Source organism: Glycine max, chromosome 4, assembly GCF_000004515.6.
Source record: "Glycine max cultivar Williams 82 chromosome 4, Glycine_max_v4.0, whole genome shotgun sequence".
NCBI lineage: Eukaryota > Viridiplantae > Streptophyta > Magnoliopsida > Fabales > Fabaceae > Glycine > Glycine max.
Genome location: NC_016091.4, coordinates 14637256 through 14709344, shown reverse-complemented (window position 1 = coordinate 14709344; position 72089 = coordinate 14637256). Strand labels below are relative to the sequence as shown.

Sequence of the window (72089 nt, the reverse complement as noted above, 5' to 3'; positions counted from 1 at the left end):
AAACAAATGATGAAAAACAAAGTAAAGTTCCAACACTCCTCCAGACCAAAAGACATTAGGTTCAAGAAGAAACACAAGGAGGGGAGCAATGAGATCATATGTTTTGAATGGAGAAATCCAGGACATATGAAGGTCGAGTGTCCCCAGATAAAAAAAAAATAGGCACTTTGGTGACAAGAAAAAGAAGAGTCTGATGGTCACTTGGGATGACTCAAACAATGGGAAGAGCAACAACTCAGACAATAAGCAAGCCAAAATCTGTCTGATGGCAGACAAACAAAAAGGTTAAAGTAAAAACTTGCTCTAAATCGAATACCTCTTCTTGTTTTTCATCAGATGATGAAGAAGATATGCCCTATGATGTTCTTCTTCAATATAGTCATACAATTTCTCTTTAGTGCAAAAAGTATAAAGAAAATATAAAATATTTGTTTGTGAAAACCTTGAGCTGAAGAAATCAAATGAAAATATGAAAAAGAAAAATATAGACTCTAGAAGAGCGTCTAAGTCAGGCTAGTAAGATTGAAGAATCCTCCACAATTGAAAAACAAAGAGAAGAGGTTGCTTGTCTTACAAAAGACTCTGCAAAGTTTTTGGAAAGTTCTAATAATTTAACCATGCTTCTGAAATTCCATCAATATCCCAATGACAAGTCTGGCCTAGGCTTAGAAAAAAAGGCATAATCCTCCAAGTCATGATTTGATTAAGACAAATGTGACTTCTGTGGTAAGTCTGAACACTCCAAGTTCAGATGTATCTATAAGGAGATACAAATGTCTAAGGGGTACTAATGCTCATGGACCCAAAAAAATTTGGGTGCCAAAATCTCATATTGTTCTTGTTGCAAATATCCTTGGTAGGAAAATGCCAGGGTTTAAGCTGGTACCTGAACAGTGGATGCTCACGACACATGATAATTTTAAAGATATGCAGATTGGTCTGTCTGTTGCATCCAAGATAGATAAAATAAAATCGTCTAATGAAATCCTTCCTCAATTTGGAGAATCATCAAGTCAACATCCTCATACCAAGGATTGGAAATTTGTTAACTATCACCCTTAAGATTAGATCATTAGAGATTAGGTTGAAGGAGTCAAAACCAGATAATCATTCAAAGATTTTGTGTCTTGCATTCTTGTGTCTAAAATAAAACCTAATACCATAGAAGCATTGACAGATGATGACTAAATTCATCACAATGGAAGAAGAATTCCACTAGTTCACCTTAAACAATGTCTGGACATCTGTTCCCAAGCCTAAAATTAAAAGCATCATTGGAACAAGATGGGTATTCAGAGATAAGCTGGATGAACAAGGTAAGGTGGTAAGAAACAAAGCTAGGTTAGTACCTCAAGGATATAACCAAGAAAAAGGTATAAACTTCAGATAAACTAGACTTGAAGCTATAAGAATCATGCTTGCCTTTGTTGCTCATAAAAATATAAAGCTATTTCAAATGGATGTTAAAAATGCTTTCTTAAATAGATTTATAGAAGAAGAAGTGTATGTAAAACAACCACCAAGGTTTGAAGATCATACACTTCTAGACTATGTTTTCAAACTCAAAAAGGATTTGTATGGTCTAAAACAAGCACCATGTGCTTAGTATGATAAACTGAGTTCTTTTCTTATAGAAAATAGTTTTATGAGAGACAAAGTGGATACTACTCTTTTCAGAAGAGAAGTTAGGAAGGATTTCATTATAGTTCAAATTTATGTTGATGATGTCATTTTTGGAGCTACTAATGAATCTTTATGCAATGATTTCTCTAATTTGATGAAGAGTGAGTTTGAAATGAGCATGATGGGAAAAATTAAGTTCTTTCTACAACTTCAGATCAAGCAAGGAAGAAAAATGGAAGATGCCAAACCAATGAAAACACTCATGCATGCTTCTAATCCTCTGAGAATGAGACGAGTCAGGTAAACTAGTAAATCAGACGATCTACATAGGTATGATTGGCTCACTTTTGTATCTAGCAACCATTAGACCTGATATTATGTACAGTGTATGTTTGTGTGCTAGATTTTAGTTTGATCATCGTGAGGCACATGTTAAAGCTATTAAGAGGTTATTACATTATCTAGTAGGTACTACTAACCAAAGTTTGTTCTATAGGAAAAATTAAGATTTCAGGTTAGTAGGATACTGTGGTGCAGACTATGTAGGAGACATAGTTGAATGAAAAAGTACAAGTGATGGATGCCATTATATTGGACTTTGTCTGATATCTTGGGCAAGTAAGAAGCATAACTCCATCACTTTATCCATAGCAGAGGCTGAGTATGTGTTTGTTGCAAGTTGTTGCTTACATCTGTTATGGGTAAAGTATCCATTAGAAGATTACTCTAGTTTTGTGAACAATATACCACTATATTGTGACAATACTAGTACAATCAATCTGTCTAAAAATCATGTCATACCCTAATTTCATCCGGGGACTATTTTTTGTTGATCTTTTGATCCTTGCTAGTCGACTTACGGTGTTGAACGCTAGTTACAGTGCAAAATAGGTGATCATTCAATGTTTTGATCAAGAATGCAGAAAATACCCAAAAGGGTCATTTTAAGCCTTTTTCTGAACCCTGGCTTGCCCAGGCTAGCTTCTGGCTCGCCTGGGCCCCCAAATAGCTTAGGGGTGAAGTAACCAGCTCGCATGGGCGAGTTGCCATGACCCTTAATGCCATCTTTTGTTATAAATAGGCATGAGGGAGGCTGAGTGATGGGTTTCAAGTTCCAACATTGAGAGAAATCAGAGAGAAGAAGAAGAAAGAAGAGAAAAACGAGGCCGAAGCGCTATCGAATTGTGACCGTAATCAACTTCTACATCATTCTTCATTCGGTGTTCTTCGTTCGTCATCCGGTTAGTTTTTGTTTTAAGGATTTGAATGAGATCTATGCTCCCTTAGGGGTCGTCTTTCTTGTTTTGTGCATCTTCATCTCCTTCTTCTATCATCAGTAATAACTTTTCTTCTTGTAAAGTAAGTTTCAACCGATTGTTAATGCCGTAAATCATCTTTTTATAGAGATTGAAAGTTAATGAATAAAACCAAGATGAAATCAACATATAACTTCTTTTCTCTTCATTTCAAACTTGAGAAGATCATTTCAAGGTCCAACGCCTTAAACGACTTTTGTTCGCAATTAAAATCAATCTTTCAAAAAATATAAAATCAATGTAACACACAAACTTTCAGACTTAAAGAACTACGTAGGTCTGAATTCCTCATCGCACCCGAGGATACGTAGGAGCAAGGGCAACACCCTTGTCGATCCCAAAAAAATAAAAAAATATAAAAAGGGAAAATACATAATTTTGAAGTCATGTTTTGCATACTCGATTAAAGGTTATCGTTCCTTGTGACGAGCGTGTGAGGTGCTAATACCTTTCCCGTGCGTAAACCACTCCCGAACCCTTATTTTCAAAATCTGCAGAGCTTCTTTTTGTTTTTTCTAACGTTTTCCTCGAATAAACATTGGTGGTGACTCCACGCGTTTTCTTCATGAGAAAACACATTTTTATCTCGCCTTGCCCTCCCGCCGAAGGGTAGGTTGCAACAAATCCCATACAACATTCAAAGGCTAAACATATAGAGATAAAATATCATTTCATTCATGATTACATACAAAAAGGTGTTTTTGATATAAAGTTTGTAGATACAAATCATCAATGGGCTCATATCTTTACTAAGCTTTTGTCTGAAGATTGATTCATTTGTATTAGATAACATTTGAATATGATTAGCTTATCAGGCTGATGAGATATGCTATACCGTCTTAGACAATAGTATTTTCTTGAAGTCTCTCATTAATTTGTTGGATCTAACGTGTGTTCAAGTGTACATACAAAAGAGGAAGCGTGTTCATAAAGATAAAAACCTTTTATCTTTTCTTAAAAGACATGTGCTACCTTTTTTGCCATGATTGAAAAACAATTTTAAAAAACATTAAATACGATTTGAACCGTTATTGTGTTTTTCTCTAACATATAAAAGGACAGGGTAGGCATTCAAGACATTCTTTTGAAATCTTGGACTCTCAGAGCTATTGGTGTATCTGCTTGCGTCTGAGAACTCAATCTTTCAAAAATCTCACCCTTGCCTTCAAAAAGTTTTAGTCTTTGTGAACAATGACACCAAAGAGAAGTGAGGTTGCTATGATTCCAGGAATCAACATCGAGGAAGAGACCAAGAACATTTTTCCATTTGATTCTTTCATCCTTGGATGGTGGGTGAAATTCCAAAACCTTTAAGAAGAAGGTTATCCCATCAAAGGACTTTTTGATTGTGTTGGGTAGATTACATTCCTTAAGAAATTCAATTTGTGGAATAATGATCCATATGCCTTGTTCTAGGGGATTGCAAGGCAAAATGATGTTAGCATCTGAGGCACTATCAATGAGAAGGAATTGATAATCTCTCCAGTAACCATCGTTACCGCATTTGGATGTGCTGAAGAGGGTTTGGTGATTGATAGAGACTAAGAGAAAGAGATAACCCAGAAGACTATGGATATCATGCTCTATGGTATCCTATGTCCTATCACATATGATAAGAAGGTGATGATCAATTTTCTCATAACTGCCAACCTGACCTATATGTACAGACTGATTCACAGTTTTCTGTTCAACATGGTGATGCCTAGACTGGGGTCACAAGACTATGTTAGTGATAGGGATAAATTCTGCATGTACAAGGTCATGGTAGGAGAGAAGGTGAATTTTCCTAAAATCATCTTCTATAACTAGATGCAGGCCTTCAAAGACAAGTTCAACCCTAAGGTGAAGAAGAACCATATTCCTTTTGGAATGCTATTCACTTAAATTATGAGGAATGTTAGAGTGAATGTATTTGATATGGAAGCATCTATTGGAGATTCGTAGTTGAAAGGAATGACCTTTGTGAAAACGGGAATTGCTAAGAATTTCCTAGAATACGCTCAGAAGTATATTAAGAAAAAGGTTAAGAAGGAACCAAAGGAAGAACCACAGTTTGTGGTAGGACAGGCGATGGACACTCAGGATCAACCTGTTGATCTTGAGTCTAAAATTGTGTCTCTACAGATACATGGGGAGCAAGCCTAAGCTCATACCGTCCAACCCACACCCAAACTACCCACCAAGAGAAAAGACCTTCCCACCTTCATCAGATCTTGTAATGCCCTGAAATTTCGATAACTAAAAACAGATGTTTGATGTTTTCTTGTGTTATTTGATTGCTTGATTAATTTGGGTGAGTTGAGGTATTGTGTGAATTAGCCATGTGTGATTTGCTTGATGTGGACGTTCAGTTATGTGGAGTTTTATTGACTTAGGTTGAAATTATGAGATTTCAAGTTTTGCTTAAACTTGTTCCTGTAAAACAGCAATCCTAGATTCGCTAACCGTTGGATCGTCTTCAAATTGGGACTGTAGGCTTGCAACCCAGGTATGCATGTTTTGACCGTTGGAGTTTTCAAAATAATATCTGGAGTATGATGTGTTGGAGCAAAATTTGCCTAGGCGAGTTTGAGTTGGATCAACTTGCCTAGGCGAGCAAAATTTCACCTGGGCAAGTCTTGTGGGCTACAAATACATCCAATAGCGTAAAAAAAACCATTTTGCTTCCATCTTATTCCCCAAAAACTCACCCAACACCCCCAACCTCCTCCTCCACCACCACTGACCACTTGTGAACACCATGAGCTACCGTTCCTTGCCACAAGGCCACTGCACGGAAATGAACACTTTAATCGGAGTGGAATCTTCAAAACTCAACTCAAGGATTCGGTAGAGAATGGAGTCTCCAATCCTGCCTTCACGTTTTCTTCGAGGTAACCATGATTACTAAGCCTTTTCCTAGTTAGTTTGAGCCTATTTTTTCATCTCTTGTGACTTGAGTACCATTATTGGATGTTTTTACGCTTCCTTTGAAAAACCCTTGAAAATGAGATGTCTTAAATGTTTCCTTTTTATAAAATAGACTTCATTTTTGTAACCTTCACTAAACCCCAATCACAATGGCATGATCGAAATTTCAAAATGACGTCTCTTTGATGTGGATATCGAAACACCCCTTTAGCCTATTTTTAAATTGAATGGGTATTTGACCCCAAAAGTTGATATTAACCTTGTCTTTGAAATCTATATTAAATTATCTTCAATTTGGTATATAGAGCTCTGTGTTTGGACAAACAGACATGAACCTGAGAGATCTTAGAACAACACCGCAAGAAATTAACAGAGAGATATAGATAGGCGAGGGGAGTTTATTATTTGTTTACAGCTTTTGATACCATAGTTAGTGTCAGAGAACCTAATTATGAGGATGTATATCTGTCCCTGTGCATGCTGGTTTTCAAGAAAAAACTATGTTTTTAACTAATGGGATGTGATATATTTGTTATTGATGTGCATGTTGATTTTCAAGAAAAACTATATTTTTAACTAATGAGATGTGATATATTTGTTATTGATGATTGAAATTGTGAATAATGTTGTCATTGTAATGATTGAAATTTTTGGGAAAAGTCTTAATTACAGAGGAGACTCTGCCCAAAATTTTATATTTGTTCTTCTATTTACTTCTTTAATAAATTTTTTAAATAAGCATAAGAGTTTGTTTTGAATACCATAGTTTTCCTCTTTAATTTAGAATTTTCCTTAAGATATTAGTCTCGTGATTTATGGATTATTGTTGTATGAGGTTCGTGTTGTCTGAAGACCTGGGGAATGTGAATCTCAGGCATGAATTTATATGTATGTATTGGAATGTGATTGCTTGTGATGTTGATAATTATGTGGAGATGAGATGATATTAATGTTGATGATAATGTTGAGATGAGATGAGATGATGTTGATGTTGATAATGATATTGAGATGAGATGATGTTGATGTTGATAATGACATTGAGATGAAATGATATTGATGTTGATGATGTATGTTGTGTATGTGCATGGGGGCTGCAGTGAACATGTTGGATATCCCTGGAGGGGGAAATAGAGTGTTTAAAGAGTTTTAAGCATCTCTGGAGAAAGAAAGGGATGACTTATAATCTTTAACTATCCATGGTCAGTGTATTGATGATGCCCATGTTTTATACTTCATGTTGCATGAAAATAGTATAAACTTTTTCAGTAAGTACTCATAGTTTTTCATGAGGAAAAATACTTGTACTTGGGGGCATGTCACTCGGTTTGGAACTTCCTTGAGACTCAGGTTGATCACCATGGGGGGGGGGGAGTTGCCTGTGCACGACATGATGACCTTGGCACTAGCTGCCTAGTTTTCCTAAATGAGAGTGTCATGTGGACATGCTTAGGCTATTTCCTGAAGAATGGTACCACATTGCATTTTAGAGTTGAGTCAGATGCATGCATCATTCTGAGCATAATTGATTTAGATTATGAAAACGTTGATGACTAGTTTGTTAAGTGAATGTTGAACTGATGAATTATTGAGAATGATTGTGGTTATTCTTATTGTTTTCTTGCTAATCATTGTCATTTGGTGTTTGTTGATCTTTTATAATAAACTCACCGTTGCAATTTTTGTATCGTGTGATAGCACTACTAGAAAATAAGGTTTTTACATCGGTTATTTATGACTTTCGACAACCGATGTTGAAAGTAATATCATTAACATCGGTTTTTCAAAACCGATGTTAACTAATAAATACAACATCGGTTATTTAAATAACCAATGTTAGATGATAAGAATTATTAAAAAAAAGTTATAAATCTACATATCAACATCGGTTTTTTAAAAAACTGATGTTAACTGTCACTATCAACATCGGTTTTTTAAAAAACCGATGTTAATTGGTACTAAAAAACCGATGTTAATTGGCATTAACAATATTGGTTTTTTAAATAACCGATGTTAACTGACACTAACAACATCAGTTTTTTAAAAAACCGATGTTAGCAGACATTAACAACATCGGTTTTTTAAATAATCGATGCTAACAGACACTAACAACATCGGTTTTTTTAAATAACCGATGTTAACTGGCTCTAACAACATCAATTTTTTAATCAATAAGTTTTACCTATAAATATAAATAATCATTCGTATGAAAAAAAAAACCAAAACCAAAGTTCCAAACAATAATAGAAAGCAAATCTCAAAGAAAACATGAGGATGCACTTATTGCATAAGTCTATTAAAGCTTGCAGCACCTCCCCAGACTGCTGCCCCTTGTCTGTGAACAGTGGCCGAGTATGTCCCCAAAGGAGACCATTGCACAAAACTTTTTGTCCAAAACTGTAATTAAAAAAATACATGAACACCCATGCCAGCAACAATAAAAAATCATGTAAAAATAGGAAACTTGTAAATATTAAATAGTACAAGATACTGAAATAAAACATCCACTCACTGCATGCTTATAAACCGGATCAGGCTTTAAATGCCTGGCATCGTTCCACAAAACCTCAGTATCTGAACCAACACGAATCACAAACTGGTCCCTGGCCTTTGCATCAGTGAGCCAGTGTTGAAGATTTTCCTATAAGAGATACCAACACCAAAGAGCATAAAAAATATCAATATGCATGATATTCATTTGTTTAATTAAAAGTGATACAAATAATTATAAAACTTGATCAAGAGCACAAAAGTACAAAAGAAGGTAGGGGGAAGCTGCAGCCCACAGAAAGAGAAAGGCCACGACAAATCTTAAAAATTCACATGCCTGTGCATAATCAACTTAGTAACCGGACAAATTTGTAAATTTCTATTAATCACAAATTACATTAAAAATTATAGTTTCTTTCAATTATATATGTATGGGAAATTCAATGATCAAATGTAGGAATCAACGTAAACTAAGGTAAAACTTTTATTTGATATCAAATAATGCTCTTAATAATTTTGTTTCTTAATATGTGTGAGTAAATTATATTCATAGATAAATTGTTCAAGATTAAAAAAATATAAAAATTAATATAACTATTTAATTAGCTATAATGAGAATGTGAGACAAGTTTAATTAAGAACATTATATATTCAAACTGAAATAGTATTATAGCGATATTAATTAGTAGTTAATTACTAGTCTATTGTTAGCTGCATAATGTAAGTATTATTTTTTTTTCTTTTGTTGAAATAAAAATGTAAGTATATGTTTTGATGGAAAGAACCTTGTCTCTACGTTTTTTCTTGAGTGGGTATATATATAAAAACAACAATTAGTGGGAGTGCATGTATTTTTCATATGTATGATAGGTATGTGAGAGAGAGAGAGAGAGAGAGAATCTTGAAGAGCATGCACATGGAGGCATAGGAGAAGACATGATATGATATGATAGAGTAAAGAGCAAAGAGAGAAGAGAGTTGGATTTAATCTTATACGTATACCTATGGACTCCCAGCAAGTTTGAATTCAGTGAAAACATTGGGATTATAAACAATATCCTCGCAACCATCAGAGGCTTTGGTAGTCACAAAAGCAAGCACTTTAACATTCTCAGTTTTTTCTTCCTTGTTGCATCCTGCAAAAAAGCAAGTAAAAGACATAGTTATAGTCTACACATGCAATTATAGGAACTTAATCACAAAGACGATATTCCTATGAGACATAAACTAATAATTCGTCAAATACAAAAAACACGATACCCTTACAAGCATTATTTTTGGTTGTTCAACCAGACAACTAGTCAAGCATAAAAGCACAACAATTTTTTATTAGAACCAAAGGTCGGATCATACAATTAATATATATTTTAAAAAATAAGAAAAAGATAAAGAAAAAATAAACATAAAAGGTGAGCAAACAAGAATAAATATCAGCAAACCTGAAAGTGCTTAAATTCATCTAAATACTAATATAATAATAAATATCAGCAGAACCACATTAAAAGGGAGCTAGTGCCTATATATTGCATAACATATCATGAATGTGCAGCTAGCAGAAAGCATCATATAATCCAAATTATCATAGTAGCAAAAGGCAACAATTGAGACAAAACTAGGCATAAGTCATGGTTACAATAATACATTACAATATAAGCATAACAACCTCTATCTTCGCCGTTGTGACTACGACTTGAATTCCAACAACATCACAAACCTTCTAGTTTTTTAGCATTAAACTTCGAACAGAAACAACGACGTTTGAAATATCGCCTTAAGTCTAGAAAGTAAGAGATATGATTGATGATGAAGCCTTGGGAGTCATTGCCAACATTCTTAGCATCTTCATTTTTGCTTTGGTTATAGGTTATCACCTAGTCACTGCGGACCCCAAATATAAAGTCATCTAAGATATTTGAATTTAATTTATGATGTATGCAAAACAAAAATTTTCATGGATTCAATTTTGTTGACTGATCTATAAGGTCAGTTTCAATACAACAACCCTAAACAAACAATCACACCATAAAACTACATCAACAATCAATCAAACCACATGTGACTAAAATCAAATGTATCTTTTTTTCTTCATATAACTGCATATTAAAATAGGGTATTAACTTGGTGATTTGTTCTTGGATCGGTAAGGATAAGGAGACGAGGCTCGTTGAAGGAAGTTTGAAGATGATTAATTGGTGAAGGTACCGGGAGTGTGCCTTCCAACAATAGCATGAGCACCAGTGTACTAAGCAAACTTCAGAACCGCTCTTTGCCCATAAGGCCTTACAGATTGCACAATGATATCCTAAGGGTTCTCAATTGCAACTATAACCCTAGCTGCTAGCTGAAGCTTCTCCCACGTTTTCCCAAGGTTAATAATGTAAATCCCTAATTCCAAAATTCACAGGAAAACACAGAAAATCAAAAATCAAATCCCTCTATTACAACTATTGCACGTTCAAACAAACACCCATTGGAATTTAAATTTTTAACATGCGATTGTAGGAGATTGATGAAAAGAAAGGATGAGCTAGGGATTTAGTTACCGTCGTTGTGGCGCTTGAAGATGTAATGTTCCATTTGGAAGTTGCAGTTCTTGGTGTCGAGGTGGACATCGACGGCCAACATCATCTGGATGTCGACTTCCTTCTGGGAGAGCTGGCGTGGTGGGGCGACAGTGGCATTCGTAGCAGTGGCCACGGGTGCGTAAGGTCCCTAACTCTGAAACAACGAGAGCTCCCAAAGCCCACTCCCAAATATTTTTTTATTAGAAAAAATACTTGTTTTGTGCCTGGCCATATTTAGTAGCTTTTGCCAATTCCGTTTCATATATATCGTGTACTATTTTAAATTTAAATTAAAATAATTTAAAATACATTTAAATTTAAGTATTAATAACAAATATTTGCCTTGTAAAAAAATCAGTAACAAATATTTCATTCCAAAAAAAAAAAATAATAATAGACAAAAAGTTATTTGATGCACAACTTAGCTGCTCATACTAATTCTCACGTATAGGTGTACGGAAAAATAACATTTTATTATATACTTAGTCAAAAATTGGACTAAAAGGTATATGTAATTAGTGTCACCTATTTGAAATATTTCAACTGAAATTGGTAGTTAAAATAAAATTGAAAATATTTAATTGAAATTCAAAGTTTATAATTTTTGGGAGTAAAATTGTCCATTAGAAAAATGGATATTAAATAGAATTATTTCCTTTATAATTATTATAGATAAAAATAAATTAAAGAGATGAATAGTAAATATTAAAGGGAAAATATTAAAAAAGATCATATGTTATAATGATTTTGGCTAGAATGGTTTTGGTTCATTAGGGATTTACCAAAGTATAACTTATCCTTTTTTCATTTTCATATAATAAATAAAATATAAAATACAAAAGGAGGCTTCACGTATAGGGGTTAGTTAGCATTTTTTTTAAAATGTTTTTATGGAAAATTTATTTATTTTCATTAAAATAAATTATTTAAATAAATAAAATATTATAACTAAGTTACAAATTTTATATTTTTCTATAAAATAAAAAATTTAATAAATAATCTCAATAATTATTTATGCATATTAAAATTAAAATTAAAACATATTTACATCAATAAAAAATATAATTTTTTAAAATAAAAAATTATATATATTTAATCTACAATTAATTATATCCATAAGTAATTATATCCATAAGTGAAAATAGCCGTAGGTATAAGTTTGTAGAGATTTTAAAATATAATGATGATTTAATATTTATTTATTTAATGGTGATAAATATCTCATAAAATATATATTTTAAATATTTATTAGACATTTTGATAATAAATTATATAACATTATAAATTTTTTTGTATGATAAATTTTTAATTTTTATAATAATTAAATAAAATATATTAATAATATTTTTAATTGTTGGATGATATAATTGTTTTTACCAACATTCTATAAAAATTCTATAAAAGTTAAATTATATTATTAAAAACAGTTTTTTTTTTCAAATGAACTGATATGCAATAATTAATATAAATGTGTGTTATATTTAAACGATAATCATGAAATAATAAAATTAAAATTACAGAATTTATTTTAAAAATTTAGTTTAAGTTTTAAATGATTACCTTTTGAACTTGTTATTTTTTATTAATTATTATATTTTTTAATTAAAATATAATTAATAACTCAATGTATGATTTTTAAAAACAATATATATAAATAATTAAAGAAAAAGAGTTTATATTAACATCGGTTATTTTAAAATCGATATTGTAAGTGCTTATACGACATCAGTTTTAAAATAACCGATGTTAAATCACACTAAATCGAGTTGTTAGCACCGGGTATTTGAAAACCGATGTCATATAAGCACTTACAACATCGGTTTTAAAATAACCGATGTTAAAATCTCACTAAATGGAACTATTAACATCGGTTATTTGAAAACCGATGTCGTTAAGCACTTACAACATCGGTTTTAAAATAACCGATATTAAAATCGCACTAAATGGAGTTGTTAACATCGGTTATTTGAAAATTGATGTTAATGAGACGATGTTAAAACTTATTTTTTTAGTAGTGTAGGTGCTTGTGATGATCTCAAACTTTCGTTCGTGGGAGCAAATGAGCAACAATAGATGACTTGGAGGGAAGTCTTTTTGTTGGAGCCGCTAAGCCAATGTGATAACGCTGAAATTCATTTTGGGAGACAGTTGTGTTTTGTTATCAACTCTTCCTTAGTTAGTTCCTTGACTCTTTTTGATCGGGCATATAAGTCCCAGGTTTAGATATATGTAAAAACTGAATCATGTTCTAACATGTGAATGATGTATAGTGGTTATGTGTGTGTATTTATTCATGTGTTGGTGCGTTGTTTGATGAATGTATATTGCGAAAAATTTACCATTGTTTCATGATCAAATTAATGGAGCTTTCACTTAAAATTGAAATGTCACATTTTATAGTTAGTGATATCGTAACGATGAGACGGATTGTTACATATCCTAATCGACATTTTATAGTTAGTGATATCGTAGTGACAAGGCGGGTCATTACAGATACTAACCCTTTTGACATAGCCAAAAACACAACAACCCTCAGACCCTAGAACTACCCAAAAAAGAAAGGCTTCAGACTCTAAGTCTGAACCTAAATCTATCCCAACAACAAAAAGGTCAACCATAAAGATCAAACATCCTCAACCCTACACCTTCCTCACCTTTAAAATCTCAACCAACCGCACCTTCAAAAGACCTAGAATTTGATGATGCGATTCTTAAAACCCCTACACTTTAGCCCTTACTTTCTTTAGCCCTTCCACCTCAGTCACCACCTCTTTCACCCCTTCATACCCAACCTAAACCTCTCTTCTCCCCTATCAGCAAAAAAAAAGTTGCAGCTTTTGCTAAGGCTAAAAAGAAGTCTCTGGCTGAAGCTCACAAGAAGGCCAAGTTGGATGAGAAGCTTGAAAAGAAGGTGGCCTTTGAGTTTGAAGAAAGAGTGCTCATGTCTGTTAAAGCATAACCAAATTAGATTTAGAGGGAGTCTAAGAAAGTGTCAGAAGTGGTATCAAGAATACTTGTAATGCCAAGAGTGACAGGTTAGAATACTTTTTTTGTAATCAAGTTTTGATTTGTGGAACCCCTTATTAGTGAGTAAAGGAGAATTGAACGTTGCTCAGGTTGAGTGAACCAGTATAAACCAAGTGTTTATATGTCTGTCCATAATGGTTTATTGAGCATTCTTAGAGTATTTTCTATTACCCTTTTAACACCTAGTGTGCATTTGAAAAATTGTTTTAAGAACTCTCTCTTTTATTAAGTCATTGGACAACCATATTGATCTTGATTAAATATCTGCTTTATCATCAGTGGACGACTGACCACATGTATATGACTATCGATATTTGTATTAATATTGCAAAAGTTTATATCTTTAATATACCCACTATTTTAATCCCCCCTTCCCCCTTTTAGTGTGTTTATTGTTATTTCATTGTTAACGTGTAAATAGTTTAAGACTTGATTAAAAATGTATTTTGTAAATTGAGAGGATATTAGTAAAGAAATAAGTTATGAATATGAGTATACAATGCAAATTTAAATTTTAGAAAACATTTATATGATACAAAACAACAAGAATTTTTTTTATTAGTTACTCAAATTTTTAAAAAGTTACTTTTACTCCCTCTTATTCTTTGCACCAATGATGTCACAATTTGTGAAAATTTTTCATCGTCAGACATGTTTTTTTTTGTTTTTAAAAAATGATTTGCGACAGTTTAAAATAGTCAGAATATGTTAAAGAATTGTCACAATTTCACATCTATATATGTTTTTATTTATTTTTCTTTAAAATGTCAAAATATGTAGAAAAAAGGATCACTAAACCATAAAAGTCTAATATTTTGACAGTCTAAAATCACAAGGAATCATTTAAAAAAATAAAATAAAAATAAATAAATTTTGACAATTAAAAACCATCATAAAATTGTAAAATCATGAAAACAATGAATAATGAGGGACTAAATGTAGCTTTTCGAAAATTTGAGGGAATAATAAAAATAATTTTTTTTGAAGGACTAGAAAAATAATTCTAAATTTAAAAAATTAAAAATATATTTAAGTCTTTAATATTGGACAAACCATGGTTTAAAAATCCTAAATAGAAGATAATAAAAAATCATCATTAGATGGCAGTCACCAGATGAAGATCCAGTTCGGCTTTGTGGACATATCGAACTTGGCTCCCTATTTGAGGGTAGTGTTCAGCCAATCTAAAATATAAAATAGAAATTAAATGATTAATATATTATAAGTATGAATTTAGAATATATTATGAATTGACAAAATTCAATTATAACTATTTTAAAATGTATACATATTTCGTAATGTAACCAATAGGCGGATATGTTGATCAAACATAATCTTGGACACTTGTGGGATAGGATGACCTGCAGCATTGCCTAAGAAAATGTCATTAATAAAGACATGCAAAATGAAAAAAATGATATAGGAATAAAATTAAGATAGATTTTATAATGAAAAATAATATGTCAAGATATAACGAACCTAATCGCAGAGGTCCAAATGTGCTTATTTTTTGCAAATTAGACGACTATGATAAGTGCATGATCATCATTATTACAAAGAGAATTTAGTACAATGTTTGCATGTTCTTCACGTGAGAAACATTCTATTATACACCTATAAGTTTGAACCATGTTTAATTTAGTAAGTAGAATATAATGTTGTAGCCACATGAAGAAAATGATAAAAGAATATTTAAGCAAATATCATATGTTGATCAAGTATTTCAATGCAATATTTGAATTTAGTACAATGTTTGCATGTTCTTCACGTGAGAAACATTCTATTATACACCTATAAGTTTGAACCATGTTTAGTAAGTAGAATATAATGTTATAGCCACATGAAGAAAATGATAAAAATAATATTTAAGCAAATATCATATGTTGATCAAGTATTTCAATGCAATATTTCAGCCATACATTTTTGTACTTGGTATATCTGTCGACGTCTGGCCTTGCTGTTACGACACCAATGATATCTAAGGACATGGATGAATAAAATAAGTTAACCTTAATTACAAATAAGTAACTTGAAATTTAGTGTTCAAAAATAAAATTACTTGTTAAATAATTTGCATGTTGCCTAAATTGGATTCATCGGTAAAAAGGGAACCGTCCCATTTGGTTGATGCTAGCTAAAAAAAACATTCATTAAATCCATAAACACAAGCATATTTTAATGATTAAAGTTATTAAATATAATTATGTATATGAAAAGGTTTTTAAGATATATTTAAAAATGGAATTTAAATATATATTAATATAATATATAAAAATTCAGATAATTTGATAAATATGTATAAGTTTTTTTTTTAAATTTTTAATGTTAACTATAATTTTAAAAAAATTCCTATAATTTTAAAAATAACATGCGCTCCTATACATGCTTTTTTATTTCTTAACAAATGCAATTCACCTCTAATTAATTAATTTAAACCCTCCTTGATCCATATATGTGTTTTTTTTTCAATATACTAAAAACAATTTACTCAGATATATTGAAGATTTTTTTCCCATAAGTAATTTTTTTAAAAAAGATGAATGTAAAAAAGTTGTAAAAATAGATAAATATATATATATATATATATATATATATATATATATATATATATATATATATATATATATATATCCTTTCTATCCTTTTAATTTCTATTGTTTCCAAAATCTATAATACCAACTTAATAATTATTATATTATTCTTGCATGTTTAATAAAAGTGCTAGGATTGGACTTTTTATAAAAGTACATTTAGTTAATTAATAGGTTAAGCTTGGCTTGGGCTTATAAAAAAGTCAGTCTAATTATTCATTTAAATTTTGTAAAAATTAATATAAATATATAATTTTTTTATCTCAATAATACACAAAATTAAAAAATTATCTAAATAATATAACCCACAAATTATTTACATAAATGATATATTTCACCGTTCACGGTATGTATTTGGTTCCCCAAACCGATTTCATACTGTACTTTTTTTTTCAATGTTAAGAAATCAGTTCCCCAAAAACTAATTTCTAAATGCGATTTTTTAAATTGATAATTTTTTTGTTTTTAATTTTTTTTTGTAATTATTTTTTATGTCATTTATTAGTTATTTCTTTGTATTTTTTTGTCTTTCTAAAAAAAAATAATTTGTTGTTAATAAAATTTGTATTTAACCCGCAAATTTACTTGAACTAAAAAAGGATTTATGTTAACGTGAATTTAAAACAATACAATAATTTGCTTTTAATCGTTTTTGTTTGTAATTTTTTGATGTCATTTACTAGTTATCCCTTTGTATTTTTTATGTCTTTATAAAAAATAAAAATTAATTTGTTGTTAATAAATTTGTATTGACCCCACAAATTTACTTGAACTAAAAAAGGATTTAAGTTAACATGAACTAGAATAGAATTACAAACAATATAATAATTTGTTTTCAATTGTTTTTGTTTTTGACTTATAATTATTTTTTGTCTTTTATTAGTTATTCCTTTGTATTTTTTATGTCTTTCTAAAAAAAGAAAAATAAATTTATTGTTAATAAAATTTATATTTAACCCACAAATTTACTTGAATTAAAAAAGGATTTAAGTTTACATGAATTAAAATAGAATTACAAACAATACACACAATTTGTTTTTAGCGTTGTTGGCTTGAGCTTCCAACACGATGAGAACATTTATTTTTTAAGTGACCTGGGTTGCAACACATGAAATATCCATTTCGGTGTGTATACGAGAAGATACTAGACGATCTTTAGAATTTCTTATTATTTTTGGGTCACGCCAGATTGGTGGTTCGTGACGCTATGACCAATACGTTTCATTTTGCAATTCACCAAACAATCCTCTGTATACTTATAAGACACTTTCCAATGTGTACACATGATCTATGTAAGCCCTATACTCATGGTGAGAGTGCTTGCAAGTAGTGAAATAACAATAAAGTCACTAAAAAGGGGGGGGGGGGGTGAGGGGTTGAATAGTGTGTATATCAAAGATGTAAACTTTTGCAGTATAAAAACGAATATAGATAGTTATGTAAATATGTGATAAGTCGTCCGCTGAAGATAAAACTGATATTTGATGAAGGTCAATATAGTCATCGAGTGACTAGATAAAGAAAAAGAGTTCTTAAAACAGTTTTTCAAATAAACACTTGGTGTTAATAAGGTGACAGAAAGTGTTATAAGAATGCTTAATAAAACGTTATGGAGAGAAGTAAAAACACTTGATTTATACTGGTTCACTCAACCTAAGCTACATCTAGCTCTCATGTAAGTCCCAAGTTTAAATATATGTAAAAACTGAATTATGTTCTGACATTTGAAAGATGTGTTGTGGTGTAATATATATATATATATATATATATATATATATATATATATATATATGTATGTATGTATTTGTTCACGTGTTTGTTGTTTGATGAATGTACATCACGAAAAATTTACCATCGTTTTCATAATCAAATTAATGGAGCTTTCACTTAATAATTGAAATGTCACATTTTATAGTAAGTGATATCGTAGCGACGAGGCGGGTTGTTACACGAAGATAAAGACTTGTAACTATGGCACAAAGTTTAGATAACGTGTAAGTAAGAAATAACTAGAAAATAGATGAAAAAGTAAATAGCAAAGGGAAAAAATGGGATAGAAAGCGAATGAAAAGGAAAGTGCCACACTCTAGGAGAGTGATAAGCCAAGAAAGGAATCACCACAAAGGTATGGAAACCTTTGATAAGATTCAAAGGTGGTTCTAATCAAAGAATAAAAAAGAGGAGTCATGCTCTACTCACACTCACAATGGAGTAAACCTCAAATATTATTCAACTTTAAAAATGAAAAGGATTACATCTTTATTTATAAAGTTTATTCCAAAGTGCTTGTCACATAAGGAGGATAATCCTAATTTTAAGAAACATGAGCAAAAGGCCCAAACAAGCTTAAGGTCCAAATTATAATTTAAATTAAACTAAAAATAATTTAATCTATAATTAAAACTTAAGCTCCTAATTACAATGAAACCGACTCATTTATTACAATCTCATGTTGGTGTATTATTAGGCTTGACCATGTAATGTGTTGATAACCTCTAAATTCTCCTTCGGTCTAAACTCTTGCACTCTTTGGTATTTCCATACCAACCTTGGGGTTGTCCCTTAGAGCTCTTCCTTTCACAAGTTCTTTTACTCTAATTAAGGGATTCTTCCTCTTAGGTCTAGAGGCCTTCCTTGATCTCTATCATCATCCCCTCCTTCTTTAGGGAAATTCGTCCTCGAATTTAAGCCTCTAATACCTACATCAAAAGATACTAGGTTAGTTACTTTAAATGTCTCAACAAATGTATACTTACCTAGCATGTCAACTTTGTAGGTTTCTTCTTCAAGATGAATGACATTCCTATTCCAAGGTATGATACAATACAATAGGGCACTAGGAACAAGAGCAACAAGGTGTTTAACCCTTCTCAATGAAGCATTCTTTAACAAGGTGCCTTGCTTATGAGGCCTTCTTGGATAGGTACCATTAATGCCTTACAAAAGAGAATTATCAACACAAGAAGTACATTAGAGTTAGTATCCATACAAGTTTCCTTATTTGAACAACTATGCCCCTCTTCTTTTATCCAACAAACTCTTTTGTCCTCTCTTTCTTCTATTTTCAATTTTTTCTCTTCTTTTTGTTTCTCTTTTTCTCTATATTTCTCTCTCTCTCTCTCTCTCTCTCTCTCTCTCTCTCTCTCTTTTTCTTTACTTCCCCTCTCATGACTTCTTCTATGTCTGTCTAACATTTTACAAAATTCTTCTCTTTCTTTTTCAAAGACTTTCGTCAAGTGCCATGTTAGATGTTGAAGTTGGAGATCCATTTCCTCAGCCATGTTTCAAACAAAGAAGGTTAGTAGACATAAAAAAGAAACTAAGGACCTCACCACTCTTCTCATTTGTTGTAACACCCTTAATTATGGGCTTACTTATATACTTATATGAAATAACTCTTTAATTCCCTTAAGTAAAAAGATTAGTCCCAAAAACATTATTAGTGTTACTTCAAAAGATGAGAAAAGGTAGGGAAATTTTTACCGGAAATAAAAAACTTTGATAAAAACTTCTTAAACTCAGTTCCTCTTTTTAACCATACATAATATACTCATAGTAATCATGTATTGTAAATTAACCACAAATCGGTAAGTAAAAGTGAATAATTTGTGGCATTTGTGAAGTAAATAAACCATACATTCCCAAGTAATAAATAAGGATAAATAGGTGGACCTCCATGGTCATTAAACATAGATAAATAAGTTTCATGTGTCATAATAAGTAACAAAATATAAGTGTATCGATGGAAGCAACAAGTAGCGAATACAACTTCAAGGTATCAAGTAAAGAGATATAAAGTAAGTGATGACTGAATAAATACATAAAGTTTGAGCCTAGTTCTACCCATCCCAAATACATATAAGTGGAGAAACCTAAGATTCAGAGCAGTAACCTATACCCAAGTCAATTGTACTTAAAAAAAGTATAGTTAGACGTAAAAAGGCCTTCTAACAAGATCCATCAAAAGAATCTTGAGAAGAGTCCTCATTCATCCGCTTTAGCTCTATAACAAGGTCCTCCTCATCCATAGATGGATCCTTTTCAGTAGGCGTGTCCTCCTTAAAACCACCTTCTTCATCCTCAAACACAAGATCCACCAAATCTACCATGGTGGTGTCACTCTCTAGGAACTTGCCTTAGTCAAGGACAAGAGACGAGGCCCAGATGGTGCTACCCAGAGCTCAGGTAACATTGACTGTGGAGAAATCAGAATAGAGAGGATAGCCTCAGAGTCATCAAATGAAGAATCAAATTTGATAGAAGACATCTCATCTTCTATAGGCACCGAAGGAGACTTAGATATAATGATAACCTCTAGCACGAGCATGACAAAGCGATAATAGGATGGTATGGGTTGGGTTCACCAAACATAAAAATAAACTATGTGAGGCTTAAACTATGGTGCATCAACTGGCGCAAGATGACAATAAAGGTAGTTGTAGAAGTGATCAACATGAAGCGCATCGTCGTGCTCCCACCATGTCACAATAGTATCAATGGAGAACGAGGGAGTTGGCATCATGCTCGACATTGAATCTTGAAAACGGTAACAAGGGAATGAGCACTCCATCCTCTCAAAACCTCAAATATAGACATTAAGTTCTACACATGACCTAAATAACCACTATGTATGGTCTACTAGCATACATCACTCTCAAAATCCTACTTAACATTTCTATCTCTCACACAGTTTTTACCTTGGGCCCAACATTGCCACTAATCCTTTTAGGCCTTTGTGGTCTTACGCAACATATGGATGATGATTGGGAGGACATGTCACATGTCGGTACAGGACATAGTGCTCTCATCGACCATGGATATGGCTCCGCTCTAGTCAGGAATGCCAAGTGAGGCTTGTGAGTCCCTTGAACTAACCGAAAATTCCCTTAGTCGGGTTATCACAACTCAACATTCCCCCAAGTTCCTTTGAACCATTTGGACTGTCCCTTCAGTGTACCTATTGTATGTCATCCCCTCTATCTTAATGATTCCTCACCCATCCTTTGTGATGAAAAACATCAATCCTTGAATGACAGTTGCATCGGTACATGAGAATAAATGTTAGAGGGTGTTTCCCACTGAGTATAGGGTCATACCCCCAACTTGCTACATAACCATCTCTCTAACTTTAACACAATCTCAACACTATGTTCATCCATTCCTTTCCTTCTTTTCCTTGTAATGCATGTCGATACTCATGAAGCTCCCAACTGTAAGTCTTCTCCACCATGCACACACACACACACACACAAATATCAAGAAAGAGGAAGGAAATTAACCCTCTTCCCTTTTTAGGGTCACCATTAATATGGCCTTTCAAGTGAAATAGTCCACTTCACCAAGCCACATAATAATACATATCAAATCAATGCACACACACACACACACACACAAATATCAAGAGAGAGGAAGGAAATTAACCTTCTTCCTTCTTTAGGGTCACCATTAATATGGCCTCTCAAGTGAAATAGTCCACTTCACCAAGCCACATAATAATACATATCAAATCACTCAACATTGCATGTCATCCAAAATAAATTTTGTTGAGGGTTGAACACCCTTGGACCCAATCCCAAAACACGACAATTCATAACCAAGTATTATCAATAATTTCACATTCATAACATGCAACATGCTTTGTCAAGTGGTCACACTCACTTGGTCTTGCAACTTATAACATAGTAATTCCCATAATTTCAAATCAATACCTCAACCAAAAAGTAGACAAAACATTCCACAAACCACAAACACTCATTCCATGTATTTCATACAAATCCATACTATCTCATTTGGGATTGTACAACATCGCTCACTTTGAAAATTAATTTCCCGTTGACATAGAAATCCATTTTAAGCAAACCATATATGCTTCTCTAGGTTTTTAAACACAAGGAACTCATTTTTGGACTCAAAGTCTCCAAAATCCCCTCCTAATAAGCCCCACACCTGAACTGTCCTGCACTTGTCATTAAAGATCACCAAAACTTGTTTTCTAAAATGATGAACTCATTCCAATGGTCAAATTTAACAAAAACTGAGCCCCTAAGTGCAGTTCATGCAAAACAGAAAGGATTTTACTAGAAAAAGGCAAAATTTGAAATTGTGATTCCATAAGCTATACTGACTCAAATGGGGTATATTATTTGTCAACCTCTAGGTTTTAGGACCTATTGAGTTCAATTTTGAGGTCCAAAAGCACATATTCTAGCCCAAACATTAATCAGTTGGAAAACTGGGTGATTTTCATACATAATTTGTCCTAACTTAAAATTTCATTTCCAAGTGCTATATAACTCCAAATGAGACGTATTATATATACTCTCCAATGTTTTGGGGTCTAGGAGTTCATTTTTGTCCCTAGACTTCATAAATGATTCACAAATCAACCACAATGCTACATCACATAGACACGGGATTCATAAAAATACATGTAAATGCACAAAATAAATGAAGCTTGGCTTCCCACAATCAATGCTTAGGTTCCAAGAGGCAAAGCACTCCTCCCTTACCTCGTGATTGGCACAAAAAACAAAGGATTAAGCAGAAGATGGATTGAGCCCTTGAGCACTCCCTAGGAGCATGAACATGAAATTACAAGAGAGGAGAATAAGGGTTCTAGTTGTTAGAGAAGACAAAGATGATGGAAACCATGGGAAAAGGGCTTAGAAATTCACCTAGGAGAACCACCCTTTACCTCACATAACACCAAGCAAGCACAAGAGAGAAGAAAACTCTCTTTCTCTCTTCCTCCTACAAAACGACATGAAGAATGAGGGGAGAAGGGAGATCTTCTCTTCTCTTATATCCCTTTGGGTCATAGAGGAGGGCCCACAAGTGGGGTCCTCTAGGTTTTCCTTGTTGGATCAAGTGGCCTCGGAATAATTAAGAAAGGGGGGGGGGGGGTTGAATTAATTATTAATGTGTCTTGACTAATTAAAAAATTATCCTTCTTAATGTTACTAGATTCAACTAGGCTTTTACTACTAAGTTAAGAAAGTAAAGAACAGAAACAATAACTTAAGCAAAAGTAAAAGAGGCAATTAAAAGTACACAACGGAAATTAAAAATTATAGAGAAGAAGACAAACACAAGATTTATACTGGTTCGGCCACAACCCGTGCCTACATCCAGTCCCCAAGCAACCAACGGTTCTTGAGATTTCTTTCAACCTTGTAAAATCCTTTACAAGCCAAAGATCCACAAGGGATGTACCCTCTCTTGTTCTCTTTGAACAACCAAGTGGATGTATCCTCCACTTGAACTGATCCATAAGAGATGTACCCTCTCTTGATCTCAGTATAACAACCCAAGTAGATGTACCCTCTACTTGTGCCACAAAGAATGTACCCTCCAATGTGTTAGGACAAAGAATTCTTAGGCAATTAGTCCCTTGAATTCTTTGTGAGGGGGATACAAAAGATATCTCAGGCGGTTAGTCCTTTGAAATCTTTTGTATAAAGGGAAAGGGAAAAAGATATCTCAGGCGGTTAGTCCCTTGAAATCTTTTGTAAGAAACAGAAGATATCTCAGGCGGTTAGTCCTTTGAAATCTTTTGTCAAGAGGGACAAGGGAAGAAACAAAAGAATTCTCAGGCGGTTAGTCCTTTGAATCTTTTGACAAGAGAAAGAAATGAATGAAGAAGAAGAATAGCACAAGTTTTTGGTCAATGAACTTTTCTTGAAAGAGAAAGTATTTAACAAAAACTCTTAGAAAGATGAAGAGAAATGAATGAAAGAAATCAGTCTTAGTTATATATGAAATTCGTGCCATGGTCACATATTTATAATCATTTGATGACTCAAGTTAAAGTTTGTGACTCTTGATAATTTCTTTAAAACTAGTCACTTAAAAAGTTGTGACTTTTGAAAATATCTTCAAAAACAAGTCACTTTAAGAATCGTGACTTTTGGAAATTTATTTTTCGAAATCAGTCACTGGTAATCGATTACCATTATAGTGTAATCGATTACACATCAAAAGATGCGACTCTTCATGTTTAAATTTGAAAATCAAAACGTTTAGGAACACTGGTAATCGATTGCAAGTATTGTGTAATCGATTACACAAGTTTAAAATTATTTGAAAATGTTTTATCACTAGTTGTGTCTCTTGAAATTTGAAATCTAACATTTTAAAACATTGGTAATCGATTACATGCTCATGGTAATCGATTACAGCTTTGTAAATCAAATGCTGGCTACTAGTCATCGATTATTACCTTCTGGTAATCGATTACCAGAGAGTAAAACTCTTTGGTAAAAGATTTTGTGAAAAATTCTTGTGCTACTCAATGTTTTTGAAAAACCTTTTTAGTACTTATCTTGATTGAGTCTTCTCTTGATTCTTGAATCTTTAGTCTTGAATCTTGATCTTGATTGTTCTTGAATCTTGATTCTTGAAACTTGATTGAATCTTGAAACTTGATTATTCTTGAATGTTGATTCTTTGAAACTTGATTCTTGAAGCTTTTTGACTCCTGATTCTTTGGAACTTGCTTAACTCTTGATTCTTTGGCATCATCAAAATAATCTTGGAAGTCATTGCTTCCACATTCCTTTTTTTGATAATCCTAACCACCCCTAATGACTTAAATTTCTATTTAGTTCATTAATTAATCTCTAACTTTCTTATTGATTCCAAGGTATTTAATATGCTTATTAGTTTCCTTAGTTAGACCTAACTAAATTAATTAGAGTGAGTAAAATTTAATTTTCCTCTTTCCTTATTAATTACTAATTGTTTCCCACATCTAGGTATATTAGTACTCTAAACTTTCATTAATTAGTTCAAATATGTTATTTTTAGCCTAAAGAGTCATTATTTACAAAATTGTCACTAATGAGGGAATTCCATTACTTTGACTCTTCTAAATTGTATTTGACTAACAGTTTGACCAAGGGTTTCTACTTTGAAACCATTTTTTTCCTTAACTCATTACTTAAAATCTAGGTTACTTAGCTATCCAATGATGGTCATATGCCTTTTATTAATTAGTTCACTATAGATAATGCTACTGTATTGCATATCAAAACAAACACAAACTATTTCTACCACAAACTTCCCAATGTAGAAAATTAGGATGTTACACATATTTACAATGTTGAGATGATTTCACTAGTGTTTATCACAAAAATTCGCTTTTTATTGATGATAATACTTTTTCCTTTACCACTGAAGTCCTCTTTTACAAGTTCTTAAATGGAATCCTCAATTATCAAAAGTCCAAACAATTGTAAACAATTCTCATAAGAGTTATCACCATGAAGTCCAAGAAAAACAAATGCTTTAGACAGTTAATAAGGAAATTTAATTGAGAAGTGTTAAACTCAAAAGGAATACAAGACAAAAATGGAAAAGAATAAATAAGAGAAAAAAGAATGTGCAATTTAAAGATGAAAAAATAGCACCAACTATATGAAAATCAATTTTTTTTTTCAAGTACAAGGGCAATGTAGTTTCGAATTTTCAACAACAAATTTCTCTCTTTTTTTTGTTTTATTCTTCAAGAACAAATTTCTTATTTTTTATCTTTATATTTTTTTTTTTGTTTTTTCTTTGCCCTGCTTATCGTTCCAAAAAGAAAGTGGTACTATTTAATATGAAATTGCTAAGATTAACAAATTAATTGTGGAAGATTAAAGAGCAATAATTGCACAATAATAACAATAAATGACATTGGTAAGATGAAAGAATTTGATTGCATAGAATTAAAGAGCAATAATGACAATAATTACAAGATTTTTCACTTTCCAGATTCACAAGGAATGATGAACATGATTTTTTTACTGACAAATACATGAACACTACCAAACTCTAGGATTTGGGCTCTAGATACCACTTGATAGAAAATAGAAATTAACGTGAAGATAAAGACTTGTAACAGTGGCACAGAGTTTAGAGAACATGAAAGTAAGAAATAATTTGAAAAAAGAAAGAAATGTAAATAGCAAAAGGAAAAGATGGCATACACAAAAAATGAAAAGGAAGGCGCCACATTTTAGGAAAGTGATAAGTCGAGCGAGGAATCGCCACAAAGGTATGGAAACCTTTGATAAGATTCAAAGGTGCTCTACTCACACTTACAATGGAGCAAACCTCAAATATTATTCAACTTTGAAAATGAAAAGGATTACATCTCTATGTATAGAGTTTATTCCAAGGGGCTTGTCACACAAGGAGGCTAACCCTAATTTTAAGAAACACAAGCAAAAGGCCAAACAAGATTAAGGACAAAGTTATAATTTAAATTAAATTGAAAAGAACTTAATATATAATTAAAACTTGGGCTCCTAATTAGAATGAAACCAGCCCATTTATTATAGACCTATGTTGGTGCATTATTAGGCTTGACCATGTAATGTGTTGATAACCTCTAAATTCTCCTTCAATCTCTTTGCTTTTACAGTCTTTGGTATTTCCAACCCAATCTTGGGGCTGTCCTTTAGAGTAGAACTTTTCACAAGTTCTTTTAGTCAAATTAAGGGATTTTTTCTCTCAGGTCTTTTTTCTCTTCTTGGAGGCCTTCCTTGATCTCTATCAGTATAGTTATTAAGAAAGGTGATTCCTTAATTGATACAAATTTGTTGTGTCGTATAGAAAGTATCTTCTAATGTTGAGTGGTGCAATCAATCATGTTCCATAAAACATCTATTCAAATATGTCAACAAAGGTAATGATCATATTACAATGACCTTTTATAACAATGCAGTGGATCAAACTCAATCTGAATGTGTTGATGAAATCAAGTTGTATTATGACTTAGATATTTGCCTTTGTCTGAGGCGACATGGAAAATATCTTTCTTTGATATTAGTTTTAGGAAACTTCAGTTAAGATATTGCCTTTTCACTTTCTAGATGTATAAGTTGTTACCTATTTTGATCATGATACAACTGATCATGTTCCTACCCAAGAAGACATTCATAACTTACTTTTTGAATGGATGGATGGATGCCAATAGAAAATTCCCTAAATCAAATTAACTTACATATAGTCAATTTCCTTCAAAGTTTGTGAGGAAGCAACATAATCATGTGTGAAATCCATGAAAGCAAGGTTTTACAATTGGAAGGCTACAATTTATTCACCCAAGAAGTGGTGAAATCTGTGACTTAAAGAATTTGTTGAATTATTTTAAAGGTCCAAAATCTTTTGCAGAAATAAGGACAATTAACAATGTCACTTATCCAACATCTAAAGATGCTATCTATGCAATGGTTCTAATAGATGATGAAAAAGAGTATATTGATGCTATTATAGAAGCAAGTCATTGAGCTACGAGAAGTTTTTTAAGGAAGTTATTTACAACTTTTTTTTGTCAAATTAGTTGGCATGTGATAATGACCGTCGAATCATTCAAAAACAAATAAAACTAGGAAATTCTGTAGCACATGATTAACCTAGGTAGAACTCAGAAATATGATTCAATATGGTTCCTACATTCATTAACTTATAAACAGAAAGGTGGGGAATTTCATTGAACAAGTTGTAGGCTATTGTAAAAGAATGCGAAAATACACAAAACAAAATTGAAGAAACAAAACAGAACAAGAACATAACACAAATCAAGATTATAAGCATCAATCAAATTCACCAAACCAATGCAAATAAAATTATCATAGTTACTATGAATGATGTTCAGTGTGAAAGTTCACTCAAATGCATTAGAGAATGTTCAATCGAATCAAATCTCTAAATTGTTTGAAATCACAAATTAGAATGGACAATCCATCCGAACAATCTATGATTAATTTTCAAAATTAGGAAATTAATCCATAACCTAATCCATTTTCAATCCTAAACATAATCACAATCATGAAAAAAGAAAATAGGATCGAAGAGAAAGAAGAGCATTCACAAAGAGTAGAAAAAACCAAACTAGAACTCAAATTCAGCTTCACTTGAGTGGATCCTTGGATTGATTAATTGTTTAGCCCTCCATGATCATCACCTATGGAGAAACCATGAAATTTGTGTAAGAAAATGGTGGAACATAAGTGAAAAGATGAAGAAGAATGAAGAACAATTGAGAGAAAAAAAGAGAAAAGAGAAAACTTGCACAAGTTTGTACAAAAAATGAAGTTCTAGTGTAGTTCTTTATCCAAAATGAAGTTCAGTCACTAAATAACTAACTAACACCAATATATAGCGTGTTACTAACTATCTAACTAACAAACTAACTAAAATAATTACACAAAATAAAAGCCCAAACTCACAGCCCAATTATTCAAGTGCAGAGGCTTTGATTTCCAAGCTCAATTTGACCCTCGAAATGGTAGAATTAGTCAAAGCTTATTTGTAACAAAATTGAATATCCTTTTCTTATGTTTCCATGAACTACTCACATGTTCCATTTGTAGTTCTGTAGGCCTTGCAAAAGACAGATAGGTCAAGTAAGCACAAAATCTAAAATTTAGCTACAATTCTCAATTAAGCTCAATCATTTGCCTTAGACCAAAACTGAGTTAAGGTGAGAAAACAAGGATCAAAGAGATTTCAATTGAGCTAAGAAGAATAGAAAAATATTAAACTACAAATGTTTAATCAGCATGGCCAAAACATGTTTGAAATAATACCTAGGAATATTTAAGTGATGGCATTTTACAAGCAGTAAGTACTTCAATTTCCAGGTGATTAATTTCATCCTTTTTCATTTACTAAATGTTACTTACTATCAGGATTGTATTAAAAATATTTTCTTAATGAAATTTAAAAATTAAATATTATAATGGCTTCATTAATGTCCTATGTTTTCTTATGTTATGGTAGACTTGATTTTTACAGAAAAAGAATTGAAAAGTTTTACTCAAACATAAATAAAAAGATTGTTGTAGAACAAAACAAGAGTTTGAGTGATTTTGAATGTATGCTTAGGGCATATATGACATTGATTTTGGAATCTCCAAAATAGACTCATTTATGATGAGCTTAATTATGAATGAGAAAGTATAGAAAAAAAACATAGATTTTTGACTTCTACAATGACTTTTAAACAAAAGTAAATATATGACACAATCATGTTAAATGTTAATCAAAATCTTGGTAGACTTTTCTTCTTGTATGGATACAAGAGAATAAGAAATTTTTTTATTTGGAGAGCGATTTTTTGCAACAATTAGATGGTAGGGGATAAATTGTTCTAATTGTTTCCTTAAGTGGAATAACAAGATTGTTGATTACAGGTGGTATGACAACTAATTCAAGATTTTTCATTCCAATATATGTTGATGAAGATTCTACTTGTAATATCAAGAAAGATAGTCCTTTAGCAAAATTAATAATCAAGTCAAAGCTTATCATATGGGATGAAGCTTAGACAACTCATAAGCATTACTTTGAAGTTATTCACAAGACTTCTAGAGATATCCTTCGATTCATTAAGGTTGAAAGTTTGAATCTTCCTTTTAGGAAAATACTTCTTGTCATTCCAAAGGGTTCAAGACAAGAAGTTATTTATGCTAGCATTAATTCATCACAATGGCAATTTTGTATACCCTTAACATTGATGAAAAATATGAGGCTCCAAATTGGGTCTTCATCATTTGATGTTAATGAGATGAAGGATTTCTCAAATTGAATACTAAGTATTGGAGATGGAAGTATTAAGGAAAGAAATGGTAGGGAGATTGACATTCAAAAACTAGATGATATGCTAATAATGAATTCAAGTGACTCTATTGCTTTTATTATTGATAGCACTTATACATTATTGCTGGAGAATGTGATTATCTTTCATTTTTTTTTTCAACATAGGGAAATTTTAGCACCTACAAATGATATTGTATCGACAAATTGAATAATTATATGTTGTCATTGATTCTTGGTGATGTTATAGCTTTCTTAAGTTATGATATTAAATCATGGACTTGGGTACACTAAAAAATTAAATTACTCACTTATTCTTATGCTGAATGGATTAATTTTTCGAAGTCATGTATAAGGAGTTTGGAGGGGTAATGCATCTTGACATAGAGTTAAGGATAAATGTGTTATGGTGATTGCTATTTCCTATTTAAATCATGAACATGGGAAACTTTATTGGAAAGAGGTGTTCGTTGTATTAGCCAAAGTGATTTTCATTGGATAATCGTCTTTTATGGACTTGGCTTCTATTTAGTGGGCCCTGGGTTACTCTCATGCACACTATATGTTAACTATTTTAGTTTATGCATGTCTTGTATCCTTAGTGGGAGCATTCCTTATGCAACCTCCATGTTTATTTCTATCAATATATTATTTGGAATACAAAAAAAAAAAGTTATGATAGTCATTGCTCAATGAATAAAAATATTGATAGGCCAAATAATCACACTCTTGAGTTTCTAAAGAATATTATTACTTTCTTCAGACTTCTAAACCATGAGTTAAATATCAAGTGTTCCAATAATGTTGTTGACAAATATTGATCAATCTTTAGGTTTATGCAATGATACTCGAGTTATAATTACCCAAACGGGTAGTTATGTACATGAAGCAAATGTCATATCCGGAAGTAACATTGGGAAAAAGGTTTACATTCTTAGATTGCCATTGACTCTATCTGATCATAGAATTCCTTTCAAATTTTAACGTAAACAATTTCATGTTGTTGTTTCTTTTGCAATGACTATAAATGAGAGTCAAGGAAAATCTCTCAAACATGTTGGCATTTATCTTCCGCTACCTATTTTTTCAAAAGGACAATTATATTATATGTTGCTATTTCAAGGGTTACTTCACCTGTTGGTTTGTCAATACTAATAACATATAAGGAAGGACAAGTATGAAGTGACAAAAATACCACAAGAAGGGGGTTGAATTGGAATTTTGAAAATTTTATAATCTTTCTTTTAAAATAAAGGCTTTTAAAGATTGTTAAGAATAGATGAGTTCATAATGAATTTTTTTTAGCTTAGAATGGAAATTCAAGTAACTCAGAATGAAAATGCAACAATTCTGAAAAAATAACTCTTTTGCAGTTTAAGACTTTTGTTTCAAAGATAGTTGCTTAATAAAATCTTTTGGTAAAACAATGTTTGGTTCTGTTGTTAAGTTTGGTAAGATAACAAATTTAATGATTTGGTCAAAAATAGTTTTCAGATTTGTCCAAAGCAAAGGAAAGGAAAGGAAAATGAAAGAGTGCACAAAGGATTTTTATATTGATTCACCCCAATCTTGGGCTAGGCCTAGTCTTCACCCTTAAAGATGAGATTTCACTAACACAACCAATTCACAACTAGACTAGCAAACTAATGGATTTCAATAACCTATTAGTTCCTCATTGGACTTCAAACCTAGCCTCTGCTAGACCAACTACACCACTAGATTTATCTTCTTCCAGCTACTACTGGACTTTATAGAAAATGGGTCTGTGATTCAACTGTGCAGATAATAGTTTTTCTTCTCACAAGAAAGATTCCACTTAGAAACTTAATCTCACACTTCGATCTAAGATTATTACAAGCTTTGAAAGCATAATACATAAGTGGGTCACTTTCACAGAGAGGGTTGAAGATAAAACACAAATTTCTCACTAAGAGATCTAGCACAATGTATTACAGATTTGCAATGTTTCAACTTATTTTTCATAGCCTTCGAAATTGCCTCATAATGCACTCAAGCACTACTAGAAAAATGCAATTTAGCAACCAAAATTAGTGACCGAAAATTTTCGGTCTCTGTTAGCGACCGAATTCGCGACTACACAGTTAATGTTGCAATTCGCGACTGAATTTGCGACCGAAATTACTCATGATGTTTAACTTGGATCAGCGACTAAATTAGCGACCGAAATGAAAGGTCGCTGAAAGCTTCGGTGGCTATTTCAGTTGCTGAATATGTTAAAAAATAAAATTACTTTAGCCACCGAAGTAGCGACCGATATGTAGTTGAAGATAGCAACCGAAGATGTTTCAGTCGCTATATGATGATTATAGCGACCGAAACGAATTCGGTCGCTATGCATATTTCTATTTTGAAATTAGCGACCGAATTAGTGATTGAAATTTCTTTATTCAATATAAGTGAAGTAAAAAAATATTGTATTTATTATAAATTGTAATAAATATATAATATACTTAAATATATTTTATACTAGAAAAATATTGAAATTAGTATATTAGTAATATTTTTCAATTAAGAAAATAATATTTACATTATTTTATTAAGATAAATAAGGCATGCTTATCATTAGTCTTTTAATTTGTGTTTTTTACAAAATAAATATTTAAAAATGATAATAGATACCCTTTATATTCTGAAAATATATGATAATGAAAATTTATAAAATTAGCTAATTCAAAATAAAAGATATAAGTGTAACACGAGAATTATTCAATAAGTTTAAATATGACATAAGTAAAATTTATGCATTGATGAAGACCCAATTTGACTTTAGTACAACATGTGCATTGAGCAAGGCCCAATAAGATGCAATGCATAACATATGCATTCACTAAAATCCCAAATTTACTTTGATCTAAGGCTTAATTGCAAAATATGTCCCCCTATTTTACCTATAATTTCACCAAATTAGTCCTCCTATTTTTTAATTCTCATTTGAGTCACTGATTTTAACTAGTGGTGGATAACTAGGCTCGGGTTCATGAATTAGATAGCAGGGCCTGTGGTTCGCACAAGCCACAAACCATTTTTTTTATAAAATTCATGGCTATGCAAGATTTTGGGTCCGTCCAGCATAATCCGCAAGCTATGTGGGTTTGGACGACGTGGTTCATGGGTTGACCCGCAAACCCACAACTATTAACCAAGGCCAACTCAAACCAAATTAATCCTAAAAGCCTAATCCAAAATTTCTTTTGATTTATGTTCAAAATTGATTTAGTTGTGGTAAAATTTTTGTAATTGAGTATTTGTTAGAGATTTATTAAGATTTTTTTAAAAAAATATATAATTGAGTGTAATTATTTTAGGAGAAAAAACTATATTTATTTTCAAATTTAAGTGTTTATTTAAAAACTAGGCTTGCGAGGCGGGTGCGGACTAATGTATTAAGTTTGTGTAAGAGTGCGGATACCATTGTGGGCTTATGTCGGGCGAGACGACCTGCTTACCCACACCTAATTTTAACCGTTGATGGTTAAATTTCAAACATTGATTATAATAAAAAGTTGACTAACATTTTCTTAAAAAAAAATAAAAACTTTAAAAATGCTTGAGGACAGACAAGAACCATGATGTTTAGAATGGGAAACACACTCTTTTATGACGACATCTAAGTGCTCATTTGAATATTTGATACAAAATATAATATTAATATAAATTTTATGCAAAAATAGTTGAAATTCAATTTTTGTATTTATTATATTTTTATAATCTTATATATTATCTTTTAAAATATAACATATAAGATTAAATTCTATTTCCACATAAATTAGAATATGTATATTTATATAAGTTTTTTTCATTTTATATATTAATTTATCTTTTAAAATAATATTTCTGATTTAGTGACAACATTTTTTTATCTATATTAAGAAATTCATGTTATTTATTGTAATATAAATAAAAATAATTTCAATAAATTACACAAATAAATATTTTAAAAATAGAAAATATTCTCATTTTATTTAAGTACATTTATTTACTATATAATTTAATTCTTTTAAAAAATAACCACTTGATTACATAAATTCAAATATAAATAAAAAATACTGTTCTAATAAATAATAAAAATAACTTAATCTTAATATATGTAAAAAAAATACTATTCACATAAATTAGAATAGGTATATTTATATAAGTTTTTTTTATTTTATATATTATATTTATCTTTTAAAACAATGTTTTTGATTTAGTGACAATATTTTTTTTTATCTATATTAAGAAATTCATGTTTTTTATTATAACATAGATAGAAATAGTGGCAATAAATTACATAAATAAATATTTTAAAAATAGAAAATTTTCTCATTTTATTTAAGTACATTTATTTACTATATAATTTAATTCTTTAAAAAAATTAACCACTTGATTAAGTAAAGTTAAATATAAATAAAAAAAATACTATTTTAATAAATAATAAAAATATCTTAATCTTAATATATGTAAAAAAATAATATTCACATATATTAGAATATGTATATTTATATAAGTTTTTTATTTTATATATTATATTTATCTTTTATAATAATATTTCTAATTTGGTGATAATATTTTTTATTTATATTAAGAAATTCATGTTATTTATTGTAAATAGATAAAAATACAGTCAACATATTACATAAATAAATATTTTAAAAAAAATATTTGATGAAGAAAGGGAAAATGAAGCGTTAATGAAAGAGAAATATTTGGCAATCATGAATAAGATCCAACGCCTTCTATTTAGCGTTCACCCTCCAAAGCCAAACCCTATTTCTCTTTCTTCCCTGTTTGGTTCTAGCGAGCACATTGAGGAGAGGAGCTAAGAGAAAGACAAAGCAGGGTCAAGAAGCCAAACACGATGCACCCGAAGATAACAAGCCCAAAGCTCAGCCTCGGGCTAAACAAGCCAAGACCTCCAAGCCTTAATCCGAACCAGAGTACTTCGAAGACAAGCGCAACTTGGTTAGTTTAATTAACACTTAACCATGGCTATTCAGTTTTTTTTTTATTTCAATTCGAACCTTAGAAAGAAAAGGATATAAAAAATGATGAAAAGAAAAAAAAATAAAAGAAAGAAAAGAAGAAAAAGGAAGGAAGAAAGAACACTAGAAGAAAAAGAAATAAAAAAGAAGTTAAACGTGAAAAAAAGCAACTTATCACTCTTAAAAAAGAAAACAAAGAAAGAAACAAAAAAAAGAGAAGAGAAAGTTTAAATATAATAATAATAATAATAATAATAATAATAATAATAAAGAGAGAAGAAAAAAAAAGATAAAAAGGAAAAAAGGAAAAAAAACAGAGAAAAGAAAAGAAAAGAGAAAAAAGGAAGGAAAAAAAGAACATAAAAAATGATGAAAAGAAAAAAAAGAAAAGAAGAAATAGAAAAGAAGAAAGAACAGTAGAAGAAAAAGAACTAAAAAAAACTAAACGTGAAAAAAAAAGAAAGTTTAAATATAATAATAATAATAATAATAATAATAATAATAATAATAATAAAGAGAGAAGAAAAAAAGAGATAAAAAAGAAAAGAGAAAAAAAAGAAGAAAAAAAAAGAACATAAAAATGATGAAAAGAAAAAAAAAGAAGAAAAAGGAAAGAAGAAAGAACACTAGAAGAAAAAGAACTAAAAAAACTAAACGTGAAAAAAAGAAAGTTTAAATATAATAATAATAATAATAATAATAATAAAAATAAAGAGAGAAGAAAAAAAAGAGATAAAAAAAGAAAAGAGAAAAAAAAAAGAGAAAAGAGAAAAAAAGAACATAAAAAATGATGAAAAGAAAAAAAATAAAAGAAGAAAGAACGGTAGAAGAAAAAGAACTAAAAAATACTAAACGTGAAAAAAAAGAAAAGAGAAAAGAAAAGAAAAGAGAAAAAAAGAAGAAAAAAAAGAACATAAAAAATGATGAAAAGAAAAAAAAAAGAAGAAAGAGGAAAGAAGAAAGAACAGTAGAAGAAAAAAAACTAAAAAAGACTAAACGTGAAAAAAAAGAAAGTTTAAATATAATAATAATAGTAATAATAATAATAAAGAGAAAAGAAAAAAAGAGAGATAAAAAAGATAAGAAAAAACACAGAGAAAACTAAAGAAAAGAAAAAGAAAAGGACGTCAAAAATGATGAAAAAAAAATAAAAGAAAGAAAAAGGAAAGAAAACGTGAAAAAGAAAAAGAAAAAACAAAACAATGAAACATGCAAAAAATGTGAAAAGTAACCGTGTAGTGCTTTTTGAAAGAAAGAGAGTAAATGTATAGTGCTTTTTGAAAGAAAGACAAGAAAGAGTAAAGGTTACGGTGGTGCAGTGCTTTTAGAAAGAAAGAAAAGAATGAGAGTAAAGGTTATCAGTTCTTGCGCTTCCTAGGGTTTCATCTTTTAAATTTCATCTACATTGCAGTGCACGCTATACCTTCCTCTCTTCTGGTATGGAGCTCTTACATAGTAAGTTATTTCATCTTTTTTTTTGCTTATTCTGTTTTGGGTTTTGAGTTCCTTATTTTTTTTAACACTTTTGCTTCGATTTGGATATAATTAGAACAATTTATGCTAACTGAAATATTGCTATTGTATGTTGAAATATATTTTTTTTATGGAATTTCTTTGCTCTGAGTTTTGCGTTGCCAGACCTAGGTTTGTGGAACTTCAATTTTTTTTGCTGGTTGTGTGTTTTGTAGTAGGGATAAGTGATGAAGAACCCCTCAAATTGCCTCTATGAAACCATATTTTAGAATTAGTCATCCTTATCTCAGACAAACTCATGTTTGTGGTAGATGAAGTGCCAAGAACAGTCTTGTCCGTGATGATTGACACATTTCCGGCACTCAAAACACTTCACATGTTTTAGAACAGTATGATGTGACTTTCTCTAAGAAAAAAATTCATTCATGAACCCCAGTTTAAGTTGCTTGAACATTAGACCAATGCAGGACTACAAATAAAATTAGGATTATATAAATATAAATACATGTTAGAAAAAATTAGGATAATTGGCTAACAAAAAGAATAAATAGAAAGGTTTATCGATAGATAACATCAAGTATTATGATTTTCAATGAAAGTTTTATTGGCAATGGTCTTAAGGGTAATATAATTAACAAAATTACTTGATGTTCAGAAATAATATCGTGACATGTGCATAAATCAATGTCTAGAGTGGGGAAAAGACTAAAAATACTAACATTTCCTTAATGTTCAGAAATAATATCCTGGCATTCCTTATATATTAAATTGGCACGGAGTATATGTTTGGTTGTGAAATGATATCAATTCACAATGTTCCTAATTGTTAGAGAAAACACCTTGAAAATAATTCTTTTAAATAGTTATTGATTATAATTTGTGGGTTGATCTGTCCAAATAAAATTTTTCATACAAAATAAATGCAAAAATTTTAGACAAATTATTGCTGATAAATTTGAGTGCGATAATTAATAAAAGATTATCAAAATTTAATGAATATCCAGGTTAATCACTATCTAAGTTAAATAGAGTCTCCTAGTAAAAAGAAAAAGGAAGTATAGCACTCTAGCTCCATTAGTTGAGTAACACGTGAATTGTTGTAAATTTTTTCTATTTGTCTTCTATTCTTGTGATAAAAAAAAAGACTCTTAAAATTTAAGTTCTTTATTTATTTACCTTATAATTAAAATAATGTTTCGAGTGAATTTTTAACTACTAATATATTAAAAATATTAAGGGTGTTAATTTTTTTTTTTGGTTGAAATAAGGACGTTAATTCTAAACTGACGGATTAAAAACATAAAGAATGAAATTAAACTTTTTAAAGTATAAGAAATTAAACTGAATCTTTTTCATTCTACAATCAATCAAACTGATTCTAATTGAAAAGAAAGGATTAAAGTATAATTTAACCTTTTACGAATTAAAATAATATTTTATAATATTTTTTATGGAAACATTTTATAATATATATGTAATATATATATTTTTTTATTTTTGTGATTTTGTCTCACGAGGCGCTTTCTTTATTTTCATTTCACCATTCCTTTCAAGGTAAAGAACTCTTCAAATATACATTTATTTATTTTTCCATGAATTTTACTTGTATTATTTCTTCTGGGTATTTCTCATCCTCATTGGCTAATTAATATATTCTCTTTTTCACCGACCAAAAAAAAATTGTCTACTTCGATCATGTGAGACAAATGGCATTTTTATTGTAGCCATCTGGTAGCCACCATCTATAAGACCCACGTCACATTGGGAACTAAATGGTGTCAATTTAAAATACTATGGAAAACTCAAGGGAAAACATCATTTTAGTCCTTAGAAATATATATATTATCACATTAATCTTTCAAAATAAGAAAATTTATATATAAAAAATCTCTCAAAGTACAACTATTAATTTCTTTTGAGGAGAGATCAAAATAGTATAACTCTAAAAAAATCATTTATTTATTTTCTTAAAATATAATAATTGTAATGAATAATCAATCTTAATTAATAGATTTAAAAAAATAATGATTAAGATGAAGAATAAATCTTTTAAAATTTTTCTTAAAATAACTCGATCCCTTTTGCTTACTTTTTAGTCCAAATAAAAAAAATCATATAACTTAAATGATAATATTAACATTTGTTTAATAATCTCTTTGACATGTTACATACTTAATTTAAATTTTATAGTTAATTTTTCAGAAAGTTAATTGAGTTTGGGTCAATGTTCAAATTGATTACACCAAAATGGGTCTCGTAGTAATAATAGGTGTAAGAAAAAAAAATGAAAGTTGTATATAGAGAATCTACTTTTACTTTTATTTATTACAGTGGGAAAATTGAAATAAGTAGAATTAATAATCATATCTGAGACGTAGGATTTCTCAGTATATATTTGGGGCTCTTACACAATAGTGCTAATTAATTAAGTGTTGTGTTTTTGAACTTTGAACAATTTTAGTGCAGGATGGTTTGATGTGTACATGGGATTGCAAACAACCGAGGAAATAGCACAGTAGAGGAACTAGCTATAGTGGTCGACACATCTCATTGGACCCCTCTCTTGGTTTGTCTTTTTTGTTCATGTTTAAATTGTTGCAGTGTATGTTATAATATTGATACAATAAATTACTTAATTAAATATATTTAAATTTAAGTGAAAGATAATTCAATAGATAATTTAAAATTAATCATTCTTTTCTATTTTATATTTTTTTACGCTCACAATTAAATGTAAGAAAATTTATAATTACTTTATTTGAACTAAGCTCTGAACAATAGTTTTATTTTTCTCCACTAGTATAGTACTACTATAATTAATTAATTTCACATAATAGACACAATTTTATTAATTTTGTGCAGGAGTTTTTTCTTCATTGTCTAATTATACCTACATTGAGGTACTTGTAATACACAATATCCATGTTCCATCATCAACCTTACTTTATCTAAAGTTTCAAATCAATCATAGTAAATAAAACATTAAGTTGACTGTTTCAACTTCCACACAAACACTATAATAGTATGTCTTTTGTGTGTTTGCATGAACACACTCCATTGAATACTATCGAATCATTTCATTTGATGATAATATTTTCTTACTTCTTGACGTTTCTTGATGGAGATTTGTTGTTGGTAGTTTGTATCAATGGAGATTCCTGAGAATCAAAGGTGGATGTAATAGATGTTGGATGGTAATAAACGTTGGACAAATGAGTTTAGAGAAGGAGTGTTTGAATTTGTACAATTTGTTACTAGTCAGGACATGTTTCAAATGCAAGAAGAACAAACAAGGTGTCCTTGCAAGAAATGCAAATGTAAAGTTTTCAAGTTTGTGGATGATGTGATGAGGGATCTTTATGAGGAAGGGTTCATGCCAAATTATTATTGGTGGACAAACCACGGTGAAGAGTTACCACAATTTCCTCCCATAGTGTTGCAAGGTTCCTACTACGAAAGTGGTAGGCAAAGGAAAGAATTGAATCCTTATGAGCAAATGATCATGGATCATGCTGGACCATCAATTGGCCAATACATAGAACAACAGGGTGTAATTGAGACAAAATGCATGGAGGAGAATCCTAATCCTGAAGCTCAAAAGTTCTTTGATATGCTTGCAACTGCTCAAGCACCATTGTGGAAAGGATGCGAGCATCATTCAGAATTGTCAGCTTCTTTGGCCTGTCTTAGATTGAAATCTGATTATAATATGTCAGAAGGGTGTTTTAATTGTATTGTTCAACTTATGGGTGACACCATGCCAAAAAACAATACTATGGTTAGTAATTTTTATCAAGCTAAAAGGTCAGTGCAGAAATTGGGTCTCGGTTGTTTGAAAATTGATTGTAGCCCGAACGGATGCATGTTGTATTACAAAGAAAATTCAGATAAGAGTATAACCAATTGCTTTTTTTGTAAAAGTGATCGGTATTTGACGGTTAATAGGAGAGGGATTGAAAAGAAGTTTTCTGTTAAAAAAATGTGGCACTTTCCACTCATTCCAAGACTAAAAAGATTGTACTCTTTAATGGCCACTGCATCTCACATGAGATGGCATAGTGAAAATCAGAGGGACCCGAATGTCATGTGTCATCCATCTGATGGTGAAGCGTGGAAACATTTTGATAGAATGCATCCAGAATTTAGTCAGGACCCTAGGAATGTCAGATTGGGATTATGTTTAGATGGATTTAGTCCTTTTGGTCAATTTGGGAAGACTTACTCTTGTTGGCCGATTATCTTAACTCCATACAATCTTCCTCCTGGTAGGTGCATGAAGAGAGAATTTATGTTTTTAACTGTCTTAATTCCAGGTCCATCAGATCCAAGGCACAAGATTGATGTGTACTTGCAACCACTCATAGATGACTTATGCACCTTATGGAATGATGGCATACCAACTTTTGATGTGTCATTGAAGCAAAATTTTTTGATGAAGGCTACTTTGATGTGGAAAATCAATGACTTCCCAGCTTATGGGATGTTGTCAGGTTGGACAACTGCTGGTAGACTTGGTTGTCCCATATGTATGGAACGATCAAAGGCATTCACAACTTTAAATTTTCACAAGGTTTGTTATTTTGATTGTCATCGCCAATTTCTTCCGCTTAATCATGCATATAGGAGGAATAAAAAGTCATTCAAGAAGGGTCGCGTTGAGACCTCACCCCCTCCTCCACGTTTGTCTAGTCTTGATGTTTGGAATAGAGTTGCACATTTATCGCTCTGCCTTGAGTCGCAAGAAGAAAAAGATTTTCCTAGTTATGATGTTGAACATAATTGGAAAAACAAAGTATATTTTGGTTGTTACCATATTGGAAAACCTAGCTTCTGCGTCATAACATTGATGTCATGCACACAGAAAGAAATGTGTTTATGAATGTCTTTAACATTGTGATGGACATCAATGGCAAAAGCAAGGATACACACAATGCTCGAATGGATTTAGCAGAAATATGTAATCGGAAGGAGCTTGAGCTGGTAGATGTTGGTCGTGGAAAGTTCTTTAAACCAAAGGCAGCTTATGCAATGACCAAATCCCAGAGACTCGCTGTTCTTAAATAGGTCAAAGAACTAAAGTTACCAGATGGCTATGCCTCCAATTTAGGTCGATGTGTGGATCTTAACAAGGGAAAAATTCATGGAATGAAAAGTCATGATTGTCATGTTTTCATGCAACGGTTGCTTCCAATTGCATTTGACTCATTACCAAAATCTATTTGGAAGCCACTTGTTGAACTTAGCCAATTTTTTAGAGAACTAACTTCGACAACTTTAAATGTTGAGCAACTAAGAATTATGGAAAATAACATACATGTGTTGTTGTGTAAGTTAGAACAAATATTCCCTCCAAGCTTCTTTGATTCAATGGAGCATCTTCCAGTTCATTTACCTTATGAGGCAAGACTTGGTGGTCCAGTCCAATATCATTGGATGTATCCTTTTGAGAGGTATAAAATGAGTAATCATTTATACACCATTGTATTATATACATATAGTCATTTAAAAAAAAATAATTATTCATATTAATTTTAGGTTTTTACACTCCCTCAAAAATAAAGTCAAGAATAAAGCTAGAGTTGAGGGATCGATTTGTGAAGCGTACTTAGTGGAGGAGACATCTACCTTTGCCTCGTTTTACTATCCTGATCAAATTGCAACAAGAAGGACTAGGATGCCTCGAAATGTTGATGTAGATGAAGGTTCTTCATCTTCTCCTCCTATATCAATTTTCAATTATCCAGGAAGAGCGAGTGATAAATCCCAAACATATTTTTTGGACCAAGTTGATGTTCATGTTGCTCACTTGTACGTTCTTCAAAATTGTCCAGAATTGAGCCATATTTAGAGTATGATGATTTTAATACTTTTATAACTCTAATTAATATTTTAAATGATGTTATGTTTTTTACGTTGACTAATTTGTTTTCTCTTTTCCAGTATTTATGAGAATTTTTTAAGGGAGTTGAATCCCACTACTTCAGATGCTCAACTTAACCAAGACATTTCATCCAACTTTCCTGCATGGTTCAAGCAATATGTAGGTTAACACCTTATATATTATTGAAATAACATTTCTTCCATAATGATATGGTGTTATATATGGTATTAATTTTTAAATTTTTTAGGTTCTAAATCTAGAAAATAATATTCAAGATTCAATATTGGTTAATTTGGCATGGGGACCTAAGAGAAAAGTTGAATCATGGCCTATCTACATTATAAATGGATACAAATTTGAAACAGTTAGTTGGAATGAAGGCATGAATTCTTCTAATTATGGTGTTCACGTACGGGGAACTGATGACCAACTAGAATATGATTTTTATGGAATGTTGTATGATATTATTCAATTGGAGTATACTGGCATCCCATTGATGAAGTTAGTTCTATTCAAGTGTGATTGGTTAGATAATACTCCTTATATAGGGACACGAGTAGATAAAAAGTATGACATTGTTGAAGTAAGACAATAAAAAAGATATACTAAAGCATATGACCCATTCATATTTGCACAACAAGCAGAACAAGTTTATTACACAACATATCCTGAGGGACATCGAGGATGGTTAGCCATAATGAAGACAAAAGCTCACAGCAGAATCACTGACAATATAGTAAGTGAAATTGAACAAGAGGCTCCATACCAAGATGATGAGCTTGTAGGGCTTCAAGAAGTGTTGGAACTTGACCCTGATGTCATTAATGAATCTCTTGCGGATGTTGATGGAGGTGGAGAAGAGATAGATGTAGACTTACTCAAACAACTAGACTTGATTGAACCAGACGAGGATGAATGCATGTTAAGTGAGAATGACATTGAGAGTGATTTTGATGATACAGATACTTCTTAGGTAATTTATAGATTAAAGTTGATTTCATATTTTTTACTCTTGTAGTGAATATGAAAGAGAAGATAAGTGACATATTTTGGTGTAGAAAACATTTTTATGTGAGCTTTCATTAACAAGTTGGATTTATTTGTTTACTAAAGTGTATTGCTTGTGGCACTTCACTTTTTATTTATTGTTCTTAAATATATTGCATGCCTTATGTTCAGTGTGTGTGTGTGTAGTTTTACATTTGTATGACTGTGGTTTGTGATAATTATTACTTTTACTCTTGTAGCGAATATGAAAGAGAAGATAAGTGACATATTTTGGTGTAGAAAACATGTTTCTATGAGTTTTCATTAACAAGTTGGATTTATTTGTTTACTAAAGTGTATTGCTTGTGATACTTCATTTTTTATTTATTTGTTCTTAAACAGATATATATATATATATATATATATATATATATATATATATATATATATATATATATATATATATATATATATCTGTGTGTGTGTGTGTGTGTGTAAATCAAACATGTAGATGGCAGACAGAGGTAGAGGTGGTGGTCGTAGAACATTTAATCGTGGTACAAGACGTGGTACCCACAGTTTGAGAGATCCAATTACCACCAACCCTTCCCCCTCATCCATTCACATATCAACCTCAGAGTTGGTGATTCATGTTGTTGCACAATGATGTGCCATTATTTTCTCCTATTTCTTAACCCTTTTTGCACCATTTTAATTATTGATTAGTCTTAATTGTCAAATTAATTAGACAGTTTTATTACTTGGGCTCATTAAGCTAATTTGATGTTTTGAATCTAATTTCAGGAATTAATGAAGCATTGGGCTTAATCCGGATTTTGGTCGTGGACTTAAAGAGGACAAATAAAGCAACATTTACCTTAGTTAATTTTTAATTAGGAGATTGCAATTTTATTTTATGTTGTTCAGTGTTTATTTCGTTTTGGGCCAGAATAATGTAATAGGGCCCAATGACTTTGAGTGACCCTTATAAATAGTAGCCTTGGGATTCGTGTAAAGGCTATTCTGTTAGGGTATTATTTAGAGCATAGGGTTTAGGGTTTTACGTTTTTGAGCTTATTGTTACTGTTCACGTAATGCACTTTTCGATTCTCTACTTCTAATTGCAATTTCATTTTTATTTCTTCTTCTGCATTTAGTTTCATTTACGTTCTGCTTTAGTTTCATTCTCATTTCTATTTCCAGTTTCATTTATGTTTCTGTCTTTAGTTTCAATTGCATTTTATGTTTTTGGTTGAAATTATGGAAGGCTAAATTTTTGGTGTTGTTTCCTTCTGAGGGCGAAGCTTAACTCTCTTCGAGGTTCTGTTTATAATGTAGCTTCCTGGCAGTTTTCCCTTCACCAATTAACCCACATGAATTCTGTTAATATGTGCACGCTTCGTGTTCGATTAATTGCTTCTGTGCTTAAATTGCGTTCGTGCTTAATGAACAAGGGGTTAATTGGTGTATGTGTTACTTAATCACATATTGACAGCCCTAAATTGATTTTCGCTTAGTAAATTAAAATAGGGTTGGATTAAGTGGTTAATTGTTAGGGACGAATTCTTCATAACCTAGGACAAGAGAATGGCTTCTGAATCAGAGGAAATAACACGTTTTTACTATTATTAATTTCATATTCCAGTTTGCTTGTTCTTTAATTCACACAACAAACAACCCCCCCATTGTTACTGTTACTGCAAGTATATTATGAACATTTGGTTTATCATAGCTCGTTGGGAAACGACCTAGGATCACTTCCTAGTTACTGCATGTTAATGTTTATTTGATTTGGGTATGGCCTTGATCACACAGACTCCAAACACACTTCCTACAGCTCAAGACCAACCAAATCCTACCTTTGTAAGGGAGTCAATTCCCACTACCCCTGTTAGAGATGCTTCACCTTCAACACCAGATGATTCTGTTACACCTGAGTACCCAACAGATCCAAATTGTGAACATATTGTTGATGAAAGGCCTTTCATTCGTGCATATAAAGAAGAGTAAGTGCATTTTATTTAACTAATAATTTTCTTAAAATGTTTTTTAAATATGGTATTGACAATGTCTTTGTACATAGGTTTCAACCAACATATGGGTGTTCTAATATCATATCAAATATCATTAGGGCAAAATTTGATGAACCAACTCCAAGTTGGTTGAAGGTGTCAGTTGACCTTCGTGATAGGTGGTTTGGAGAGTTTAAGGTAACTTGAATTATGGTGTAATTTAAAATTTATTGTTTCTTGTATGATTTCTAATTTAGTTCTTGTTTCATATTTTATGCAGAAAGAGTATAGGTGGCACCCACAAGAAGAGCGAGCCATTAGAGCTATTTTTGAGACAAAAGGTTCACGTATTTTAAAAAGTGCAATGAACAAGATTAGAAATGGTCAAGATAAAGGAAAGTGGATAACAACTAATGTTCGAGCAGCCTTGGACGAACATTGGGGTTCTACAAATTTCCTAAACAAGAGCTCCACTGCCAAGGCGAATCGATCTGTTGATAGAGGAGCCTCAGCATACTGTGGTGGTTCCATATCTACTGCAGCTCACTTTGAAAAGCTGGTAATTTTACTTCATATGTATGTATGTATGTATGTATGTATGTATGCATGCATGCATGCATGTATGTATGTATACCTCATTGATTTTCAATTCAATGAAATTAATTAAATGTTTTACAATTTTAATTTCTTAAATTTATCTAGTCAAAGGAGTTTCAAAGACCACCAACTGCTTGGGAGGTGATGGAGAAAACTAAGAAATTGAAGTCGGGAGAATGGGTCAATGACAAGTCCCGCGAATTTGCTGTAAGTTGTTTCTTCTAATCCTATCACTTTATTTGATATATAGTGCCTGGTATTATAAATGAAATCTTACCTTTGATGAATATCTCTTGAACCTATTTACACATCTTGATTTGCTTTTTTTTAGTTAGTGTTAAATGTTTGTGATTGGCTAGTATAAACTTTGAAGCCTACTATAGTAGATTAAAGTCAAATTTTTTTCTTGTATTAGTGATGGTTTTCTTGAATATTAATCCTTATATGTCTATATATTTAACAATTTATCTTCATACCTTACTTTATATTGAAGGAGAAATATCAACATCGTCGAGATGAAATCTTACAACGTTTGACAGAGGAAGGCACATCTACACAGGATTCCCCTAACACTGCTACTTCTGTTAATGATAATGAAATATATTTGAATGTTGTTGGAGGTCCAAATTACAAGGGGAACATGTACGGCCTAGGTACTTTGAGCAAAAGGTTTAGTTGCTCAAAATCAGCTCCATCAACTTCTATTACTCCTGTGGAAGATCAAATAGAGGAAATGTGTGAGACAATTAATAAATGGAATGCTGAGCTTTTGGCAAAGGCAAATAAGGAGAAGATACTTGAGGAAAAGATGTTGCAGATGATGGAGAATCATGATCACCAAAGTCAGGAGATGCGACAATAGATGCAACAACAAAATGAGCAAATGCAACGTATACTACAACACTTGCATATTCAGCCTATCATACCTGCTCCTAGTCTATCACCTACCATAGCAGATGGAACAGATCACCATGTTAATGATGCTCAGGTTGATCATCCTCATGACATGGAAAATGATCATTGACTCTAGTTATTGTTTACTTTACTTTGATTAGGCCACGTTAGTTATGAATTTGAACTTTATTAACTTTTACGTTGCATTTGATTAAACTTTGAAAACTTTGAATTTGCACTTTATGAATCTTTAAAATAGAACTTTGTTATAAGATATATATTTACTCTTTATGAATGTCTAATTTTATTTATAATTTTGATTATACAATTTAATTAAAATTTATGTTTATAGTTGATAATTATTAAGTAGGTCAAAACGTAACTGGAATAACAAAACATACAACATAATTTTGCATTAAAAAATTAATATTAAATAGCGACCAAATTAGTAACCGATATCCATTAAATTATGAAATAAATTATATACTAGCGACCTCATTAGCGACCGAAATATATTTTATTGCAAATTCAGCCACCGAATTCGTGACCGAATGGCTTTTTTAAAAAAAATTATATATTAAAATTGATTATTCAACAGTGACCGAAATAGCGACCGAACTCCTTTTGAATTTAGTTTATATTTAAGTTTAATTATATGATAGCGACTGAAATAGCGACCGAATATTTTTCGATTTTATTTTAAATTTAAAATATAACTACATATTAGCGACCGAATTAGCGATAGACAATGTCGGTTACAAAACTGGTCCCAAGCAAAATAGCAACCAACTACACATTGACCAAAATTATTATTTTAGTGCGTCGCTAGTTCGGTCGCTAAATAGCAATCGAAAATAAATTCGATTACAATAGACTTAGTGACTTGGGTTTTTGCAACGTAATGGCTTCGGTCGCTATTTTGGTTACTAATACTAATAGCGACCGAATTTAATGATTTAGCGACGGAGTTTGTCGGTCGCTAAAGCGCTATTTTTTAGTAGTGAAGAAGACCGTTGGAGTGGGCTCCACATACCTGACAAGCTTTTGGAGTAAGTAGGGGCACTTTCTAGCTGTCAAGATGTGATAGGAGACAAAACCATTATGAGGTTCCATTCTGAGGTTCTCATTTTGAAGATCCTTTCTAATGGACATTTTGAAGAACCATCAGAATAATCATTCTAATGTTTGCTGAGAATGAATCCATACTTTGATGAATTCCCTTGATGAAGTTCACATTGATATTTCATTTTGATGTAGTGCAGCTTCAACACTCTTAACACTTCTCACAACATCAAAGCATTCTAAAGTTGATTACTTCAGACAAATTTAATAGAAGTTATGTTGTTGGTGTGTTAGTATTATGTCCAAGGTCAGATTGAGTAGTATTCTTCAGTCTTCCATTTTGATGTTTGTCATCAGTGTTTCTCATGGACAACTTCATTCAATAATCTAGCACTTCTTATGCAGCTGGTTCTTCCTTTTTGATGTGCCTACAGTGATTGGCAACATATGGAAATTGACGAATTGTCAGACTTTAGTCTTTTGATTTTGTTCAAGTGATGCATTTTGAGTCTTCTTGAATCATTCTAATGTTTAGAAACTCAAAGTCAAAGTCTTCATCATTTTGATGTAGACTCTACATAGCTTCATTCTGATTGATGATGCTCTTCATGTAGCCTCTGATGAATCTTCTATGTAAAGCCTTGTTGTTTAGTATCTTGCCAAGAACTAAGTACTCAGAAGGAAAGCACACTCCATCATTCTGATGGGCTTCAATAACTCTTATGAGTTCTCAACTTTGTCAGTTGTTCTCTAAACCTTTATGAGTATCTTAGAATGAAAAAATATTTCTACTTCTTAAAGTAATAAACACCGAAACACTTAAGCAGAATGCTAATTCCATCTTCCTTTCAATTTACATTGCTAATGGTTTGTCATAATTAAAACCAAAGACGTGGATTCAACAAAGTATCCAATGCGACTTCAAATGTTAATTACAAGAAAGTTTTTCAAAATTTGAGATAAGTAAGGCTTAATTAATCTATTATATATCTGAGTTGACATTATCTCATATTGTTATTAAAAATCTTTTTATTGTTTTGAAATTTTCAGTTTTTATCCATTCTCATATTGTCATGCTTAATTTTATAGATTTGTTTTTATGTTTATAGTGAAAATGTTAACCAAAACAAAGAAGCAATGTAACATCCTGTTTTTTAGGAGTTAGCTTATAAGTTCATATATGGTACAGTTTCATAATTGCATGTGCTTAATTTTTTTTTATTTCGTAAGTTTAATAAAATTAGAAGTTTTATTTTATTATTGTTATTAATGTAGGATGATAGTCATGATACATGACCACAGAGTAGTCAAGGTCTTAGTTGCACATGCTCAAAATGAGTGATTTAGTAATCACTAATATCTACCTTAGGACCAAATAATTTGATGCTCATCTAAAGCTAAAGTGGTTAAGTTAAGAGCACAACTTTTATTCCGTTGGTTATCCTAAAATGATCAAATTGAAATCCTTGTACCATCTCAATATTTGAAAGAATTATATTTATATTTATATTCATTTCAAACTAAATTTCAATGTCTTCAAGGTTGCTATAACAATATAAATGACATGTTTCCTTGATTTAATTCCTAAGTCAATTTCTATAGCTATTCATACCAATTTAAATTTCTATTCTCGTAGCTTTATTCATTGAACATATATCCCTTCTATTTTATTGATTATACTTGTTAGTCTATTTGCATATATTTATATAACCCAAGTTTAAATTCATTTTAGTTTTTATAAAACCACCTTATATCTCCAACAGACTAAACGGTATTTGTCTGCCATTTTTTTTGCTTCTATTTTCATCCTCCAAAACTTTGATTGAATCAACCTAACGAGACCAGTTAGCAACAAAGCCACCCACTTGCTCTTTAATTATTTTCTTCTCAAACCCGCAAGCTAGTAACATGGAGGTCATATGCATCAATCGGAGAGAAAAGTTAAACCACTTGAAAGATGAAGGGCACTACGCGCAAGGAGATCAAAAGGATCCCTACAATCCGTAGGTAAGTGGGGAGTGAGGGGTAGCATAGAGATCGACATTAGGAGAGAGTTTGGGGTTCTCTACTTCTAAATTCTTTTGGGGTTCGATGCCAACGAGTCGATATGCTTTTCATAGTTTAGTGTTTTGGGATTTTCTTTAACTAATGCCATGTGTATTGTTTTTGTGCTTAGTTATATATGTACCTAACGTCATCAAGAGATAGTGTGAATCTCTCATGAATCGGCGAACCCCAACTTAAAGCAATTAGTGTAATTGCTTAAGGAACACCTTAATTACCTTGATATGTGTGAATGTATGTGTATCGTAATGATTGATTCTGTATATGCTTTAATTCTCTTTATTCAGATCTGACTCGTGAATCTTTGATGATCTAAATGGTTTTATTTAAGTGTTAAGTGATTAAATTGAAGTTAGATATGTCAAGGATATAAATTATGCTTAAAAGTTATGTTTGAGATGAAAACTACTTGGGATTGTTCACGGATCGCGGATCTAAATTAAGGATCTGCAATTGTATGAATTACATGTCTTATACTCTTATTATAACCTGTTTTAAGTGAGGTTAGACTTATGTTTGGATTTTTAGAGGTTATACATTTGAAAAGAGAAAGTTAGAATGCAACATGATAAGTCATATATTGAAATTTGCCTAGAATCAAACATGTTTTCATAATTGATATATAAGCGATCTATTTTGAACCTGACTTGGCATTTTAAACCATTCAAGAGTTAAGCCTTAACTTTATAATCTAAGTGGTCTCACCCTAATCTGATTCCTATGAATTATAGTAATATTCATCTTGATAGTTTCAAAACAGTATTTGTAAAGATTGGATTGTGTGTAAAGTGTAATTAGCGGAATGGTGAATTGTGCAAATTAATCTTAGATATTTTTGAGTTTTTTTCCCATCCAACTATGTAATTGAAACTTATAAACAATTTTAAGCTAGAATATGTAATTGTTTAAGTTGAGTTTCTAAAGGCTAGAATCCAAAATCCTTGTGCCTTGGTACTTTTTAAAATGTAGTTAAGGTACACTTATTATTATTAGATGTACTCGTTTTGAATTCCAAAAACTTGTAACCAAAGTCCTAGTTATTCACTATACTAATAATAGTTGTGATTTTATGTCAAATGAGTTGAAACAATGCTATTACAAACCCTATATTTCTAACTTTATATTCATACTCCTTCAAAGGATAACCTAAATCTTCTTCTAAAGTAAATTCCAATGCTTGCCTAGAGCCTATGCCAAGTTATGTCTGAGTGGGTGAAGAAATTAATACTTGAAATGGTGTATGAGGGCATGATGCCTAAGTGTATTTAAGAGCATGCACTTGTATTGTTTGCAATGCTAGGACGTAATGATGTAGCTCCATGTGAAGCTTGTAGGTCTTGAATCTTCTTCATCAATGGAGTCATTTACTTCTTGAAGATCAATTGCAGCGGAATGGAAATGGAAGAAAGATGATTGGAGACGCCACTTTAAGGAGAAGATGAGTCAAGAAGAAGCTCACCACCATAGGAAGCCATGAATAAGAGCTTGAAGGTAGGAGAAGATGAGTGGAGGGAGAGGGAGAGAAGGAGCACGAAATTTTGTGCCTCAAATGAAGTCTGAACTTTGAAGTGTAATTCTCAAATGATCAAAGTTAAAAAAAGTGCACACACATGGCCTCTATTTATAACCTAAGTGTTACACAAAATTGGAGGGAAATTTGAATTTCTATTCAAATTTCACTTGAATTTGAAATTAAATTTGTGGAGCCAAAATTTCACTAACTATGATTAGTGAATTTTAGCTATGGTTCAGCCCACTAATCCAAGATCAAGTCCAAGATTCTCCACTAAGTGTGCTTAGGTGTCATGAGGCATGTAAAGCATGAAGGACATACACAAAGTGTGACTATATGATGTGACAATAGGATGTATCAAGCAAATGCTCACCTCCCCCTTAGGATGATCCAAAATTTAATTGGATTGGGCTTCTCCCAATTCAATTAAATTTCTCTCCCAACACACACGCATCAAATAGTGCACTTAATGCATGTGAAATTATGAAATTATCCCTAATACAAAAACTAGTCTAGGTACCCTAAAATACAAGGGCTGAAAAATCCTACATTACTAGGGTACCCTCCCTACACTATGGAGCCCTAAATACAAGGCCCAAAAATAATGAAATCTTAATCTAATATGTATAAAGATAAGTGGGCTCATACTTAGCCCATGGGCACAAAATCTACCCTAAGGCTCATGAGAATCCTAGGGCCTTCTCTTGCATCTCTGGCCCAATCTTCTTAGAATCTTCTATCCAATACCCTTGGGGAGTAGGATTACATCATTCTCTCCCCCTTGAAAAGGATTTGACCTCAAATCCAGAGGTTCTTCAAACTCTGGGCTTCTTCCCTCAACACCTGTAAAAAGAATAAAAACATATATATTAGTGGTGTTTGGTATGTTAGATTTGCTTGGAAATTCTAATGAATGATATCCTGTAGTATATCCTATATGATTGATTCCATATACAATTACTATAATTATATGCTTTTCTTTTACTCCTAAATGTTGTAGTGCTTTCCCTATACTATTAGACTTGTAAATACATCCAAGGTTTAGGGCCACTTATATGGTTTTTGGAAAGGGTTAAGGCTTAGGAAGAGACAACAAACCCTTACAAAGGTGTTAGGTATTAGGTAAGGTAGGAATGGCTTACTCTTTATGAGTTTCAAGAATGACTGACTCTATGAGTTTTGAGAATGGTTGGATCTTTATGAGTTGCAAGAATGGTAGACTTAATACGAGTTTTAGGAATGAATGCCTCTTTATAAGTTACAGCAATGGCTGTCTCAATATGAGTTTCAAGAATGACTGGTTATTTATGTGTCGCAAGAATGGCTGGCTCAATATGAGTTTTTGGAATGGCTGACTCTATATGAGTTTCAGGAATGACTGACTCTTCTTGAGTTGCAGGATTAGTTGGCTCAATATGAATTCCAGAAATGTTTGATTCTTCATGAGTTACGAGATGGTTGATTCCTTCAGTAGTTACAAGATAATCTTTCGAATACAAATACATACATAAAATGCCTTAGCATGAAGCTATAACAATTCCTTGTTTATTATTGTAGGTACCAATGCTATGTTGTGAATATTGTCGATGACTATGATGAGAAACAATTCTTAAGAATCCTTATGCATAATGTCATTGTCCCTGAATCTATAAACATGTGGTTGACCTATGAGTCACTTGTCTTTGAATTCTTAATTGTGCATTTCCACCGGTTATACTTGATCTTGTGTAAGTATGCGTGTAAGGCTAGTTGTATATATGTGTAATGATCTCATATTTGTATTCATGTGGTTTATCACTCCTCCTTCTTTTTTGTTGTTGCATGGATTACTTCTTGATGAACAACAGGAGGAGTAGACAAGGATCGAGAGTTATAGTCTAGTGTAGCAAGAGAATACTAGACCCGGAGACAAAATCAATTTCCTTGGGGACTATCCCCATTTATGTTGTTGTATCTATGTATACTACTTTTAGTAAGGGAGCCCTATCGGAGGCGGTTTAGTATAATAAGTATGTTTTATGTTAGTAATACTAATCTCCATGACTTGTGGTCTTTGAACAACTTGTTTTACGTTTTGGGATATATAACTTGAACCTTATGTTTATTAATATGCACTAGATATCCTCTTACCTCATATGCCTTCATGTTGACCGCGAATGACATATCTAGATTTAAGAGTATACCACAACTATGTGAGAGCCAGAGGTTGATGTTCTGTGCGAACTATATTTCAAATTATTGAAGTAATTTATTACTAGATTGTAGTTATATAGATTTAGCAATTGTTAAAACAGGTTTATGTTGATTCTCATCCGCTTCAATCCTTGCTGCAAAAGCTTCAAAAAAATATAATATCACTATTTTCTATAATATTTATCTTAAGTTGTTCAAAATTATTAATCCAATTTTACCAAAGTAAATCTCTGCTCCCACATGGTGGGTCCTTATAAGCAACTTATTGACTTTACTAATGAATTAATCAAGCAAGCTTTTGAGTTTCTTATATTGGAGAATCAATTTTCAAAAACTTGCTATATAGATATATAAAATAACGTCGTTGTATTTTGGTGTTGTAAATGAAGTATTTATCTTAAAATGCATTTCGACAATGTTGGTTTAATCAAATAGATTATTTAAATATGAGGAATTTGATTTATAGTCTTTACAATTTTTAATTTACAAAAAAAATATTATTTCATAAAAATAAATCAAGTTATATTTTCATAAATTTATATCCTTTGCATGTATGAGTACATTATCACTGCAACAAAACAATGATTTAGCGTTGATTATAGAGGTAACTTACGGGTGGTTTAAACCGACGCTAATCGGAATTTCAGCGATTGCAAAACTGTCGTTGAATATACAAACTCAAAGATTATTATTGTCAGTTTGCCATAAGCGTTGGCATAATTAACTATCACTAATTTCCTTAGCAGTGGTCAGAACTAACGTGAAATTAGTGCTTCAAATGCTACTAGCTAGTTACCTGTGCGTTCCCTTCACTCCGCTGTATTTTTTACTGAAATTGTGCCCAAATCAAAAAGTAAAATATTTTTTTTGCATGTTTGAAAAATGAAAATTTGAGATAAATAAATAGACCTTAGTTCGGGTGCATGCAATTTAAATTTAAAACTAATTTTAAATATGATGAAATTGAATGTCATAAAATTACAATCTTAAGTCATTTAAAACTAATTTTAAATATAATTAAATTGTTATTGTAAATTGTAGTAAACAATATATATTTATAGGAAAAAATATAAAAAAATATCTTTGATAGGGAGAACAAGTAATTTTCTGTATTTGAATTAAATGATAAAAATATCTTTACTTGAGCTATAGATCTACATGGATTCCTACCAAAAGCTAAAGAAGTAGCTCATGTCTTTGTTTCTACCTAGCAACAACATATCCCTCACCAAAGAAAAAACAATAGCTAAGAAAATTACACTTTACCCATGATATTATATGTAAGTAAACTTGACATTTAATCGTTATAGAACAAGTTCAATCATTTTGTTTGCTAAATACTTAGTAGCTTACTCTTTTTCGTTTTCTTGGAACATGTCTCACTACTAGAAAATAAGGTTTCAACATCGGTTATTTAAGACTTTCAACATCGGTTATTAATTGATGTTGAAAGTACCGATGTGGAAAGTAGTATCGTTAACATCAGTTTTTCAAAACCGATGTTAACTAATAAATACAACATTGGTTATTTAAATAAGCGATGTTATATGATAAGAATTATAAAAAAAAGTTATAAATCTATATATCAAGTGACATTTAACATCGGTTTTTTAAATAACCGATGTTAAATGTGACATGTGACATCGGTTTTTAAAAAACTGAAGTTGTAGGTGACATTTCACATCGGTTTTTTAAAAAGCTGATGTTGTAAATCATATTTAACATCGGTTATTTAAATAGGCGATGTTATATGATATGAATTATGAAAAAAAAAGTTATAAATCTATAAATCAACATCGGTTTTTTTAAAAACCGATGTTGTAAGTGACATTTAACATCGATTTTTAAAATAACCGATGTTAAATGTGACATTTGACATCGGTTTTTAAAATAACCGATGTTGTCGGTGACATTTCACATCAGTTTTTAAAAAATTGATGTTGTACGTGACATTTCACATCGGTTTTTAAAAAAACTGATATGAAATTAAAAATCAATGTGAAATGTTACTTACATCATTGGTTTTTTTAAAAACCGATGTTAAATGTTATTTACAACATCAGTTTTTTAAAAAACCGATGTTAAAAAATGTTGAGGTAGGTGACATTTAACATCAGTTTTTTAAAAAACTGATGTTGTAAGTAACATTTCACATCAGTTTTTTTAAAAACCGATGTTGTTTTAGAAATTTTTTTTTAACATTATGTCTGTTTTTCCAATAAATTCCAAAAATAACTTGTAAATTTTAAAATCAGACCACACAACATATACTTTTCATTCCGTTTTAAAACAGTTTTTACCAAAAAAATTTAATGAGAAATTTACTAATTACTATGAATTTAAAACATATTTAATGTTGAGACATGAATTGTAAATTAAGTAAGTAAATATAAACTACAATTACAAAATTGTCTAAACATCCTAAGTTTCAGTTTTCACTTTCAAATAGTACTTTGCCCACTGGTTGCGAAGCGCCTTCAATCTTTCTGGTTCCAATGGTCTAGGATCAGTGAAATACTGCATGATATAATAAAACATAAGTTAATAATATATTAGCAATCATAATAATATGAAATTTGGTGAATTAAAAATTACAATTTCCCAATTATTCTGGAAATTTCCTAAGATTATAGTTGACATCCAGTGCATGACGTAATACCCAATTATAGTTGTCTATTACACTAAATACATTATGAAATTTAGATATGCAACGATCAGTACAAATTAGTCTACACAGTACTAAAATATAAGTAAAAACATATTGTTTAAATAACTTACTTTAACAACAATCCACCTAGCAGGAGACTTGGATTTACTTTGTTGAGTATCGTCAAGTCCTTTCAAAGCACTATTGAATACAAACATAGATTCTTATTGTACATTTAAAATTTTGATTTACCTGACTATTGCTAATGCAAATGTATTGAAAAACAACACTGACATATTAATTATGCCTTTAAGGTAGTTGTCTGGCTTATTATGCAACGAACAAAACCAAATGACAACATTTTCCTTAGGCAAAATGACGGCCATTTGCCAATGTGCACTGCAGTGGAGACCAATATAGGTTATTATACTATTATACATTATTTAAATTCATTTGTTGGGTTTAAGTTACCCATTCAGGTAGGCTCCAAGGTACACATCCCGTTTTGAATTTTGCATCCAGTTCTTCATGTAATTTTCTGATTCAAATTGTGATTGGCCAGATCTCTGGATAGACTGTGGCTCGAGGAATCCATACACATCGATATTCCCGGCTCGTATACTTGTCTCAGTCATATGCCTATTGTTGTTAACACAAAGTAAATTATGCATAAAGGTAAAACAATAAATTAGGTAATTAACAATAATCTAAATTGACTTACAGAATCCACAACTGTATAACAGATATGCTGAGACATTGACCACCGTGTGCAATTTCAGACAGATCTTCATGCTTTATGTACAAGGGGAAGTTTTCATTAAACAGGCCAAACAAGGTAGCATCCCACATAACCTGCAATGGCTTCAAAAAAAGCTGTGGGATGGTCAATGTCATTAGATATAGCGGATCATTGACCTCATCAATCTCAAGAATTGTCTGTAATTTATTCTAAAATACAATAAATAAGGTGGAATATACTTAATTTAACACATTAATTAGAGTGAAAATTAATAGTTAAAATAATAAATTAAGGAGATAAAAACTTTATCTTCTAAAAACCAAGCAAATGTAACGCTTAGAATTTTTCAAGAAATCCACATGCATTAGAATCTTGGAAAACATCAGAGCTTTAATTTATTATTTACCGTATTATTTATCATCAAAGACTTTAGGTCACAAAGCAGGAATTTTAAAATCAATTAAGTCAATGGCTTCAATTACTAAAAGAATATTGGATGACGTACAGAGACCTTTTCTTCTTCTTTTTTAACCCTTAGCTTGGTTCAATGGTTTTATGATCATCTTATTAATAAAAAAAAGATATCGATTATGTAACAGTAAATTCTTATTGGATACTTACACTTGCATATAAATTAAATTCAGTTTTAAATTGAAGATTCCACGACATCTAGGAAATAAATATGATACGACATCTAGGAAATAAATATAAAAAATTAATCAATACATTCAACTTCATATAATAAAATAATAAATTAAAATACTAATTTTTCAAAAGTTACACATGTGTCATGTGAAAAGAACAGCTGACATCCAAGGTTAGCGTCAGATTATTAACGTCATATTAGGGGTGATTTTTCATTTATATTTAAAAAAAAATTAAAATCAAAATTATATTTTGTTAAAAGAAATAATGACAAAGGACTTAAAAAAAGACAGAATTAGAACTAATGATTTCAAAAGGCAAACACTATTTTTTATTAGGTCCTATCACGCATTTAGTGACTCCGAACCAGCAAAAAACTCACTAGAATAGCATGTAAGGCTAGGAGTACATAATATTTAAAAATCACAAAATTAAAAAAGGTGTTGTTTTATTTGTCATGAAATTAAATAGGAGTTCAAATCACAACCACGACCAAGATTCAAAGTCCTAATTCAAAGCATGAAAATAAAAACAAAAAGGAAAATATGAGAACAAGGTACACGGATAATAGAGACAGTGAAACCAAAAGAAAATAGAGCATTGAAAATAAAAAAACAAAAATAGCATACCAGAAATACCAAACGATTCCAGCCACAGGTTCCGCTGACGAGGCCACGAACCAGTGCGACGGTGACGGCGGTGGCCACAGCGCGATGACGACAAGGGTTTACGCAAATGAGGGACTGATGACTAGGCTGAGGTCGTTTTATTTTGGGGAAATGCTACTTACGTATACGTACCTCTGACGCTTCACAATATAAATGGGCCCTTGGACAAAATGCATTTGGCAAAATGGAAATGCATTTTAGTTTTGATAAAATGGAAATGCATTTTAGTGGGCCCTTGGACAAAATGCATTTGGCAAAATGGAAATGCATTTTAGTTCTGACGCTTCACAATATAATATTATTTGGCAAAATGGAAATGGCAAAATGGAAACACAATATTATTTTTGTTTTGATAGGAAATGCTTCACAATATAAATTATAATATTATCTTAAAAAAGTGGGCCCTTGGACAAAATGTATCACGTTTTGCAAATAAAGATACATGAAGCTTAAAAAATGCATTTGGCATAATTTAATTTTTATAAAGATACACTGTTCTTATTTTTATAAATCCATAATTTAATTTTTATTTTTTAATTAAGATATTTTATTTTTAAAAAATTTGTAATTTTAATCATTGATCATTTCATTTAATTAAGATAGTTCGTCTTTTACTTCTAAAAAATTAAAATTAAAATTAAAATTTTTTAATAAAATAAAAAATGAAATATCTCAATTAAAGAATAAAAGATTTAAAATTATGAATTTTTAAAAATAAAAGATAAAATATTTTAATTAAATATCGTAAATTTCTGTAATAATTATATTAAAAATTATATCAAAATATTTTTCAATTAATTGATATTATAAAAAAATTGTAACAATTTTTGTTTGCTACTAAGTATATAAATCAATTGATAAGATTGTTTTAATTTAACTAGTGATTTTAAATTTAAGTTTTAATACAATATTAAATATTAATAAGGATGACTTTTTTATAATAAGAACTCGGTGATAATCATTTTATAAATGATAATCATACTAAATTTAACTATGACTTTTTTGATCGTAAGTTATAGTATCGTAAATTTCTGTAATAATTATATTAAAAATTATATCAAAATATTTTTCAATTAATTGATATTATAAAAAAATTGTAACAATTTTTGTTTGCTACTAAGTATATAAATCAATTGATAAGATTGTTTTAATTTAACTAGTGATTTTAAATTTAAGTTTTAATACAATATTAAATATTAATAAGGATGACCTTTTTATAATAAGAACTCGGTGATAATCATTTCATAAATGATAATCATACTAAATTTGGGTGTGTCCTGGTTACCAGACCTAATATGCTATTCTTGTTCTCAAACTTAGTTCGTGAATTAAAATTTAAAGTTTTATTAAGTAAATCTAAAAAAAATATTTAATTGAGTATTAAAATAACTTTGACAAAAAATATTCATCACTATTTAAATATAATTCTTTTTCTTTGTTTCTTCTTTCCTAAATAATTTTTTTATTAAATTTATTAACAAAAAATTCACATAATTAACAAATGATGTCAAAAATAATAAAAAAATGACAAATATAATAAAAATAAATTACATGTGGATTATAATTAACTCTATATTTAAAGACTTAAAACATAATTTTTGTGTCTCATGAAAATATTTTTATTTTTGTTCTGAAAAATTTGTTTAAAAATAATAAAAATATAATTTTTTTTTCAAATATAATAATTAAATAAAAATATATTAATGATAAATTTTAATTTTTTTACAATATAGTTATTTTTACCAACATTCTATAAAAATTCTATAAAAGTTAAACTCTATTATTAAAAACAGTTTCTTTTTTCAAATTAACTAATATCAAATAATTTATATAAATATGTGTTATATTTAAATGATAATCATGAAATAATAAAATTAAAATTACGAAATTCATTTTAAAAATTTAGTTTAATTTTTAAATGCTTACCTTTTGAATTTATTATTGTTTATTAATTATTATTATTTTTTAATTAAAATATAATTAATAACGCAATATATGTTTTTTTTAAAATATATAAATAATTAAAAAAAAGTTTATATTAACATCGGTTATTTGAAAACCGATGTTGTTAAGCACTTACAACATCGGTTTTCAAATAACCGATGTCAAAATCACACTAAATTCAGTTTTAACATCTGTTATTTGAAAACTGATGTTGTAAGTGCTTAACAACATCGGTTTTCAAATAACCGATGTTAATAGGGCGATGTTAAAACTCATTTTTTTAGTAGTGTCTGCTCTTCAATTTAAGCACCATCTAAAATAGTTGCTTGCGTTGTGATGAATGAACATACACCCAATTCCAAATGAGTCTGAAATTTTTAAGGAAAAGGTACCTGGCATTTTCGAATGATGATTCAATGCATAGTCAAATTCATGCATAGATCTCCAAACATCGTGCGTAGAAACATTATAATTTAAAATTCTAATGTTAAAGAATGGAACTTCGCATTTTGACCAAAATGGAACCGAGGAGATGCATGTTGAATTTACCATACCAAAGAGAACCAAAATGGGCCAATGTTAGGCCTAATAGGAACTCTAATTTTATGTATTACAAATAAAGGTTATTATGGAGAATACTGATATACGTATCCCTTCTATACATAGTGATGTAGTTCCATGTGGAGCTTGTAGGCCTTGGATCTTCTTCATCAATTGAGTTCTTTGTTTTTTGAAGTTTAATGACAACTAAATGGAGGAGGAGGAAAGATGATTGGGGATGTCACTTTAAGGAGAAGATGAGTCAAAAACAAGCTCACCACCATAGGAAACCATGGATAAGAGCTTGAAGGTAGGAGAACATGAGTGGAGGGAGAAGGAGAGAAGGAGCAAGAAATTTTGTGCCTCAAATGAGGTCTAAATGTTAAATAATAATTCTCAAATAATCAAAGTTGAAAAAATGCACACACAATGCCTCTATTTATAACCTAAGTGTCACACAAAATTGGAGGGAAATTTGAATTTCTATTCAAATTTCACTCGAATTTGAATTTGAATTGGTGGAGCCAAATTTGGAGCCAAAATTTCACTAATTATGATTAGTGAATTTTAGCTATGGTTTAGCCCACTAATCCAAGATCAAGTCCAAGATTCTCCACTAAGTGTGCTTAGGTGTCATGAGACTTGTAAAGCATGAAGGACATGCACATAATGTGACCAAATGATGTGGCAACAGGATGTATTAAGCAAATGCTCACCTCCCCCTTAGGATGGTCCAAAATTTAATTGGATTAGGTTTCTCCCAATTCAATTAAATTTCTCTCCCAACACACACACATCAAATAATACACTTAATTCATGTGAAATTACAAAACTACCCCTAATACAAAAACTAGTCCAGGTGCCCTAAAATACAAGGGCTGAAAAATCCTACGTTACTAGGGTACCCTTCCTACACTATGAAACCCTAAATACAAGGCCCAAAAATAATGAAACCTAAATCTAATATGTACAAAGATAAGTGGGCTCATACTTAGCCCATGGGCTCAAAATCTACCATAAGACTTATGAGAACCCTAGGGCCTCTTGCATCTTTGGCCCAATTTTCTTGGAGTCTTCTATCCAATGCCCTTGGGGGGTAGGATTGCATCATTCCCTCCCCCTTGAAAAGGATTTGACCTCAAATCTAGAGGTTCTTGAAGCTCTAGGCTTCTTCTCTCAACACCTGTAAAAAGAATAAAAATATATATATTAATGGTATTTGGTATGTTAGAGTAGGATAAGGTCTGAAAACCCCTTTCCTGGGCATTTTCCCATGAGGGAACATGGTTCCTCCCCAAATCAATGAGTGGTGCTACAAGTATAGAAAAATATAGGACAAACCTTTTGTAAAAGTTTGTTAAGTTATGGAAGCCCCAAATTTTCCTTATACTTGGTGGAGTGGGCCACTCAGGAATGACCTTTATTCTTTTAGGGTCTGTTAGAACCCCTTGATATTTATTTAAAAAATTAAGGGAAGTAATGCAATAAAACACACCTTTTTTTGTATTTTCATGTTAATTATTACTACCAAAAAGTGCAACAAACCTATGGTGTCCCATATGAGCCCCTAAGTTTGTATTGAAACTAAAAATAAGAACAAACCTACCTAATGAGTCCCTATATATGTGAATCATGAAGATGTTGGATGCATGGGTGATTTTACAAAAGAGGTTTGCACCACTCAACACATTCATCATACCACCTATCATAGGGATTTGGTGCCTCATAATAGCTATTTTGGACACTAATAAAGCACAAGGATTTAAGCTCTTACGAACCAAACCCTCATCCAACAACTCCTTTACTTGAGGAATAACCTTAAGCTTAAGAGGTATGGCAGTGCTAAGGGATGCTTCCCTTGATAGGAGAAGGTAGAAGGATTGTTTAAGAAGGAGTGCTCTTTTGATATCACCTTTTGTTGCAAAATGGTTTTCCTTCTTAACAATCTTCTTGGAGGAATCCTTTTCCTTTTTTCCTTCCCCTTGGCCTTTAAAGACAAGGCCTTACTATCCTTCTTTTTCTTTTGTTTTTCTTCCTCATCCCTCTTATCTTTCATAGTTAGTTGATCTTTGGCCACCTATGAAGGTGTTTGAGGATGTAATACAAACTTTGTTCCAAGGTGGGTGAGGGTTATCTCATTGGTTAGGCCATTATAGATGATTTTCCTATCATATTGTCATGGCCTACCTATGAGAAGGTGTCCTGCCTCCATAGGAACTACATCACAAATCACTTCATCCTTATATGTTCCAATGGAGAAGGGCATTTTCACTTGTTGATTGACTATCATCTCCCCTTGCTCATTGAGCCATTGAAGTTTGTAAGGCTTTGGATGGGGAGTGATAGCAAAGCTCAACTTAGAGACTAATCTTGTGCTGCAACAATTGTAACATGAACCACTATCTATAATGAGAGAGCATGTGTTATAAAAAATTTTACACCTTGTGTGAAAAATATTCTCTCTTTGAGATTGGGTCAAGTCACAAGATTGGCCTCCTAGAAGCCTTCTGACCATTAAAAGGTCCCCTTCTTCTTGGGGGTAGATTTCTTCACTAGATTCTTCCCCTTTTGCTTCTTCACTTTCACTAGAGGAAGATGAAGTAGTAACCTTATCTTGGCTACTATAAATGTCTTTGCCTCTCTTAATCATGATTTTCTTGGTGGGGCATTGAGAAGCAATGTGTCCTCTTCTGAGACATTTAAAACACTTTATAAAGCCAGTCTTCTCTTGCATACTAGCCTTAGGGGGTTGCTTTTCTATTGTCTTCCCCTTATCATCTTTGGGATTAGAAGGTGCAGCCCCTAAGATGCCTTGACCTTGGTCTTTCTTTGGATAAGGTGAGAGCCATAAGATTTTGAAGTAGGTTTCCTTTTAAGTTGTTACTCTATCCTTATACAAAGTTGGACTAGGTCATCCAGGTCCCTATATGGAAGGAGCTCAACCTTGTCCCTCACTTCCATATTAAGCCCACTAAGGAACCTAGCAATACTTATTCTTTCCTCCTCCCTAAGCCCAGCTCTCAAAAGGAGTAGTTCCATTTGTTGCCTATACTCTTCAACACTCATACTCCCTTGTCTAAGCCTTTGGAGCTTGTCTATGAGCTCCCTTTCATAGTAAGAGGGGATGTGCCTCTTCCTAAGGGCATTTTTCAAGTCATTCCAATACTTTACTAGAGGATCCCCATGAATCCTTCTCTCCCTAACAAGGGAAGTCCACCAATAGAGTGCATACCCTTGGAAGATAAGGGTAGCCAAAGGAACCTTCCTTTCCTCACTTGTATGATGGCAAGCAAAAAGTTGCTCAACCTTCATTTCCCAATCTAAATAAGCCTCTAAATTTTTCTTCCCATGGAAGTATGGGAGGTTAAAGTTAACCTCTTGAGGTTTTTTTTCCTTTTCTCTCCTATGAGAGTGAGGTCTAGGATGTGACCTATGCTTTCCTTTATAATAGTCACTAAGTTCTTCACTTAGGCTCTTGCAAGAGTCATGACTACTATAGGAGGCATGTTTTTCTTTTTCCATTTCTTTCATTATTTTTCTTCTTTCTTCCTCTATTGTATGTTCTCTCTCATCTTGATTTATTTCTATCGTCTCTTTTCCTTTTTCTTTTCTTTCTAGTTTGTCTTTCCATAACTTGAGGAAACTCAACTCCTCTAAGATTCTAGATAGAGGGTCCTTATGACTAGTACCCTCACCATTAACACTAGATGAATTATGACTCATGTTGGTTCCTAAGTTGTGGTTCTTTCTTGTTGGGGTTTGCAAAAGGTAAAAGCTAGGTTTCAAAAGAACTCAAGATAAGTGTGATAAGAAAGAAGAAACTATTATGTAATTACAAGATAAACTAGGTGTGACTATTAAAGAAAATAAGCTATGAAAGTAAGCAAGAAATTAAAGTGCAAGAAATGTAAACTAGGTGAATCCTAAGAGTGTTTGGATGACCACATTTAAGGTTCCCAATAAAACACTCACTATTCTAAGGGAAAATTGTTTAAAATTATAACACACAAATGGAAGGTTGGTAACCTATTGGAGGCTCCCAACACACTTCCAATGAAAGACTTTTTTGTTACAAAATTTGAAAGCAATGAAGATAAGTAAATTGCCAATTACAAAATTACAAAATAGTCCTCAATTATGGTGGTTGTGCTCTCTTTAGTGTTTCACTCAATTTGAAGTGCTTCTTAGTCCAATAGCTCTTAAGGTGTTTGACCTCTTGCTTCTTGCAAGCAATAACCAAAGACCAAAAAATGAAATGAAAGCCAAACCAATAGAGTTTTAATAAGACAAATTTTTAAGGATTATTCAACAATTAAAGTAATGAAAAGCACATAAAAGCAAGCTAGGACTCAAAGAGAAACCTAGAATGGCTCTAGAGTAGAGTAAAAAAAACTTTAAAAAAAGACTCAAGAAACCTCTAGTTTTGGAAATTTTTTTCACACTGCTTTTCAATTCAAATTTCAGAACTAATATTGGTATAAAATATGCACCAATTATAGAACAAATTTTGAGCCAAACAACAAGTACACTTCCCTTTCACTTTTTTTTCTAGACACTGATTTTTCCTACCAATGTGTATGATTTTTATTATTTTTTCCATTTATCCAAATAACTTGGTTCTTTTTGTTGGACAAGTGGCCTCAATAACTTAAGACAGGGGGAGAATTAAGTCTTACAATTCCCACTAACAAACTTTTAACCCCCTTCTAAATGATAGGCTCAGAATGCAGAAGAAGAAGCAACAATCAATTTAATAATGTTCTTTAAACATGCAAGACAAAATTGATTGCAATAACATAAATGAGATAAGGGAAGAGAGAAATACAAACTCGATTTATACTAGTTCGGCCACTTCCCGTGCCTACGTTCAGTCCTCAAGCAACCCACTTGAGATTTTCCACTTTCTTTGTAAAAATCTTTTTCACAACTTCTGAACACCCAAGGAATCCCTTTCCATTGTGTTCAGGAAACTCACAATTCAAGAGACAAACAGTTTCTTGATTAAAATTGACTTTCTGAGAAGAACAAAATGATTTCGCTCCTTTAGAGTGGATAATACAATTTGAAGTTCTTGGATGAACTCTCAATAGATTTGCAAGTGTTTGCCCAAGAGTTGTTGAGAGACCATTTGACAATGAAGTTCTCTTGGAATATCTCTCTCTTGCTTTTTGAAATCAGACACACACACACACATATATATAGGCCCTTCATGCCTTTTCAAAATGGTTTGAAGAGATGTGTTTTTTCAAAAAAACCTTTTCTGAATTTTTTCATTGGTAATCGATTACAGGTTTCTGGTAATCGATTACACGGTTATATTTTGAAGGGTCATGACTTTTGAATTTGAATTTCAAGAGTTCCGTTGCTGGTAATCGATTACAAACATCTGGTAATCGATTACAGGTTCAAAATTCAAATTTAAAACCCTTTTAAACAATTATTTTTCAAAATTGTCTTTTGGTAATCGATTACACTGCCTGGTAATCGATTACCAGAGCCTTGGATGTCTTGGAAACACTTTGTTTTGAGGCAAGGCTTGATCTTGAGTTAATCTCGAAGCAAGACTTTGTTTGTTGAAGCAACCTTGTATTAATCTTGAAGCAATGCTTATCCTTTGAAGCAACCTTGTTTGATTCTTCTTTGGCATCATCAAAATCATGTATTCATACATTCATATTCTCCCCCTTTTTGATGATGACAATCATTATCAAGTGATTTCTTTTCAGCATCATTAAAACATGCATGATTCACATTTTCAGAAATGAGATAAGGGAAGAGGGAAATCCCAACTCGATTTATACTGGTTCGGCCACTTCCCGTGCCTACGTCTAGTCCTTAAACAACCCACTTGAGATTATCCAAATAACTTGGTTTTTTTTCTTCTAATTTTGGTACAAATTTCTATAAACTTCAATAAAATTTTCAGATAAAAATTCATAGTGACAAATTCCCAGTAATTTTTACAAGTTTGTATGTTCAAGCTGTCAGCACCAGCGATTTCAACCTAGAAATCAAGAGTAGTGTTTATGTTGCTTAAGGCTTGGATAGTTACAATTTGTGTTTGCTTATACTCAATTGTCTTGAATAACACAATTCAAGAGAGTTTACGATTTATTTTGATTCACAAATCCAGCCACAACTCAGCACCACAACTCAACTTCTTCATAGGCATCATGTAGGAAACTTAGGAAAAAAAAAGTTCAACAAGACTACTTCTTGGAATTAATTTAGAACATGTTATGAACTAAATAACATGCATGAATTAGACTCAAAATTGAAAAGATAGGCTAAAAATGACAAGAATACATGAACAAATGTATCTAGAATTCAATCAACAAAATCAAAATTAAGCACAAACTTAGAATATAATGTGACAATTATTATGACTAAACACGACTCTAAGACAACATGGATTAAGTGATTTACACTTATATTTTTGTTTTCTTTTCTAATCAATATTTTGGAAAAAAAAATATAGATTTAAAGGTTCTGCACAAGAATATTATGACTGAAAAATGATAGAACCTAAAATCATCACAAAAACATGATTCAAGAGTAGATCTATAAAATTTGAACCATAGAAATGCAAGAACAAGTGTAGATCTAAGATTTAATTGGTTTGTGTTTTTGAATCTACTCTAAAAAACACAAAATCACAAGGAAATGGAGGATATACGTGGAGAATAAGATGAAGAATAGGAAATTAAAGTGAATTGACCGAACAAAAAGATAGAGGAAGCAAAAGAACATCACCTAGACGAAGATGCTCTGATACCACATGACGTAGCTCCATGTGGAGCTTGTAGACCTTGGATCTTCTTCGTCAATGGAGTCCTTTGCTTCTTGAAGTTCAATGGAAGCGAAATGAAGGAGGAGGAAGGATGATTGGGGATGCCACTTCAAGGAGAAGTGAGTCAAGAATAAGCTCACCACTATCAGAAGTCATGGATAAGAGCTTGAATGTAGGAGAAGATGAGTAGATGGAGAATGAGAGAAGGAGCACAAAATTTTGTGCCTCAAATGAGGTCTAAACTTTGAAGTGTAATTCTAAAATAATCTAATTTGAAAAAATGCACACACAAGGCCTCTATTTATAGTCTGTGTCACACAAAATTGGAAGGAAATTTGAATTTCTATTCAAATTTCACTTGAATTTGAATTTGAATTGGTGAAGCCAAATTTGGAGCCAAAATTTCACTAATTATGATTAGTGAATTTTAGCTATGTTTCAGCCCACTAATCCAAGATCAAGTCCAAGATTCTCCACTAAGTGTACTTAGGTGTTATGAGGCATGTAAAACATGAAGGACATGCACAAAGTGTGACTGTATGATGTGGCAATGGGGTGTAGCAAGCAAATGCTCACCTCCCCCTTAGGATGATCCAAAATTTAATTGGATTGGGCTTCTCCCAATTCAATTAAATTTCTCTCCCACCACACACACATCAAATAGTGCAGTTAATGCATATGAAATTACGAAACTACCCCTAATACAAAAACTAGTCTAGGTGCCCTAAAATACAAGGACTGAAAAATCCTACATTACTAGGGTACCCTCCCTACACTATGGAGCCCTAAATACAAGACCCAAAAATAATGAAACCTTAGTCTAATATGTACAAAGATAAGTGGGCTTATACTTAGCTCATGGGCACAAAATCTACCCTAAGGCTCATGAGAATCCTAGGGTCTTCTCTTGCATCTCTGGCCCAATCTTCTTAGAGTCTTCTATTCAATGCCCTTGGGGGTAAGATTGCATCACATAGTCCTAGAAACTATGCCAATTATGTTTTATAACAGTTTGAGCCATTGATGTTTGACACACTACATATAAGAATGTCAAGCCCCGTTGTAACGACTTGATATTTCAAAATAAAAAATTCTTTTCTCTGTTTTTGGGCAAGTATTCTTTCAACAACTTAATTTATGTCAAAAGATTTTATATAAGAATTAACATGGCATCCCATGTATGATAACAATTACATCTCTGTTAAGCCTAATATAAAAACTCATGAATATCCTAAAGTTGTATTTACGTCCCTAAGATCCTAAAAACATTATTCAAATTGAGTTTTAAATAAAATGCACGTTGGCATCCAAGAAATTTTGACTATCAAAGAAAATAAAACCAATATTTCCTAATGCAATCAATTGTTTCCCTTGCAATTTAATCCGTTAGAGAACAAAAAGGAAGAATATGTAGTGAGCTCCACTTGTTCCTATACACAATGAATGTATTTTCCTTAGAGAATCCAAGATTAAAAAAAATCCCAACATTTTGGTCACTACCTTCAATTAAAGTAGCTAGCTAAGGATTATGGTGTTCTCTATGGTTAAAGCATTGTATACGATCAATTAGGCCATAAACACCTGGAATTCACTCATTATTACTTGATTGCTCCCTTGAATCCAGGTAGACCGATAACAATTCCCTTTATTAAAATGGTCCAATAATATTGCACAAATTAAATATTTCTAATTCTAGATTCTTAATCAAAGATTTACTATAAAAATAGTATATAAAATTAAACTTGTCACTCAAAAGTAATAATCTAAGACTTTTTTTACCGCAACTTAAGTAAGACTTGATTCGGTAATTTTATCCATTTTTATGTTAGGAAAAAAAATATTACCATTGTTACCGATTATGCAAGATAAAAACAAATAGAGGGCGGTAAGAAAAAGGAAAATTTAGAAGAGCATTATACTGAATAAATTTAGAAATTAATTAAGTTATGAGCATTAGTGCCAGAAAATCAAATTTGATTAGTCCATTTCCTATTTGAAGAGTGATGTTTATTATAGTTTAGACAACAACATGATGATTAATGTATTCTTCTAATGAAATTGCAATAGCTTCCATGTGAAACATTTTCTATTATTTAAAATGAAAGTGATATAGGTGATAAAATTAAAAAATGATATGGGTTTTGGTTAAGAAAATGGAAACAGTTTGAGTCAAACTACATACCTATTCCTTAAGTGCAAAAAACAAAGTTTAGCATCAGATAATGACTTTTCAAAAGAGTATTTGTTATGCTTCACAGTATAGTTAGGAGTTTAGAGTGTTACCATGACATTTTTTTTAGTTATCAACAAAAATATAGTAGTATTATATACTATATGAAGATCAGTACTAGTGGTATTGTTATATATACAACCTAGCACCATACTATGCAAAGCTAAGGTGACCTAATATAAGCATTACATAGATCTGACCAAAATTTAGGCACCCAAACACAAAATATCTATATGCTAATCCCCTTCTAAGCATAGAACCTTTCCTTGATATTGTTGGATCATAAGTGGAATGGAGTATGAAATCCTTTTTTCCAAATTCGTAAGCCATGTCCAATAGAGGAATAAAGCATCCTTCATCAATTTGTATGCATTGAGGCTGTCATTTGAGAAAATGATCCTATTTCTAGGGTGCCAAATACACCATGTTAGGGATATCCACCAAATTTTCCAGCGTTGTATCTTAATACACTCCAAATTACAATATGAGTGTTGGAGGAAAAGGTCCCTTGAAGTGTTTGGGAATACACCCACAACGTTTAACCATGACATGGATTCCCACCATAATGGCAGAATTTTGACACAATTAAAAAAAAGGGTGAGATGCATCCTCGCCATAATTCTTGCAAAAAGGGCAGCTGGCGTTGTTGATTTTCATATTTCTCCTTCTCAGATTACTCTTTGTTGGTAGTCTATCCCAGATTAATCTCCAAGCAAAGATTGAGTCCTTACTGGGGATTCTAAGCTTCCATATTATATTAAACACTCCATCCTGATTTTCATTAGGCGATCCCTTATCAAGAAACCTATATGCATTCCACACTATATATCTTCCACTTGACTCCCTCTTCCAATTCCATGTGTCTTTTCACTGCAACTGTAGTACCAAACCCTTTATATCCTCCATAAATTTTGCAGTGATGTCTATTTCACCTTCAAAAAAGAACCTCCTCCACTAGAACTACCACTCCCACCCGACGTCTGATATTGCCCCCATCTGCTGAATGTATTTGTGTTGTTGTTGAGAGATATGATATAATCTTTGGTACTTCACCATCAACGATACCCCATCATCCTTCCACTCATCTTCCCAGAAAAGCATCTTTGATCCACACCCAACATTCCATTTACACCCACTCTTGAACCAGCTCCCTTCCTTGGCCGAATTGTAGAAGAAGCTTAGGTCCCGCCACCAGAGGGACTCTCTGTTAGTCCTTTGTGTCCTATCCAAATTCCTCCATCCACCATATTTTGACTCCAACACTTGTGCCCACAGCTCTCCTTGTTGGTGAAACAAATTCCATTGCCATTTTCCATGTAGAGCATAGTTAAATTTCATGAAATCCCTGACACCCAAACCCCCTTTCTCCTTTGGTAAACGAACTGATTCCTAATTCACCCATGCAATCTTCTTCTAGTCTGGTACATAAACCATCATTGCAGCCTCACCAACCTATCCACCATCTTCTTTGGAGCCCTTAAAAAAGAAAAGAAATAAATAGAGGTCGAGTTCAGGACTGACTTTATCAAAATCACCCTTCCCCCGAAAAAGAGATATTTTTGTTTCCATTTTGCTAGCTTTCTCTCACACTTCCTAACTATAGCTTTCTCTCACATCTTCCTGACTATAGGCCTTCTGCTACAATGTTGAATAGGAATGGGGCTAGTGGATCCCCTTGCCTGAGTCCTCTTTGAGGGGTGAACTTCGCTGATGGACTCCGATTAACCAGTATGGAAATGGAAGCTGATTTCAGGCAGCCAGCAATCCATGTTATCCATTTAGTATAGAATCTCATCCACCTCACCATATCTAATAGAAAATCCTAACATACTGAGTCATACACCTTTTCATAATCAAATTTGAACACAAGGCATGTTTTGTTGCATCTTTTTGCTTCTTCAACCACTTCATTAACGATTTCCACGTTGTGTAGCAAATGCCTACCTTCTATGAAAGCGGTTTAGCATTCATCTATGATAGTTGGTAGCACCTTCTTCAACCTTCTAGATAGCAATTTAGTCATAATTTTATACATACAACCTATTAATGAAATAGGTCTGTATTCATTTAGACTTTAGGGATCAAGGACCTTATGGATCAGAGCCAGGAATAATGCATTGCTCTTT

At 31.6% G+C, this 72089-nt stretch overlaps 3 protein-coding genes across 3 annotated transcripts; 2 read left to right on the top strand and 1 right to left on the bottom strand.

The window, feature by feature from the left end:
- The first annotated feature begins 10001 nt into the window (after positions 1-10001).
- LOC100777975 (dolichyl-diphosphooligosaccharide--protein glycosyltransferase subunit 4A-like) lies at positions 10002-10243 on the top strand. The gene has a single exon (XM_003523850.5). The coding sequence runs from the start codon at positions 10130-10132 to the stop codon at positions 10241-10243; it is 114 nt and encodes a 37-aa protein (XP_003523898.2). The 5' UTR covers positions 10002-10129.
- Positions 10244-43936: 33693 nt separating this feature from the next.
- LOC102668065 (uncharacterized) lies at positions 43937-46896 on the top strand. Its single transcript, XM_006579062.1, has 6 exons — positions 43937-44068; positions 45241-45431; positions 45509-45635; positions 45718-45996; positions 46140-46241; positions 46528-46896. Exons 1-6 carry the CDS (start codon positions 43937-43939, stop codon positions 46894-46896), a joined length of 1200 nt encoding a protein of 399 aa, XP_006579125.1.
- A 70-nt stretch (positions 46897-46966) lies between these two features.
- On the bottom strand, positions 46967-57255 carry LOC100776377 (uncharacterized). Its single transcript, XM_006579061.2, has 5 exons — positions 57129-57255; positions 56879-57046; positions 56702-56806; positions 56560-56608; positions 46967-46978 (listed from the first exon to the last, which is right to left on the bottom strand). Exons 2-5 carry the CDS (start codon positions 57040-57042, stop codon positions 46967-46969), a joined length of 330 nt encoding a protein of 109 aa, XP_006579124.1. The 5' UTR covers positions 57043-57046; positions 57129-57255.
- Positions 57256-72089: the final 14834 nt, after the last annotated feature.

What these genes read in the sequence shown, in the direction of transcription:
- LOC100777975 (XM_003523850.5), top strand. Translation starts at nt 10,130, where the DNA reads ATGATTGATGATGAAGCCTTGGGAGTCATTGCCAACATTCTTAGCATC.
- LOC102668065 (XM_006579062.1), top strand. Translation starts at nt 43,937, where the DNA reads ATGGCAGACAGAGGTAGAGGTGGTGGTCGTAGAACATTTAATCGTGGT. An exon ending in GGTGGTTTGGAGAGTTTAAG is followed by an intron (nt 45,636 to 45,717) that starts GTAACTTGAATT and finishes TATTTTATGCAG; the next exon opens with AAAGAGTATAGGTGGCACCC. An exon ending in CAGCTCACTTTGAAAAGCTG is followed by an intron (nt 45,997 to 46,139) that starts GTAATTTTACTT and finishes AAATTTATCTAG; the next exon opens with TCAAAGGAGTTTCAAAGACC.
- LOC100776377 (XM_006579061.2), bottom strand. Translation starts at nt 57,042, where the DNA reads ATGACTGAGACAAGTATACGAGCCGGGAATATCGATGTGTATGGATTC. An exon ending in CTTGGAGCCTACCTGAATGG is followed by an intron (nt 56,807 to 56,878) that starts GTAACTTAAACC and finishes TCTCCACTGCAG; the next exon opens with TGCACATTGGCAAATGGCCG. An exon ending in CTTAAAGGCATAATTAATAT is followed by an intron (nt 56,609 to 56,701) that starts GTCAGTGTTGTT and finishes TGTATTCAATAG; the next exon opens with TGCTTTGAAAGGACTTGACG.